General features: G+C 43.8%; 1 long non-coding RNA gene across 1 annotated transcript; it reads right to left on the minus strand.

Annotated features, from left to right (window-relative positions):
• Positions 1-41842: 41842 nt before the first annotated feature.
• Positions 41843-60643, minus strand: LOC132485146 (uncharacterized). Its single transcript, XR_009531394.1, has 4 exons — positions 60514-60643; positions 45423-45530; positions 44666-44820; positions 41843-41981 (listed from the first exon to the last, which is right to left on the minus strand). It is a non-coding gene; the product is annotated as an uncharacterized LOC132485146 (long non-coding RNA).
• Between the last annotated feature and the right edge of the window lie 305 nt (positions 60644-60948).

Below are 60948 nucleotides of genomic sequence, written 5' to 3' on the forward strand. Positions count from 1 at the left end.
CTTCACATCAACCCTCCGAAAACAGGCTTTACAACTTACACCTTCGTCCAGATCAGAAGCAAAACCCAAGCCCTGTGTCCACTACAACCTCCCTGCCCCGCAGGACACTATCCCAGTGCATGGACACCGCGTGTGGGTCAAGACCTTGACCTTCTATGAAAAGGAAAGGGGATTTTTGTACCTGCAACTACCTTGGTTTTCACGGATGCTGCTCCCAGCTGGCCAAGGTTGGGTCTCCCTAATCAGGCTGTCTTGCTGGCAATGCTCCAGGTTCCAGACTTGGCCCTCTTCTCTGCCCCCTTACCAATATTTGCTGAATACTTAAAACATGCCAGGTTCTGTGCTAGGTACTGTGGATAGAAATAAAAACAGATCCAGGTGCAATCGTTTCAAGAGCTCACAGTGGTGGGAGAGACAAACCAGCAAATCAAATCTCTGTTCAGTCCCATGAATGCCACCTGGGCTGGGTCCTGAGAGCCATGGAAGAACAGAGAAGGTGGATGGGTGCACAGGGGGCAGGGCAGGGATGGAAGAATCTAGCAGGAGGTGATACTTGAGCTGAGACTTGAAGGCCCACTGAAGCCGGCTAACAAGGGAGACAGATGACCCAGGTCACACTTAGGAAATATCAGGTAGTTTGGGATGGCCTAGGATTGGTCTAAATGTAGGAGTCTGGAAGAAGATAAGTCATAAGACTGAAGATAGAGCCCCAACTATACACGAAGGAATGTAAACTTAACTGTGAAGGTCATGGAGTCAAATCAGACTGCCCCGATCTGCTCATCCTAGTGGCATGGCCTTAGATGAATTGGCTGAATCACTGCGCATCAACTTCCTCATTGTGAAATGAGAATTATATCTACCTCACAGGGCAGTTGTGTAGATTGAATAACATCATCAATGCAAAATCCATAGCACATGAGGTCTTAAGCAAAGCCATTCATTTGCATTATTGCTATTGTTATTATCATTATTGGTAAAGGAGTGACATGGCAAGCTTTGTGTTTTAAAATATCTACTGATTATTCTCTGCTTGCCCCCACCAGATGCATTTGCTTCCTTTCCCTGCCCTGCTGTGTCCTGAAAGGCTAACCCCCAAACTGCACCTCCAGGCTCCCTTGTTTGCTGGTTTCTAGCCAATTGAGCTAATAGGAGGCACCAGAAGGAGTTTACAGAAGAGAAACGAGAGAGGTTGGGGTATTTCTTCCTGAAGCTCTTCCTGATTCAGGGCAGCTCTTCTGGTTGTGGCTGTGACTCTCCACATCTTGGATGAGCTGGTGTGCAAGCAAAGCCTGAGGCAAGGACTTGGGTTCTGGAAATTCATTTGGAAGGAGATTCCAGGAGTGAAGAGGCAGGGAGGGTCGGACAGGGGAGGGAGAAAAACAAACGGAGAGTGTGATTGAGATCCCCCCTGGGAGTAACTGCAACGTGCCTCTTCGGGGACCTCTGAGAAGGGTATACAGGATGCCTCTGGGATTTCTGCCAGAGGGTGGAGGCTCCCGTGCTCCACCCACTTTGCTGGGTGCCCCGGGGCATCAGCACCCCGTGCTTTTCTGCTGCACTTTCAAGCAAGCCAAGCAGGTACAACTTCAGAGAAGGCCCTTAGAAATAAATCAGGACACTCGCCTCGCTTCTGATGCAGAGCTGTCAGGGTGAGACCACAGCTGCAGCTGAAGTTGCAGGGAGGTTGAGGGGATGTGACAGGGACACAAAAGCCTTTGCTATACGTGCCAAACATGGTTTCTGCAGGGCTACTCTCTCCTCGACAGCTTCAGGGCCTCCCCTTCTTTATTTTTTTTTTTCCTTGTAGGTCCAGAAGAGGTCCCCCTCCCATGCTAATCTCCTTGCCCACAACTCCTGCCCGTGCCCTGGCCCCCATGCCACTTCCGTAAATACTTCCTTCCTTGAAGTCCTTCCGCTGTACCAACAGAATGGGACTCTGCTTCCTGCTGGGACCCTCACGAATACAGACAGGTTATTCTGGCTGCAAAACTAAGGTTGCCAGGGCGTGAGATGACGATCCCAGCTGAAGCTGATGAAGGCGTGAAACTTGACCAAGGCAGAGGAAGAGGGGCTGGACCGGAGTTGACATTTAAATGAGCCCCCCACCCCTACCCCAAGGAGCCGCTGGAGGCTTGGCTAACCTGGGAAACCGAGCTACCACGCTGATCAGGCCTTAACAAGGAACCTCTCCCTAGGATACCGGCACTAGATCAAGGGCCACACAAAAGCTTTGCTGTCAGAGCAAACTTGTAGCAGTGGATTTTCAGAAATGATGAAATCAGGAGCAGGAAAGCCTTGGGTGAGGGAACAACATCAAGTTCATCTTTGGATCCTTTCTCCTCAAATGTCCACTGCCAGCCTCCCGCCCTCTGCACCTATAGGCAGACAACAGATGTTTGCTGAATAAACCTCCATTTCTAGTGTTGCTATCTTTCTCATATTTGTCAATAACTATCTTATAATAGTGTTACTGTTATGGACTGAATGTTCATGTTCCCTCCCAAACTCAAATGTTGAAGCCTTAACCCCCAATGTAATAATATATGGAGGTGGAGCCTTTGGAAAGTAATTAGGTTCAGATGAGGTCATGATGTTGGGGTCCCTATGATGAGATTAGTGCCTTTTAAAAGAAGAGGAAGAGACATTAGAGCTCGAGCTCTCTCTCTTCTCTCTCTCTCTCTCTCTCTCTGCTATGTGCGATGCAGTGAGAAGGTGGCTGCCTGCAAATCAGAAAGTGGGCCTGACCAGGAGCAGAACCTGCTGGCACCTTGATCTGGGACTTGCAGCCTCCAGAACTGTGGGAAAATATAATACACCAGGGAAAAAGAGGGTGCTCTCAACCAAGTGAAAGTTAGAGTTCAGACATTGCACTGGATTTCACTTTTTGTAATCTAAAATTTTCTGGAAAATCAGTGAGTACTGTCTGAAATTTCCTCCAGGGTAGGGAACATACTATTAGTTTCCCAAGGAGGGTAAGAAAGAATTAAGTTGTCTTGTCTTATTCCCTTCCAGCTTGTGCTCATTTCATAAACTGATTTCACTTATTCCCAAGAGTTAGTCCTTTGGCGCCTGCCTTCCACTGCCCTTTTCGCCTGCATGCTGGCAGTTCTGCCAACCACCCAGGAACTAACCCATTGCTCCATCAGGTCACTGACCAGTGGTCTCGACCCTTCCCCGTGCAGGACCATGGCTCTGAGCACAGGTCTGGGGCCATGTGCCAACCCCAGCTCCACCCCTCACCAGCTGCATAACCTCAAGTTCTCTGTGCCTCACTTTACTCATCTGTAAAATGAAACGTAATAGACCCTACTTCACAGAGCTGCGTGGTTCACATGACATAAAGGTGAGTTTATGCAGCCCGGTGAGTGACACTGATCCTTATTTCTGCCCCAGTCCCCAAGGCCCGGCAGACAGGAAACTCTGATCAAGCCCAGCCTCTCCCGCCACAAACAAGCCACAGGCCTCAATGACAGGACCCTCCATTCCCCTCACTTCTAGTAGCTACCCCTCAGAAAAGAGGTGGGGGAATTTTGCGCTTATTTCCCCATCACTCTACTTAGAGACAACAAAATCTGTTTCCTTCCAACTCATAATAACCATCCTGTGTGGGAGAGAGGGGATATGGAAACAGAAAGTCTGCTAACAGAGTTTGAAATCAGTCTCCTAAGGGGTGTTAGGTGCCGGGCAGATGCAAAGAAGCATGAGGTGCCCCTTGTGTAACACAGAGTTTACAGATGATAAGGGATGCAGTCCCAGCCATATGGTTCAGGGACAGCACAGCACCGTGTGCAATTCAGGGTTAAGTTGTGTCGGGCCGAGTGGAGTTGGCTGAGAGACTCCACGAAGCCTGAAGCAGCCTAGAGGCCACATCCTAGCCATGACCATCCCACCTAGTCAAGGACACCAGAGGCGTCCTGATTGTGAGTTTTTCTTTCCCAGAGGATGTATATACATCCTGGACGTGTCCGGTCATCAGGTCTGACGTACATCTTTTGGCTGGGGAATCACCAGATTGTCAAAATAAGTGACTCAAACCTTGACCAGCTTTGATAACACAGGGGTGTTTCCTTCTGACAGTGTCCCCTTCTTACGGTCGCCACCACCTGCCTGGGGCACCTTTGAGGTGCCAGCGTGGACAGCTTGGATGAAGTGTCTCATGGGGACCTGCTTGAGCCCCAGCAAAGCTGTTCGGGGTGGGTGCAGGGGAGAGAATCCGGTCCCACCAGATGCTCCTCGTGTCTCCTCTTCCTTCCCCAGATAGAATCTGTTGCCTTGGAACATTAATTTAGCCACAGGGACCTCATCATACGCCAGAAGAGTTCCCCCCAGAGGAAATGGAAGTGTTTTTCCTGGCAGCCTGCCAAAGCATTCAGCTGCAAGAGGGGAGCGGTTCCCTTTGGCAATGCCATGCTGTGCCGTTCAGCTTCCTTCTTCAGGGCCCACACACTCATTTCCCCAACTGCAGAGATTGTCGGCTACTGATAGCTCACAGCCAACTCCCTCTTCGGGAACTGCCTTCTGCCAAAGGATGTGGTCTCTCCTCTGGGGACAGCCTGCATCCAGAGACTGGTCTATATGGGATACAAAGCCCTGTTCCCCCAGCCTCAGTTGGGACAGCTCTGCAGGGCCGTCCCCACAGAGGCTCTAGAGCTCTCTGCAGGACCAGCTAAGGCCTCTGTCACAGCTCCACTTCTCCCTTTGCCCAGTCTGACTTCCCTCACCCCCCCAACAGGAGCTATTCCCAAAGCACTCTTCAATCAATCTACATGCAGAGTTCAGAGGCTCAGGGTCTATTCCTTGGAGACTCCAACCTGTACCAGTGTGGCTGCCTGGAGGCTCTCTAAACCCCCTCTGCAGCTAGGCTTGACTCAAGTGAGTGTGAGGTATTGTCCCAGGAGTGGCACCAGAAGGACATTTTTCTACTTCTGGGTCCACAAGACCTTGGCAGGGCTGATTCAGGGGCCAGACCTCCACCCCACTCCCCAGTCAGGTTCCTTCGGACTGATCAACACCAGTGGTATCATGTTTTGATATCATCTCTGTTTAAGCACCTTTCTTTACGATGGCTTGAAGCCTTTCAGGGCAGCTTCCTGAATTTCCATCACGAGTCTACAAAGCTCAGGAGCCCAGCTACCTCGAATGTCTGAAACAAAGTGCAAAGTCTTGCAACGTCCAAACTCCAGAGTCCCCGAAGTGCTCGAAGAACCAGCCCTGCATCCTCATAGGTTTGTGACATCATTCCAGCCCTGTACTCCACCTACTCTCTAGCCCCATCTTGGCATCTAACTGGCTATGAGAGCTGGACACCTCACCTCTCCTCAGTAATCCTTAGTTTCCTCATTTGTAAAATAGTGGTAATGAAGAGCACTCCATTTCTAAGCACTTTCTAGAATCATCTAGTCCAACACCTACTGAAGGTGAGAATTCCCCTTGAACATGGCAGCCAGTTTCTGCTTGACCAGCACCGGGACCCCACAATTTCATGACGCCCCCAGTTTTTGCTGTTTGCTCTAGTTCTTAGAAAGCTTTTCTTTATGACAAACTGGAATTTACCTCCCTGACTTTCTACCACTGGACCTAGTTCTGCTTTAGGGGCCATAAGAAATACATTTCAGCTTTGTTCTACATGAAAAACTTTCAAATACCACTCCCTTCCACCACCAACCACCAAAACACCAGGTTTCTCTTTTCAGGCTAACCTTTCCTAATCCCCTTTTCATATAAGTTCCAGGTTCTCCAACATCCTGGTTGTTTTCCTCCAGGAAACTTCTAGCTTCATCTTTCAAGGTAAGGCCTAGAATGGAACTCAATATTCAAGATGCTTTCTGGATAATAATTTCATTTGTGCATTCAAAATAATTTTCAAATGCACTTCCTTGTTGGCACAGCGGTTAAGAATCCACCTGCCAATGCAGGGGACGTGGGTTCGATCCCTGGTCCCGGAAGATCCCACATGTCGCAGAACAACTAAGCCCATGCACCACAACTACTGACCCCGTGCTCTAGAGCCCGAGAACCACAACTACTGAGCCCGTGCACTGCAACTACTGAAACCCACAGGCCTAGAGCCCGTGCTCCACAATGAAGAGTAGCCCCTGCTCGCCGCAGCTAGAGAAAGCCCGTGTGCAGCAACGAAGACCAAATGCAGCCAAAAATAAATTAAAGAAATTTTTTAAATTATTTAAAAAACATTCGACTTGCATCAACTTCTTTACATCTATCTGTTCAGCAAGATGTTTGTATATTAAATATATTATGCCACTGCAAACTTAAAGATTTTCTTAGACTCATGGGGTTTAACTGGGTTAGCATGCACCTGGCTGCAGTGATGAACACCCAACAAACAGTGGCTTAAGAAATAAAGATCTTTGATTATCTCACAAAATGAAATATATACTCAGAGATTGGTGATTTGGGTTTTGTGGAGTTTTTTTTGTATGTAGTTTTTGTTTTGTTTTGTTTTGTTTTGATTCAGGTTTGATGAGGGGCACTTCTGATTGCAACATTCTTATATATGTATTCTTGTGTGTGTGTGTGTGTGTGTGTGTGTGTGTGTATTCTTGTATAATCACATTAAAGACAACAAAAAAAGGCAAGTCTCCTCACCCTCCCTCTCCTTATCAGGGAGCAAAATCCTTCTCAGAAATTACGTCAGTTGACTTCCTCATATGTCTTATTGGCCATAACTAGTCATTGTGCCCGACACGAAACCAATCAGTGGTTATGGGAATTAGGATTATGTACTCAGCTGAGACCAGTCAGGGTGTATCCTGCTCTGACCACCACGGCCCCCCACTGCCCCCTGAGTTGGGGATGAGTCTTTCTTCCCTGAACATACTGCCAAAGAAGAAGGCAGTATGGCATTGTCTAACACTCCACAGTATCTGCCATAGAACCTTAGGATACACAGTCACTTTAATGTAACCTAACCACCTTTCCAATAATCAAAGCTTCAAGGCTCTACTTAAATAAATGGGGGCACAATTCTCCAAGAAACTATTAGAAAGTTTATCCTTTATTCTTTATAATTTAATTCTAAAGTCTGTTCTGTGTTGCTTAGGTCACCCAGAATAAGAGGACTTTCTCTTCCAGAAAGTGGCCTTTCCAATAATTAATGTTTTTTTCTCCCAAGTTAAATATAGCCAACCCTTCTCTAGTCTTCATCATATGGTTTTGAAAACTTGCACAATACTAGCCATTCTTCTACAGATGTCTTCCAATTTTCCTGCCTGGTGCCCACTAAATTCCAGGTTCCAGTATAGCACAGAAACCAACTATTGCTTCATTGTTTTAATTTAAGTTTAAGTTTAAGTTTAATTTAAGTTTAAGTTTAAGTTTAATTTAATTTAAATCTAGATTTAGTAGCAAAGGTAATGTATATTTACTGAACAAATACTTTAACAAGCTGGTGAGCTTTCAAAGATCACTATGAGATATTATCCTCTTTGGAATATTTTCCTCCCCAGTCTATCCTGAATCCACCCATCTCTTCAAGTTTATTTTCAGCTTCGCACCAGCATTATACCTCTTCAATACCAGCTACCTAAAGCCATTATAAGACTGCATGTGTGTTTCCAGAAACAGTGTTTACTCCAGATTTGAGAATATTCTCCAAACCCAATGGATTTGACTACTCGATTAATTGGTTCTCCCTTTGGCAATTTTGGAATTAGCTTCCCTGTTTTGGATTCAATTTTTCTATTAATATAGCCCAAGATCACACTGGCTTTTTAGGCATCACGTTTTTTAAATCCCCCTCATCACAATTTCTTGATTCAGCTTATTACTACTGATAATAAGTATATATGTGTACTGCAGTTCATCCATGTCTCCTTCTCGTAGAATTTGTTCAGCTGGCTCTGTGGACCAAGTACATGGCCTTTAATCTATGCCTATAACATTTCATCTTCTTGGATTTGACCCATTGCTGTAACAAAAAGGTCTTTGGATACTGATTCTGCCATCCAACAAAGTCAGTATCTCTCTCTTAACAAAGTCTAGGAACTGCTGTGAAGAATGTTCTGTAAATGTCAGACAGTAATATGTGACTCATGCCTGCTGCCAGGAATTTCAGACAATTTCACACTACATTTGTAGCTAAGCCTTTCAGATTCATGACCAAAGAGGGCTGCTTTTTCTGCATCTTCCTCTCCATTTTGCATGCCTAGTGAAACTGGCAAAGAATTTAGAGAAAACAGCTCCTCTAGGAATTCAAAAAAGGTAGGATGACCACAATTTCACGTGCCCAGGGGGCTGGCCTGTACCATGTTGCCTACCTGAGCCCTCATATACAGTCCTTTGTGAAGACTTTGTTTCCAGTGGCTTCCGCTCAGCCTAGATACCAAGTCCAAGTGCCTTTTCCATCTCTTTCCCTGGCTTTCACTTTCCTGCTCCCCCTGCCTCAAAAGGCCCTATAATAGGCTTAATAAGGACCCCCAAAGACATCAGGTCCTCATCCCTGGAACCTGTAAATGTTAACATCTGTGGCAAAAAAGGATCTTTGCAGATGTGATTAAGTCAAGGATGTTGAAGTGGAGACATTATTCCGGATTATCTGTGTGGGCCTTAAATGCAATCGCAAGTATCCTTCTAAGAGGGAGGCAGAGGGAAAGTTTACTACCCACAGACAGAAGAGGAGGGGGCAGTGAGACCGTAGGCAGAGACTGGAGTGACGTGACCACAAACCAAGGAATGTTGGCAGCCACCAGAATCCATAAAAGGCAAAGAACAGATTCCCCGTTAGAGCTTCGGGAGGGAGCGTGACCCTGCAGACGCCATGATCTAGGCCCAGGAAAACTGATTTTGTACTTCCTGCCTCTAGAACAGGGAAAGAATATATTTCTGTTATTTAAGCCAACAAGCTAAGTTTGTGGCCATTTTATATAGCAGCCATAGGAAACTAGTATGGACCCTAAGGACCCCTCTAGGAAAGGCTTGAGTCCAGATCCTTTTCTTCCCACTGCAGGTCCATTGGAATTCCTCCTACTTCCCACATTCTGCGGTGCTTATATAAGCTTTTTTTTTTAATGCCCCCATATTTTTTCTCACAAATACTTTTCCTGCTCTTCAAGTTACCAGCCCACCACATCACTGCTCCTTCACTCCTTTACCAGGAAGAGCAGAACTGCAGGACTTGAACACCCTCACATAGCTCCCTCTGCATCTTTTCTTTTTGTGGTATGCGGGCCTCTCACCACTGTGGCCTCTCCTCTCACAGGCTCCGGATGCGCAGGCTCAGTGGCCATGGCTCATGGGCCCAGCCGCTCCGCAGCACGTGGGATCCTCCCGGACCGGGGCACGAACCCGCGTCCCCTGCATCGGCAGGCGGACTCTCAACCACTGCGCCACCAGGGAAGCCCCCCCTGCCCTGCACCTTTTGATGCATACCAGGAGCTGTACCTGGAAGAGAACTGCTCATGGCACAACTCCATGGGGCACTGTTCACATTATATCCTGTGTGAACGACGTTCTCTGTGGCCCGCCTGGAGGATGGACACACACACACACACACACACACACACACACACACCCCTCTATTCTACCTGTCTGTCTTTTAGCTTACATATTTCACTTTGCTTCCTTGATCACTCTGGCAGGAAGTGCTCTTTTTCTTCTTTTTCTCTTTCATTCTTCTTTCTGAAGTTATGAAGCTCCACGTTTCTTCTCCCATTAAGGCATTCCTACTATAGTTAAGACTTCGCCTCTCGGTATTGTCAGCTCTCAGGAGATAGGTTAGGTTCCATAAGCCTTTGTGACCCCAGCGCACTTTTCCATAGTTGCCCTCATTACAGTGAGACCTAGATGTCAGCAGCCAGACCATGGGTTTGCAAGTCCCCTAGCTTGCTGGCCTTTATGATTTATTCAAGATGGACATCAACTCCAAGCTCACAAAGAGTGGGATGAGATGGGGGTAGGTGAGTGGTCAGAAAGGTTTATGGTTCCTGGCTTCTCTGAATTCTGCTCCTTCTTCCATGTTTCCCTTCCTGCGCATCTCTTTTCTGTATAACATCTCCCCATTGTGCCTTTAAGGCTACTTCCTTCTTTTCCCCAAAGAACAATGAATACAGGGCTGCATATTCAGGAAACTTTTTCTGATGGTTTGATGCAACCAGATTGGGCAGTTACATCATAGTCTCACACAGCCCAGCTTAAAACTGAACATCAGCCATGCCTCTTCTTAAAAGACACTGGTCAAGCCCACTGTCCAAGGTCTTCTGCAGGGTGGCCTCTCTGGGTAGAGTCTGGGCCTCTCTAGTCTCATGTGCTCCTCGACAATCTTTAAGCAAAATGTCTTATTCTCAGTCATGCCAAGAAAATTGAGCAACCTCCAGCTTCTTCCTAAACCCACACTCCAGCCCATAACTCTGCTTACAGTCAGTCAAATGATTTGCTGAACAGGCCATTTGAGCCAGGACTCCACCTCTAAGCAACAGAGCAGACGTTTGAAATTATAGTTCTCTCTTTTTTCACAGACCCATTCAAATTCTTAGTCCGGGATGACCTCTCTCCAGCCCCTACTCAGCCCCACGCTCCCCCAAAACAGAGGCAGAAGGAAGGGCACCTTTGCACTTTGCAGCATTATTGGTTGAAGATGGGCTGTCCAAGCAGTCCATCTTGGGGGACTGGTTTTACTTTACCAAGAGATAATGGCCCATGGAGCAATCTCACTCTTTTTTCATCTGAGTGGGCTGGTTTTCTGTGAGGTTTAATCAGTGAAAGAGGAAATGAGCTAATGAAAAACTAAACCCCCCAGAGCCTCAGATCCTTAGGTTTTTTGAGTCATCTGTGCAGTGCTTTCCTTCACTTCACTGGAAAGCAGAGAACAGGGAAGAAGAGGGTATATTGGTTTCCTGGGGCTGCTATAACAAAGTATCACAGGTTGGGTAGCTTCAAACAAGAGAAATTTATTTTTCCAGTTTCGGGGGCCAGAAGTCTGAAATCAAGATGTCAGCCAGGTTGATTCCTTCTGCGGGCTCCGAGGGAGAATCTGTTCCAGGTCTCTCTCCTGGCTCCCTGTGGTTTGCTGGCAATCCTTGGCATTCCTGGGCTTGTTGAAGCATCATTCCAATCTCTGCCGTTGTCTTACATGCCTTCTTCCTGGGGACGTGTCTGTGTCCAAATTTCCCTCTTCCTCTAAGAACACAAATCATACTGGATTTAAGGCCCACCCTAATCCAGTATGATCTCATCTTAACTAATTACATCTGCAAAGATCCTATTTCCATTCTGGGATTCTGGGTGGACATGAATTTAATGGGGGGAGACATTATTCCACCCAGTACAGAAGGCAAAAGGGGTGTGGGCATGGTTGGAAGGCTGCTGGTGCCCATCCTGAAGATGCATTTAAAAAGCAACATGGCCGAGCGGGTTAGAGTCCAGACTCTTGGTCAGTGTCTGCATGTGCATTTCAACCCTGCCTTCACATTATATGAACTTCTTCTCTTTCTTTGCCCCTGTCTCCTTACCTATAAAATGGGGATCATAAAAGGCTTACTTCAAAGGCTTGTCGTGAAGATCACGTGCATTCATCGATGTGCAATACTTGGAACAGTTCCCAGTACATGGTTTGCGCTCAATAAATGTTACCAGCTGCCCATATTTTTCTGAGTGCTTTTTACTTGCAGGAGCCATTGGAGGAGGCATTAGGGACAAAAACTGACTTAAGCAAAGCTCTGCCCCAAAGGTACTTGCCATCTAATAGCAGAGACCTTAACGATAAATGATACAAATTTTCATATGCTCATGCTAAGTGGTGGTTGGCTTTGCTGGTAACTGAGAAGGAGGACAGCCTATGGCTTGGTAGCCTGTGTCCCCTCTGGGGACAGAATTCATAGAAGCACTTTCTACAAGGAGCAATGCCCTTCAGGATTCACGAGGCTACTCAAGCAATATAAAACATTGACAAAGAGACAAGTACTTCTCCAAAGGTCATCTCAAGCGATCCTCCCAATGACCTCAGGCTGTGCTTGTCTCATTTTACAGCTGAAGAAAAATGAGAATCAAACAGGTTAATGATTTATCCAAAGTCACCAGGCAGATCCCGGTCTCAAAGCCAGTACTCTTTGCCCGATGAACAAATCATTCAGCTGGACAGGCCCTGGGCCCATGAACGAGACAGCTGCCTTAAAGGAGGAGACGTCACCGGCTCCAGGAATGCTGCATCTCCTGATAATGACGACAAAGGTGACAAAGGTGATGTTGTGCCTCAGTTGTGTCCACCCTGGGATTTTAAAAGTAGTTTGGGGATCGCTGAGAAAACTTTCAAAATAGGTTTCAAACTGAACTTGGCTGCTCATCTTGTTACTGAATAAAAAGTGGCTGTCGGGCTTCCCTGGTGGCGCAGTGGTTGAGAGTCCGCCTGCCGATGCAGGGGACATGGGTTTGTGCCCCGGTCCGGGAAGAGCCCACATGCTGCGGAGCAGCTGGGCCCATGAGCCACGGCTACTGGGCCTGCGCGTCCGGAGACTGTGCTCCGCAACAGGAGAGGCCACAACATTGAGAGGCCTGCGTACCGCAAAAAAAAAAAAAAAAAAAAAAAAAAGTGGCTGTCATTAAATAAACCATTTAATGCTGAGTGCATCCTGGCAGTGGGGGAAAGGGTTGCCCATCACTTTGCCTGTGTTTATGTCATGGAGCTTTGCTAGAAAAGTCAAATGCAAATGATTTTGAACATCAGATTGTCTTCCTAAGAAACTCGTCCTCCAGATTTGAAGACCAATCCTTCTTAAACTTTTAACTTTGCTCTTCCGGGTAAGATGGCAGAAGAGTAAGACGCGGAGATCACCTTCCTCCCCACGGATACACCAGAAATACAGCTACACGTGGAACAACTCCTACAGAACACCTACTGAACGCTGGCAGAAGACCCCAGACCTCCCAAAAGGCAAGAAACTCCCCACATACCTGGGTGGGGCAGGGCGGAGAGATTCCCGCACGGAGGGTTGGTGCCGAGCGGCACTCACCAGCCCGAGGGGCTTGTCTGCTCGCCCGCCGGGGCGGGCGGCGCTGGAGGCTGGGGCTCGGGCTTCGGTCGGAGCGCGGGGAGAGGACTGGGGCTGGCGGCGGGAGCTCAGCCTGAGGGGGGCTGGTGTGCCGCAGCTGGCCGGCAGGCAGTCCGGGGGGGCTCTGGAGCTGCCGAGGAGGCAGGAGACTTTTTCTTCCCTCTTGGTTTCCTGGTGCGCGAGGAGAGGGGATTGGGAGCGCTGCTTGAAGGGGCTCCACAGACGGGCGCAACTCACGACTGAAAGCGCGGAGCCCAGTGACGGGCGTGGGACGCTGCGGCTGCTGCTGCCGCCGCCGGGAAGCCTGTGTGCGAGCGCAGATCACTGCCCACACCGCCGTTCCGGGAGCCTGTGCGGCCCGCCACTGCCGGGGTCCCGGGATCCAGGGGCAGCTTCCCTGGGAGAACGCACGGCGCGCCTCGGGCTGGTGCGGCGTCACGCCGACCTCTGCCGCTGCAGGCTCGCCCCGCACTCCGTGCCCCTCCCTCCCGGCCTGGGTGGGCCGGAGTCCCCGAAGAGGCTGCTCCTTTAGCCCTGTCCTGTCTGAGCGAAGAACAGACGCCCTCCGGTGACCTACACGCAGAGGCGGGGCCAAATCCAAAGCTGAGACCCAGGAGCTGTGAGAACAAAGAAGAGAAAGGGAAACCTCTCCCAGCAGCCTCAGAAGCAGCGGATTAAAGCTCCACAATCAACTTGATGTACCCTGCATCTGTGGAATACATGAATAGACAACAAATCATCCCAAATTGAGGAGCCAGGAGTCAGTGCTGTGCCTCTGAGGTGGGAGAGCCAACTTCAGGACACTGGTCCACAAGAGACCTCCCAGCTCCACATAATATCAAACGGCGAAAATCTTCCAGAGATCTCCATCTCAACACCAGCACCCAGCTTCACTCAACGACCAGCAAGCTACAGTGCTGGACACCCTATGCCAAACAACTAGCAAGACAGGAACACAACACCACCCATTAGCAGAGAGGTGGCCTAAAATCATAAAAAGTCCGCAGACACCCCAAAACACACCACCAGACGTGGACCTGCCCACCAGAAAAACAAGATCCAGCCTCATCCACCAGAACACAGGCACTAGTCCCCTCCACCAGGAAGCCTACACAACCCACTAAACCAACCTTAGCCACTGGGGACAGACACCAAAAACAACGGGAACTACGAACCTGCAGCCTGCAAAAAGGAGACCCCAAACACAGTAACATAAGCAAAATGAGAAGACAGAAAAACACACAGCAGGAGAAGGAGCAAGATAAAACCCCACCAGACCTAACAAATGAAGAGGTAATAGGCAGTCTACCTGAAAAAGAATTCAGAATAATGATGGTAAAGATGATCCAAGATTCTATTTCCCAGATCAAAAATCTTGGAAATAGAATAGACAAAATGCAAGAAACAGTTAACAAGGACCTAGAAGAACTAAAGATGAATCAAGCATCGATTAAAAACACAATAAATGAAATAAAAAATACTCTAGATGGGATCAATAGCAGAATAACTGAGGCAGAAGAACGGATAAGTGATGTGGAAGATAAAATAGTGGAAATAACTGCTGCAGAGCAAAATAAAGAAAAAAGAATGAAAAGAACAGAGGACAGTCTCAGAGACCTCTGGGACAACATTAAACGCACCAACATTCGAATTATAGGGGTTCCAGAAGAAGAAGAGAAAAAGAAAGGGACTGAGAAAATATTTGAAGAGATTATAGTTGAAAACTTCCCCAATATGGGAAAGGAAATAGTTAATCAAGTCCAGGAGGCACAGAGAGTCCCATACAGAATAAATCCAAGGAGAAATACACCAAGACACATATTAATCAAACTGTCAAAAATTAAACACAAAGAAATCATATTAAAAGCAGCAAGGCAAAAACAACAAATAACACACAAGGGAATCCCCATCAGGATAACAGCTGATCTCTCAGCAGAAACTCTACAAGCCAGAAGGGAGTGGCAGGACATAATTAAAGTGATGAAGGAGAAAAACCTGCAACCAAGATTACTCTACCCAGCAAGGATCTCATTCAGATTTGATGGAGAAATTAAAACGTTTACAGACAAGCAAAAGCTGAGAGAGTTCAGCACCACCAAACCAACTTTACAACAAATGCTAAAGGAACTTCTCTAGGCAAGAAACACAACAGAAGGAAAAGACCTACAATAACGAACCCAAAACAATTAAGAAAATGGGAATAGGAACATACATATTGATAATTACCTTAAATGTAAATGGACTAAATGCTCCCACCAAAAGACACAGATTGGCTGAATGGATACAAAAACAAGACCCATATATATGCTGTCTACAAGAGACCCACTTCAGACCTAGAGACACATACAGACTGAAAGTAAGGGGATGGAAAAAGATATTCCATGCAAATGGAAACCAAAAGACAGCTGGAGTAGCAATTCTCATATCAGACAAAATAGACTTTAAAATAAAGATTACTAGAAGAGACAAAGAAGGACAATACATAATGATCAAGGGATCGATCCAAGAAGAAGATATAACAATTGTAAATATTTATGCACCCAACATAGGAGCACCTCAATACATAAGGCAAATACTAACAGCCATAAAAGGAGAAATCGACAGTAACACAATCATAGTAGTGGACTTTAACACCCCACTTTCACCAATGGACAGATCGGCCAAAATGAAAATAAATAAGGAAACACAAGCTTTAAATGATACATTAAACAAGATGGACTTAATTGATATTTATAGGACATTCCATCCAAAAACAACAGAATACACATTTTTCTCAAGTGCTCATGGAACATTCTCCAGGATAGATCATATCTTGGGTCACAAATCAAGCCTTGGTAAATTTAAGAAAATTGAAATTGTATCAAGTATCTTTTCCAACCACAATGCTATGAGACTAGATATCAATTACAGGAAAAGATCTGTAAAAAAATACAAACACATGGAGGCTAAACAATACACTACTTAATAACAAAGTGATCACTGTAGAAATCAAAGGGGAAATTAAAAAATACCTAGAAACAAATGACAATGGAGACACGATGACCCAAAACCTATGGGATGCAGCCAAAGCAGTTCTAAGAGGGAAGTTTATAGCAATACAATCCCACCTTAAGAAACAGGAAACATCTCGAATAAACAACCTAACCTTGCACCTAAAGCATTTAGAGAAAGAAGAACAAAAACATCCCAAAGTTAGCAGAAGGAAAGAAATCATAAAGATCAGATCAGACATAAATGAAAAAGAAATGAAGGAAACGATAGCAAAGATCAATAAAACTAAAAGCTGGTTCTTTGAGAAGATAAACAAAATTGATAAACCATTAGCCAGACTCATCAAGAAAAAAAGGGAGAAGACTCAAATCAATAGAATTAGAAATGAAAAAGGAGAAGTAACAACTGACACTGCAGAAATACAAAAGATCATGAGAGATTACTACAAGCAACTCTATGCCAATAAAATGGACAACCTGGAAGAAATGGACAAATTCTTAGAAATGCACAACCTGCCAAGACTGAATCAGGAAGAAATAGAAAATATGAACAGACCAATCACAAGCACTGAAATTGAAACTGTGATAAAAAATCTTCCAACAAACAAAAGCCCAGGACCAGATGGCTTCACAGGTGAATTCTATCAAGCATTTAGAGAAGAGCTAACACCTATCCTTCTCAAACTCTTCCAAAATATAGCAGAGGGAGGAACACTCCCAAACTCATTCTATGAGGCCACCATCACCTTGATACCAAAACCAGACAAGGATGTCACAAAGAAAGAAAACTACAGGCCAATATCACTGATGAACATAGATGCAAAAATCCTTAACAAAATACTAGCAAACAGAATCCAACAGCACATTAAAAGGATCATACACCATGATCAAGTGGGGTTTATTCCAGGAATGCAAGGATGCTTCAATATACGCAAATCAATCAACGTGATACACCATATTAACAAATTGAAGGAGAAAAACCATATGATCATCTCAATACATGCAGAGAAAGCTTTCGACAAAATTCAACACCCATTTATGATAAAAACCCTGCAGAAAGTAGGCATAGAGGGAACTTTCCTCAACATAATAAAGGCCATATATGACAAACCCACAGCCAAAATCGTCCTCAATGGTGAAAAACTGAAACCATTTCCACTAAGATCAGGAACAAGACAAGGTTGCCCACTATCACCACTCTTATTCAACATAGTTTTGGAAGTTTTAGCCACAGCAATCAGAGAAGAAAAGGAAATAAAAGGAATCCAAATTGGAAAAGAAGAAGTAAAGCTGTCACTGTTTGCAGATGACATGATACTATACATAGAGAATCCTAAAGATGCTACCAAAAAACTACTAGAGCTAATCAATGAATTTGGTAAAGTATAGCAGGATACAAAATTAATGCACAGAAATCTCTGGCATTCCTATATACTAATGATGAAAAATCTGAAAGTGAAATCAAGGAAACACTCCCATTTACCACTGCAACAAAAAGAATAAAATATCTAGGAATAAACCTACCTAAGGAGACAAAAGACCTGTATGCAGAAAATTATAAGACACTGATGAAAGAAATTAAAGATGATACAAATAGATGGAGAGATGTACCATGTTCTTGGATTGGAAGAATCAACATTGTGACTCTACTACCCAAAGCAATCTACAGATTCAATGCAATACCTATCAAACTACCCCTGGCATTTTTCACAGAACTAGAGCAAAAAATTTCGCAATTTGTATGGAAACACAAAAGACCCCGAATAGCCAAAGCAATCTTGAGAACGAAAAATGGAGCTGGAGGAATCAGGCTCCCTGACTTCAGACTATACTACAAAGCTACAGTATTCAAGACAGTATGGTACTGGCACAAAAACAGAAAGATAGATCAATGGAACAGGATAGAAAGCCCAGAGATAAACCCACGGACATATGGTCACCTTATCTTTGATAAAGGAGGCAGGAATGTACAGTGGAGAAAGGACAGTCTCTTCAATAAGTGGTGCTGGGAAAACTGGATAGGGACATGTAAAAGTATGAGATTAGATCACTCCCTAATGCCATACACAAAAATAAGCTCAAAATGGATTAAAGACCTAAATGTAAGGCCAGACACTATCAAACTCTTAGAGGAAAACATAGGCAGAACACTCTATGACATAAATCACAGCAAGATCCTTTTTGATCCATCTCCTAGAGAAATGGAAATAAAGACAAAAATAAACACATGGGACCTAATGAAACTTAAAAGCTTTTGCACAGCAAAGGAAACCATAAACAAGACCAAAAGACAACCCTCAGAATGGGAGAAAATATTTGTAAATGAAGCAACTGACAAAGGATTAATCTCCAAAATTTATAAGCAGCTCATGCAGCTCAATAACAAAAAAACAAACAACCCAATCCAAAACTGGGCAGAAGACCTAAATAGACATTTCTCCACAGAAGATATACAGACAGCCAACAAACACATGAAAGGATGCTCAACATCTTTACTCATTAGAGAAATGCAAATCAAAACTACAATGAGATATCATCTCACACCAGTCAGAATGGCCATCATCAAAAAATCTACAAACAATAAATGCTGGAGAGGGTGTGGAAAAAAAGGAACACTCTTGCACTGCTGGTGGGAATGTGAATTGGTACAGCCACTATGGAGAATGGTATGGAGGTTCCTTAAAAAACTACAAATAGAACTACCATATGACCCAGCAATCCTACTACTGGGCATATACCCTGAGAAAACCATAATTCAAAAAGAGACATGTACCAAAATGTTCATAGCAACCCTATTTACAATAGCCCAGAGATGGAAACAACCTAAGTGTCCATCATCGGATGAATGGATAAAGAAGATGTGGCACATATATACAATGGAATATTACTCAGCCATAAAAAGAAATGAAACTGAGCTATTTGTAATGAGGTGGATGGACCTAGAGTCTGTCATACAGAGTGAAGTAAGTCAGAAAGAGAAAGACAAATACTCTATGCTGACACATATATATGGAATTTAAGAAAAAAAATGTCATGAAGAACATAGGGGTAAGACAGGAATACAGACACAGACCTACTAGAGAATGGACTTGAGGATATGGGGAGGGGGAAGGGTAAGCTGTGACAAAGTGAAAGAGCGGCATGGCCATATATACACTACCAAACGTAAGGTAGATAGCTAGTGGGAAGCAGCCGCATAGCACAGGGAGATCAGCTCGGGTGCTTTGTGACCGCCTGGAGGGGTGGGATAGGGAGGGTGGGAGGGAGACGCAAAAGGGAGGGGATATGGGAACATATGTATATGTATAACTGATTAAATTTGTAAAAAAAAAAAAAAAAAAAACTTTTAACTTTAAGCTTTATATTCAGCCTTTCTGGTCATTTATGATTTATAAACAAGCTACTAAAAGTATAAGGAACACAGCTCTTTACACAAAGAAAGGAGCATTTTTGCGTAAATGTAAGAATCCTTCCATAATACACTAACCCTGACTACATAGGTTCAAGTTCCAGCTTTGTCACCTTGGTAATTTATGTAAATTTTCTTTTAAAAATAATGTCTACCTCTTTGATATTAAATAAAGGATTAAATAAGGCAATATATAAAGGCTTAGAACACTGCTTTATTTCTGGTCAATCAAATGTTAGATTTTATTATAGGTCACAGTGCACTGAGTATAAAATTTGTATAGAACCATAAAAGACCCCAAAGAGCCAAAGCGATCCTGAAAAAGAACAAAGCTGGAGACATAACACTTCCTGATTTCAACAAAGCTATAGTAATCAAAACAGTTTGGTACTGGCATAAAAACAGGCAAATGGGTCAGTGAAACAGAATTGAGAGCCTAGAAATAAACCGTGGCATGTATGTTCAATGAATACTTGAGAAGGGAGCCAAGAATACTCAATAAAGAAAAGATAGTCTCTTCAATAAATAATGCTGGGAAGATTGGATATCAACATGGAAAAGAATGAAACTGGACTCCTATCTTATTCCACTCACAAAAATTAACTCGAAATGGTTTAAAGACTTATATGTAAGACCTGAAGCCATAAACCTCCTAGAAGAAAACACAGGGGGAAAGCTCCTTGACATGAGTCTTGGAAATGATTTTTTGGATACGACACTTAAAGCACAAGCAACAAAAGCAAAAATCGACAAGTGGGACTACATCAAACTAAAAAGCTTCTGCACGGCAAAGGAAATAACCAACAAAATGGAAAGGCAACCTACAGAACGGGAGAAAATATTTGCAAGCCACGTATCCAGTATGGGGTTAATATCCAAAATATATAAGGAACTCATCCACTCAGTAGATTCTGGAGTTTTCTTAAAGGGAGGCAATGTGTCTCCTCCTTCTCTCCTCTTCACTGCCACCAGTACTGTCAACAGAGGCAAGTTGCCTTGGCAAATTTGGAGCCATGGTTGTTGACTTCAGGACTTCTGTGCGTAGCTGAACGCTGCCTGGCTCCACGCTCTCCCCAGTACCATTTATAGGTACGTGGAACCAGGTGGTTTGCACTAACTTGAGACATTATGTGTTTTAAAGAGTTGGAAGAACCAAAACAGCGAGAGCAAAAACAACGTGAGAAAAAAATTATCCCAATATGAGCCTGTTGCCCTTTGAGGTTGCTTGGCTACCACCCCGTCTATGTCCACAGGGAAGCAACATGCTGATGGAACACTCTTGGGAAGCGGCCAACATTCAAACATCCGTCACCAAGGTGGCTGGAGGTGAGCTCAGTGAGACCCACTTAAGGAGCAGTGGGCTTGCCTCCTGAATGCCATGCAGATGTGTCCACGACAGCCCTCATTCCTCTTCTATGGCAACTTCTTAATTACCCATCCTTTTAGTGAATTCAGCTGTGTGCAATTCATGAGCCATGCGCACATTTTAATGACCTTTAAATAATAGTGTTTACAAAACCAGAGTCAAAATGAAATGAGAAACCTCTGCCTGAGCCTTCCAACTACAGCAATCAGCAAACATCAGCCGAGATGCCCGTATGATGTAAAGAGTTCAGGGACCTGATCCTTTTTCTCCCCGCCGAGTTGGCTCAGGTAATTTTGAACCTCTGCAGAGCGTTTCTTCATCTGGGGACCGACAGACCCACGAGTGTTCCACAGAGAGAATTCAGCACGTTCATGAAGTCGGATGGAAAAAATTTCAACTTTATTTTCACTAACCTCAAAAAGATATTTGGCATTTCCTTTCATTATAAAGGTTTTCAACAGTCACAGTCCTTATAGAAGTCCCTACAACTTTTTTACTGGGAAAATTCAAAGATATTTTCAAATCAATAGGGAGCTCTTGCAAGTTGTTATCTTGAAATAACATTTACCAGCATCACTACCTCTAAAATAATTCCAGACCCACCACTAGATCTTATTCAATGCATTAGCCAAAAAAGCACGTGCATTTTATATTACAAATTTGTCTATGAAGCATTTTGATAACTGTATTTTGACATCATAGCAGTCTGCTTTGGAATCCTAGGAATTTTATTTCATACGTTATTAAAACATTATTCTGAGAAAGTGCCTCTGGGTTTCCTCAGGCTGCCAGGGATTCCAGGGCACAAATAAAGTTAAGGCCCCCACAGCTGGACCTCGTGATGGGTCTCGTTCCTCATCCTGATGCCCACCCATAGCACACCTTTCTTCTTTCATCTTCATGGGCAACTTCTTTGTGTCCTTTTCTTAGCTGCCCTGACTCCTTCCCCACCCCCAGGCACTACCCTGGGCTCCATTTCTGATGAATCTTCCAAAAATATAAACTACAAGTATAAGCATTGCTTCATAAGCATGCAAAATGTGCTCCCTCAGAGGGTTGTGGGAATGTTCATTTGGAGCTCGAAAGTACCAAACATGCCTTCTAAGTGCAAAGAATGTAGCTATGCTGCTGGACCAGTAGGCAGTGGGTACACCTGAGGGCAGTGGCCAGCAACGCCTCCATATTGCTCCTCCGCGAGGCTGGGAGACTTGGGTCTACTTAAGTCAGCCACAGAGGTCCTCAGCGAGTGAGTGGCACTCCTTCATGGCCACACAGATGCACCATCCTGGAATTAGCTCTTGGAGGAGGTCTTGCAATTAACCTTCAACGTGAGTTCACTGGACCATTGATTGCATAAATGACATGTGACCAGATTTCAAAAATTAATCCACAAAATTATATTGCCTTTATGGTCAAAGAGTGGCTGACTCATTAAAAAGGCTCACAGGGCCATAAGTCTTTAAGAGGCTTCTTGGCGTTAAAATTAAGTTCTTACATCTTGCTTCTCTTTTTTGCCTTTCTTTTTTCCTCCTCTCTCTCTCCCTTTTCCTACACCCTTCATTGACTATCTCTCTAAGTTTGTGATTTAAGAAACTTTCTTAAAAGTGTTGCCTTTGGGCTTCCCTGGTGGCGCAGTGGTTAAGAATCCGCCTGCCAGTGCAGGGGACACGGGTTCGAGCCCTGGTCCAGGAAGATCCTACATGCCGCAGAACAACTAAGCCAGTGAGCCACAACTACTGAGCCCTCATGCCACAACTACTGAAGACCGCACACCTAGAGTCCGTGCTCCACAACAAGAGAAGCCACTGCAATGAGAAGCCCACACACCACAACGAAGAGTAGCCCGCATTCGCTGCAATTAGAGAAAAAGCCCACACGCAGCAACGAAGACCCAACGCAGCCAAAAAAAAAAAAAAAGTGTTGCCTTCAGTGGGGTTCGTTCTCTGTTTCATAAAAGAAATGAGTTTTGAAAGGAGGTCTGGGCCCAGACTTTGTGGATTGGTGAAGAGGAACAACTTGACTAAAAGCCCAGGATGTAAAATGTCACAAATGCTCTAGGATTGAGGCCACGTGTCTGTTAGTACTTAGGGCTGGAGACCAACCCTCTAAACACTCACAAGGATGAGGCCTGGCATCTTGGGCATCCTCACATGCCCCAGAGTACTGCTACCTTTGACAGAAGTGAGCTGTTTCCTGAAGACCAGCAGATCTGACATTTTCATCTCACATTTAATCTTTTTATTTACATACTTTTTCTTCCAGTTTTATTGATATATAATTGACACACGATACTGTATAAGTTTCAGGTGTACAGCATAATGATTTGACTTACATACATCATGAAATAATTACCACCATAAGCTTAGTGAACATCCCTCATCTCATATAGGTACAAAATAAAAGAAAAAAAACTTTTCCCTGCAATAAGAACTCTTAGGATTTACCCTCTTAACAACGTTTATGTATAACATACAACAGAGTTGATTATATTTATCATGTTGTACATTACATCCCTAGTACTTATTTATCTTCTGGAAGTTTGTACCTTCTGACTGCTTTCATCCAATTCTCCGTCCTCCCATCTGCCGCCTCTGGTCACCACAAATCTGATCTCTTTCTCTATTAGCTTGTGTGCTTGTTCTTTTTTGAAGTATAATTGACCTACAACACTACGTTAGTTCCTGGTACACAACACAGTGATTGAATATTTCTGTACATTACAAAGTGATCACCGCTCACCTCACATTTTAATGACAGAACAGGACCTTGTAAGGACAGACAGACAATGCTGGTCAGAAACCACAAACTGTTGTGAGCTTGTGTGAAGAAAGGAAAGAACATTGATCAGAGTATAGGGAATCGGGTCCTGCTCCCTGCTCTATCTGTACACACTGGGAGGCCTCAGCAAGCCTCAGGCTCATTTATTAAAAAAAAAAAAAAAAAAAAGAGAGAGAGAGAGAGAGTAGCCACAGTTATTATGAGACTGTGAAGAAATAGTGGAGGTGAAAAAGAAATACTTGGAAAAGTAGAATTTTTCTGCTCAAATGGATTGCATTTTTATTATATTTTGAAAAATACATTCTTCATGTTTGGTGAACTCATTTTGAAAACCAGCGTTTTCCACAATTTTTGAATGATACACCTATAACAGTAAAAGTTTTAAGGCACACAAAGATCATGATACGTGTCTTAGAAATATGACACCCTCCTCAGGGTTGCCATTCTTTTTTTTTTTTTTTTTTTTTTTTTTTTTTGGCTGCGTTGGGTCCTTGTTGCTGAGTGCGGGCTTTCTCTAGTTGTGACGAGCAGGGGCTACATTTTTGTTGCAGTGCACAGGCTTCTCATTGTGGTGGCCTCTCTTGTTGTAGAGCATGGGCTCCAGGTGTGCGGGCTTCAGTAGTTGCAGCACACAGGCTCAGTAGTTGCGGTGCGTGGGCTTCAGCAGTTGTGTCTTGCAGGCTCTAGAGCAGTGGCTCAGCAGTTGTGGTGCACTGGCCTGGTTGCTCTGAGGCATGTGAGATCTTCCCAGACCAGGGATCGAACCCATGTCCCCTGCATTGTCAGGCGGACTCCTAACCACTGTGCCACCAGGGAAGTCCAGGGTTGCCATTCTTATAATGTGGAAAGATATCCTTGTTGAAATTTACGTTGACTTTGACATTCTACCAATAGAGACCAAACATTAAGGTTAAGTCAGAGCCAGATTACTTTAAAAGCTAATCAGGATTATGAATTTGGTCCAACAGGTAAAAGGGAGCCATCGTATGTTCTTGAGCAGGGGAGTGACAGGAAGCACCACTTAGGAGAGTAAAATTGGCAAGAAAGAGCAAGCTGAATGGAAGGGACAAGAAACTGCAGTCAAAGCAGTGAAATGGTAACTCCAACACTCCAGCTACAAGGAGCTTCCTCGTCCTTGCCTGAGAACAGGGCCAGCCAAGATAGACTTTTGAAGTCAATGGATATTTTTATTTCTAACATCACTCATCTCTCAGCCTCTGAGCCTCAGAATATAGAGCACCTCATGCTATCCTACGAGCTTCAGTCAGCGCCCATCCACATGGGACCCACACCATAAAAGATCCCCCTCTTCAACTTTGCTTCCTACCCCCCTTCCCCACCACAGAGCCCGTTCTCCAGGTGCAGCTCACTCCAGCAGGGCCCAATGAGATCAGTCCCCTTGCCTTCAACCTACAACAAACAGAGACGTTTACTCCCTCCCAGAGGACTTTGACTTTCAAAAGAGAATCCATGTTCACACAAATGGATCTGCAGTCCATGAAATCTCATGCTGTGTGACCTCATAAATCGCAGGGGGGTGTGTTCTTGGCAGGCAGCCTTAGGGGGACTACGTCCGCAAGGTGCGGCCCCTGAGCTCATCCTGTGTGTCATAGCTCCTTCCCGTTCTCTCCCAGGATTCCTGGCTTCTCTAACAACCTATACATTCAGAATAGGGACAGCCTGTTACTCGGACAAGGCTGGTGCTCCATCTGCCATAATGGATGCTGGGCTTCCCTGAGAGAAGTGGTCCCAGGCCTGAGCCAGGCAAGCATGGGCTCTAGCTGCTGACATCATAGCCTCACAGAGGGGTAAGGGCAAGAGGAGAGACCAGCAGCGGGAACAACCTCCCCAGGCCAGGAAAATCCTTGCCACCAGCTAGAACCCTTTCTTCATCAGGAAAATGAAGCCCTTTCAGCTACAATATTCCAGGAATCATTGAATTTCTTAAGGTAAGCTACAAGGCACAATCTCTGGGTCATTGCAGGTCACCTGCCATCATAGCTAAAAGTAAAATTGGCCAATGAAGCTGTTACTTCCCAGCAGTTGTCTCATGGAGGCATTGATCAGCCAACTGGTTAACAGATTCTTAAGTCTCTTCTCGACTGACTGATGGATTTTACCAAAAAAAGAACTCAAAGCTCAGCTTCCATCCTAACAGGTAGTCACAGTCTGGGATGCCAGAATCAGGGATGAAAACAACTTACCTAAAGGCAAGTGCTATGTAATAGAGTCCAGAGTCCATAAGGGCTCAGGTAGTGGGACACGCATTGCAGGAACAGCTAGAGAAAAATCAGGTTGATCTGGAAAGTTCTTGTGAAGCACAGGGTCTCAGGCTGGGGCCTGCTTCCCTTTTCTTTCCACCTACCAGTGAGCAGCATAACATTTGGGGAAAAAGGGATAGGAGGCAGGCTTGGGGCCAGCCATTGCAGAAACCACTTAAAATGGTACGTCCTATGATGGCACGGGCACCCTCCAGAGCCCTCTTTTTCCATAAGAGCCTCTGGGGATCACCCATTCCCCTGCTCACTCTGAGAAGCAGCCCAGCCCAGCCTCAGGCCCCTGGGCCACTGCAGAGCTGCAGGAAAGCATTACAGAGTTTCTCTCAAATGGCACTCTCTGTCCCATGGCTGATGCTGTTGGTTGGGGAATTCTATTGGGCCCATAAATTCTTTATAGCTGTTCTTGTTTGTTTTGAAAACATTGGAGTTATCAGTCGGATCCTGAAAGAGTTTTATTTCACTCTGCAGGCAGGCCTTATTTTTGGCCTGACAACTTGGAGAGCAGAACCTCTTCATGAAAGGGAAAAGGAGCCAAAAAGAAATGACTTTTCTAAAAAGTTTCAAGAAAGAAAAATGGTGTTGGAGGTGGAAGTCCACCTGAGGATGGAGCAGAACGCAAAGGCAGGAGGCCCCCTCCAGGGCTTACACTGGCGCCTGCCCTCAGAAGGTCCAACACTTGTTTAATGCATGGTTGTCGCCATCTTGAAATTCTTTAAAAGTTTGGAAGAAGGGCCTCTTCATTTTCATTTTGTACTAGACCTCACAAACGATGCAGCCAGTTCCGGCCAGCTGGTCTTTTTACTAAGAAGTTCCTCCTTGTGTTCTCAGAGGACAAGGAGGGAGCTCAGGGGAGAAAATGGCCATCTCAGATGTAAGGCTACAAACCAAAGCCCACCTGGGACACAACAGCCTTCAGGCTCACCCCCCAGGTTCCATCTGGACCCGGCTGGGCCTCCTCTGGTAGAGCAAATCTGTCCTAGAGCAAAGGTCCTTGTTTAGCCTGGGGTGTCCATGCTGAGTCCACACACTCCCCAGGCCATGTCCTGAATGACTTTGGACCCTCGGGTAAGAGGAGCCTCCTTAGAGGACCCAGGATGCAGGTGGGCTGAGGGGCTGTATTCATTCCCTACAGCTGTTGTAACCACTTCCCACTGGGGATCTTAAAATAACACAACTTTATTCTCTTACAGTTCTGGATACCAGAAGTGTGAACTCAGTCTTACCAGGCTTAAATCAAGGCGTCTGCGGGCTCCAGGAGAGAATTCCATCATTGTCACTTCCAACTTCCGGTGGCTGCCGGCCACCCGTGGCTCATCATGTGACCTCCTCGCTCCTGCCTCGGACTCTGTGGTCACAATGTCTCCATCTTTTCTGTATTAAATTCCCCTCTGCCTCCCTTGTATAAGGATGCTTATGATTACATTTAGGGACCACCTAGGAATCTCCCCCTCACAAAGGAGGGATTAATTACCTCTGCAAAGCCCCCTTTGCCATATAAGGTAACATTCACAGGTTCCAGGCATTTAAGGGTGGCTGTCTTTGGGGGCCACTGTTCAGGCTGCCTCAACAACAGTTGTGAGTTGGTGCTCTGTGGGAGAAACTCGGGGTCTTCCTGCTGCCCCAGGCTGCTCTACGGCTTCCCTCCCTGCAGCTCCCCACCCTGGGCCTGAACTCCAGAGGGCCCTGGCAGCCATCCACACCTCTGTAGAGCTCCCAGCCCCACTTCCGCCAGGATGTACCTGTAAACAAACACGTTCAGAGAAGGGAAAGAGAAGCGGGGCGGGGGTGGCCCCAGGACCTTGCTCCTGGCTTCCTTGGCTACCAAGATAAGTCGATTTGAGCCAAGATGTGAATCACCTTTAACACTGGCATGCATAATCTTAATACCTAGTTAGACCCAAAGAAAGGATGAACAAAGTAATTTCAGGCCCTGGAGAGGCCCATGAGGAGGAGACCTTTGGTTAGGCCCTGGAGGATAAACCATATCAACTTACCAATAGGCAGGGGCAGGTGACCGAGACCAATTAAAGAGAGCAGCTTGAGCTCTTTATAAACACAGTGGCGTGGCCTAAAATGAGCTCTGTGGGGCCGGGTCAACCTCTGATTAGCCGCTGAACTTGACTGAGACAGAACAAGGCAGGTAGGAATAGAGGCCAAGTGGCCGATTATCCCAAAGGCTGCTCTTTGGCCATCTCTGACTGGACAGTTTACACAAATTATTCACCAGCAGTAAAAAGCCTTGACGATATTGTCCCTTGGAAATGGGAGTAGCACTCTCAGTGGAATTGGGCCTAAAGCAGGTGCTGCAGGGCCTGCCCTGAAGCCCCCATGAGGTATATGGAGTTTCCCTCTGTGTCCCTCTTGTCCCCTAAGAGCCCTTCTAATCCCCACCCTGCCTCGCCAAGGTCCCCAAACATGCAACCCACAGTGCCCGATGCTGTCCCCATCTTTAAGGGTCCTGTCAGGAAGGGTTCAGGGAACAGTGGAGGAAAATTAACACATTTTTAACAGAAGGGGTGAATAACATACTAAAAACCAAATGAATGATGTACCTAATTTGTATCAAAATTCAGGAGGAGAGGTGTTTTTGTGAAGAAGGTGGTACTTGGAGCTGGCCTTGGAAGGTGAGTTAGACTTAGGAAAACAGAGGTTGGGGTGGTGGATGGGAGGATTAAGGAAGAAAGGGGAGAACCATAGGAGAGAGTTAGCGAGAAGGCCAGTTGCCCTGAAAGGGAGGGGCTGGAATCAGGGGGTCTACGGAGGACACGGTATTGCCATAGCCTGCCTGGTCTTCAGAGGACAAGGCCTAAACTAAGGTGATGGTAATAGGGATGAAGGGCAACGGGAATAGAGTTAATATGGCCCAATGAGAGCCATCCACCCACCCACCCACTCTCGAATGTGTTCTCCTGGCCCTCCCCTTGCAAATGATGTTCCCACTATCCCCCAACCCAGGGGTCGCCCTTGATTCTTTCCTCTTTTCCTCAGAGCCCTGTAGTTAAACCCCATCAGCTCTATTTTTTTCTTTTTTTTAATATTTAAAAATTTTTATTGGAGTGTAGTTTATTTACAATGTTGTGTAAGTTTCAGGTGTACAGCAAAGTGATCCAGTTATACATATACAAATATCTACTCTTTTTTAGATTCTTTTCCCATACAGGTCATTACAGAGTACTGAGTAGAGTTCCCTGTGCTATACAGTAGGTCCTTATTAGTTATCTATTTTATATATAATAGTGTGTATATGTCAATCCCAATCTCCCAAGTTATCTCTCCCCGCCCTTTCCCCCTGGTAACCATAAGTTTGTTTTCTATGTCTGTGACTCTATTTCTGTTTTGTAAATAAGTTCATTTGTACCGTTTTTTTAGATTCCACATATAAGTGATATCACATGATATTTGTCTGTCTGACTTACTTCACTTACTATGACAATCTCTAGGTCCATCCATGTTACTGCAAATGGCATTATTTCATTCCTTTTTATGGCTGAGTAATATTCCATTGTATATATGTACCACATCTTCTTTATCCACTCCTCTGTCCATGGACACTTAGGTTGCTTCCATGTCTTGGCTATTGTAAACTGTGCTGCAATGAACATTGGGGTGAATGTATTTTTTTCAAATTACGGTTTTCTCCAAATATATGTCCAGGAGTGGGATTGCTGGATCATATATGGTAGTTCTATATTTAGTTTTTTAAGGAAGCTCCATACTCATTCTCCATAATGGTTGTACCAATTTACATTCCCACCTACAGTGTAGGAGGGTTCTATTTTCAAAATGTATCTTGAATCAGATCACTTCTAATCACCTTCATTGCCATCCTTCTAGTTCAAGCCACCATCTCTTGTCTGAGTTACCAAAATAGTCTGCTTTACATGTATCATTTCATGTGAGTCATTTAATTCCTTCCTGTGAGGAAACAACCTTATGAGTTAAATCCTATATCCTTATCTTACTGATGAAGAAACTGAGACACAGAGAGCTTACATAAGTGACGGGTCTGGGGCGAGACTCCTGGCCCCCCATTATGCTATACCCTTCCCCATCTTCTGTGACCAGCTGAAGAGATGGTACAGATCTAAGAACAAACACGGAAAGCTGCTCGGGATGTACTGCAAAGTGAGAAAAATAAGAACTCCATGCCTGTACAGGCAGGAACGCATCTACCTTTAAAAAAATGGTATATGTTCATACATGCATTGAAAGTAGTGTAAAAGGATACCAACAAAATATTAATATTAAAATGGGAGAATGGGTGCTTTCTGTTGAAGTTTTTCTCAAATTTATAAGTGTTTTTGTGTTTGTTTTTTTCTTTAGTTTCCACAATAACCTGGAATAGGTCTTTGCTCACATTTCACCTTCTGGGTAAGGCTTCCCTAAGACCCTTATACCTACTCTCACAACTCACCCTTTCCCTCCCCTGCCTTATCTTTCTCCATGGCTCTTATCACCACCAAGTAATTAATTATTTTAGTGATTCTCTGTCTCTCCTCTAGAACGTAAATTCCCTGAGGGTGAGATTTTTGCCTGTTTTGCTCAGTCCTATATTCCTAGACCAGTAGAACAGATAACTCATAGTAAACACTCAGTTTGTTGAGTGAATGAATGAAATAGTTGAACGAAAGGAAAAAGCTTGTCATTTCTGTAAGCAAACGTCATAGGCAACCTCTTCTCCTAAGGCAGACAGACCCAGAGGACGCTGAAACTGACACTCACGTGGCTCAGGTGTCCCTATCAGCTTGGGGCAAGGTGTTTGCTATCTCAGAGCCATACCTGCAATGGGTATTACTGCCAGAGGGCAGCCAGCTCTTTGCTGGAGTGGTAGCCTGTGGTGTTACCTGCCCATCCTGCTCTTTCCTCTGTGTATACAGAAACCTGTAGCACCTGGAGATTTCACGCACAGCCAGCTTCGTGTAACTTCGCTCACCGCCTTTGGTGGAAGTGGTCCAGATCTCTCCCTGGCCACAGTGGAAGAGCTGATCAGGGCATTGTAAACAAAGCCAGGTGCTAACTGCTTCTGGCCCAATAGCGATATTCAGAGATTTAGCTCAATTCTCAGCCTCAAGAGTCTACTGTGCAATCCGCATCCCACCTTCAAGAACTGTGAGGGAGAAATACAGCCCCCATAGCCATCGCATTCGACATAAACCAAGAGCTGAAATTTTCTGTCTTGCAAAACAGCGTGGGGACTTTCCTGGCCCCATCAACTTAACAGACAGTTTGGTTTTACAACAACTGGGGGAAAACTTAGAGAATTCTTGCTTCTGAATCTCCTGGTAAAATGTTGTTGTTGTTGCGTATGTGAATGTTTTTAATTTGATTTTTAATTGTTAAAATATTATTAGAAAAACACCAAAGAAAATCCATCAAGCATCATCCCACCATCCCAACATTACAGTTCACATTTTCCAAGGTCCCCTTCCTGTCTTTGCTGGTACATCATCATCACACCATTATAGTCATGTTCCACACACAGGTTTGCACTCTGTGTCTAAATTTTTTTTTCTTTATAAAAGATGTTTTTAAAATCTTCATATGTCTAGTTGCTAATGTTGGTATTATATTCTTTAAAAGGTAAGGTGTGGGGCCTCCCTGGTGGCGCAGTGGTTGAGAGTCCGCCTGCCGATGCAGGGGATACGGGTTCGTGCCCCGGTCTGGGAGGATCCCATATGCCGCGGAGCGGCTGGGCCCGTGAGCCATGGCCGCTGAGCCTGCGCGTCCGGAGCCTGTGCTCCGCAACGGGAGGGGCCACAACAGTGAGAGGCCCGCATACCGCAAAAAGAAAAAAAAATAAAATAAAATAAAATAAAAAATAAATAAAAGGTAAGGTGTGAGAGAAGATGGAAGAGAACCCCTAGAACACCAGCCAGCCATACACCGCTGCCACTGCCACCCCATTCTGTGCTCAACCAAATGCCCTAGCGCAGCAGTTCTCAAAGCTTTGTTTTCTGGGGTTTTTTGTTCTCCCTCTCTTTCTTTTAAATGGCAGTATAGTTGATGTACTCAAACCTTTGGTTTAAAAAAAAAACAAAAAAAAATGAACCTTTGGTTTTGTGACCTAATCACACTCTTAACAATTATTGAGGACCTCAAAGAGCTTTTGTTTGTGTAGGTTATAGGTATCAATATTTGCTAGAGTAGAAATTAAAACTGAACTTTTAAAATATTTATATATTCATTAAAAAAATAATGACATTACATGTCATCATAAATAACATACTTTTATGAAAAAGTAACTATACTTTTCAAAACAAAGGAAAATTTAGTGACAAAACTGGCATTGTTTTGCATTTTTGCAAATTTCTTTAAAGTCTGGCTTAATAAAGGACATCTGGATTCCTCATAACTGCTTCTGCATGCAGTCTTTGTAGTATACTCTTTTGGTTGAAGTATATGAAGAAAATCCAGCCTCATCCAGATGTGTAATTGGAAAAGGGAGGAGTATTTTAACAGTCTTTTAAAATAATTGAGGATGTTCTTCTTTGTTCCTATCCAAATCTTGACAAGTGGAGTTTATAAAGATCAGCTGTAATGTGGAATTTGAAATGATAGCAATAAACTTTTTATATCTGTCACATAAAAGATATATTTGTCTATCTTACACTTGGGATCGCTCTTTTACTCATGCATTATTTTGAAACATCATACATTGGTCATTTGGAAGATATTGGTTCACTGAGTCATACAGAGTTTCCTAATGTTGACATAATTTATTATAAAGTATTTTAAAAATCACATTTGTTCATATCAACACCGACTTCATCAGAAAAGTCGTTAAGTACTGGGAAGCTCTCAAGCTCATAGCGAGAACACAAGTTTTCCCAAAATAAGAGGTTTTTTTTTTTGCTTAAAAACTTGAATTTTATCATTAGCAACACATGCTATCAGTTGTTTTCCTTGAACTGAGACTCACTGCATTCATTTTTGGGAAAATGTCTGCCAAATACTCTAATCTCAATAGCCATAGTTTGTCAGTCATTCTGTCATTTTTCTGTGCTCCATGAAAAATGCAATTAGTTCAGCTTGTAACTCATTCAGTTTGCACAAGCGCTTTTCCTTATGACCACCAGTGTACCTAGCTTTGCATCAGAAATGCTTTATACTTGCCATTTCATCACACAGCATATTTTAAAAAGTTCTTGGGCTTCCCTGGTGGCGCAGTGGTTGAGAGTCCGCCTGCCGAATCAGGGGACGCGGGTTCGTGCCCCAGTCCGGGAAAATCCCACATGCTGCAGAGCGGCTGGGCCCGTGAGCCATGGTCGCTGAGCCTGCGCATCCGGAGCCTGTGCTCCGCAACGGGAGAGGCCACAACAGTGAGAGGCTCACGGAGAGAGGGAGACGCAAGACGGAAGAGAGATGGGAACATATGTATATGTACAACTGATTCACTTTGTTATAAAGCAGAAACTAGCACACCACTGTAAAGTAATTATACTCCAATAAAGATGTAAAAAAAAAAAAGTTCTTATGTGAACTTGATTCTTTTTTAAAAAACTATGACTATGGTGGTAAAAAATACAGTTTCAATACCACACTGTATTAAGGCATAAAGTCAATGCTTTCATTGATATTGTGGTGCCAAAGAGTTTAATCCACAATTGCTTTTGCACCATTCAGTAAAAAAATGCAAATAACCTCTAGTATTATTATGAAGATGGCTGAGCTTGGAAACTTTCTGAAAGGGCCCCAGAGACCTCCTGAGAGTCTGTGGATCATAACTTAAGAACTGCTGCTCTAGGAAAGCTTTGGGATGAATCACTCTGGGCAAAGGAATACTTACTATTCTGGTGTTGGCCTCAGACTCCTATCTGAGGTGAGCTGAGTGGGACATACGTGAGTTATAAGGACTCTTGATCTCTCTACTCTGAGACTATTCTAAAAGAGAACCAAGGGTCCTTGGCCACTTTCTCCTCAGCCATACGCTTTTCCTCAACCCCCTAGGTCTTACCAATCTGAAGATATCCCAGAGTGACGTCACCAAGATGGCAACATGAGTTGTCCTGACTTTACTCCCCTTCACAGGTACAACTAACAACTATTCAAGAATAATGACACCACTGAGAGAATCCTAGAACATGGGGGTGAGGCTGAGACACTTCCCTGCACCAGAGAGACCAACAGAGATTGCATTAGAAAGTAAGAGAAACAGCTACACACTGACTGCCTTGCCCCTCTCCCAGGCCAATGAAACCTCCAGTTCCTCCAGTGGGAAAAGAGAACCCAAGGGGTTAACCAGCCATCCACAGCATTGTGGATGGCTTTGCTGAAACCCCTACTCTGATCTTGCCCCATGGGGATTTCAGGAGAATCTGTGGGGCTCAACCCCTGGGAATCTGACTGCAATGGAGAAGGGAAGGGCTTACAACAGCTAACACAGGTCGTTGGCTGACCGAGTTCACACCTGTGGTCCCCAAGTAGTAAACGCAACTAGAAGCTTTGCTCATCTGCAGTATCAAGTCAAGGGAGCCCTCTGACCAGGGAACTCAGTGGGAGTGGAGACCTGCCTGATTCGGGTCCTCAAATGAGAGGTTCTGCTGGCCCTAGAGCCGCGTTTGCCCACTCTCAGGCAAGGAGTGGATTCACAGCCCCACCCACTGTGGAGAGTGTCTTCTGTGCCCATCTGACGAGAAGAGCTGGAGACAACTCAAGCAAGTTGTGCTGCCCAGCAATGCTCAAGCTGAGAGGTGGGCAGGCCAGAGTCAATAGTTTGCAGAGCAAAGCCAGTGACCCTGTTCAGCCAGGGAAATTGGGGTGGAGTTGGCTTGAGTTAAGACAACAAAGATCTTGACCAATTTTAGAGCTGCTTCTCCCACTACACCCAGGTATGGAATCTAATTCATACTCCCCACTTATTGCTGAACACAGCCCTCAGTCTCTCTGACCAGGGAAACTATCCAGAGCACACAGGAAGCTGCACAGCCCATTCAACAGCCCTATGTACAGTGACACTTGAACAGAGAACACGGCCCATGACTCCCCCCATCTGCAAAGCAAAACTGGTAGCCTCAGCTTACCAGGGAATTCAGTGTACACTCTGGCCTGATTCGAGTTCCCAAACAATTGAGTTGTCCAGGCCTTGAGTCTCATCCTGCTGCCCTGCCAGAGCAGGGAAGCTAATTCATAGCCCCGGCTACTGCAAATAGAGTACCCAGTCCTGACCATCTAGTAAGACCAACCAAAGAATCCAAGTAACTGCAGAGCTTCCCTTAGCCTCACTTAGGTCTTACCCACCAGCAGTCCTATCCAACTGTTCTCAGCCAGTGACACACACCCTTATCCCCATCCCTCAGAGCTCAAACAGTTGCCTTGCCCCAAAATAGACCATTACATCAGGACCAACCTACCCAAGTACTTTATCAGTAAGTACACTCAGAAACCCAAACTGAGCTGACTGGTGAAGAACTGTGTCTTCCAAAGTAAACCTGTAAAGTCAGGAAGAGGAGCCCAATTACTCAAATGCATAGATATCCAATGTAAGGAATCAAGGATCATTAAAAATCAGGTAAATATGGCACCACCAAAGAAAATTAATAAAGCTCCAATAACTGACCATAAAGAAATGGAGACCTATGAACTACCAGACAAAGAATTCAGAATAATCCTCTTAAGAAAGTTTAGTGAACTACAAGAAAACATTGGCAGCAACTAAACAAAAGTAGTAAAACAATGCATGAACAAAACGAGAAGTTCAGCAAGGAAACAGTAACCGTAAAATAACAAACAGTAATCCTAGAGTTGAAAAATACAATAACTGAGCTGAAAAATTCAATAGAGTTTCAAAAGTAGACTTGACCATGCAGAAGAAAGAATCAGTGACCTGGAGGATAGGATATTACCTGGCCAAAGGAGCAAAAAGAAAATGAGTGAAGAAATCCTATGGGACTTATGGGACACAATGAAAAGAAACAATATTTGCATTACAGGAATTCCTGGAGAAAAGAAGGAGAAAAGAACAGAAAGTATATTTAAAGTAATAATGGCTGAAAACTTCTCAAACCTGGGGAGAGAAATGGGCATCCAGATCCAGGAGGACCAAAGGACCCCAAATAGGTTGAATCTGAATAGGGCTATGCTGAGGCACCTTGTAAGTAAATTGTCAAAAGTCAAAGACAAAGAAAGAATTTTAAGAGCATCAAGAGAAAAGAAAGAGGGGGAATTCCTTGGCAGTCCAATGGTTAGGACTCCATACTTTCATTGCAGAGGGTGCAGGTTCAATCCCTGGTCAGGGAAACTAAGATCCCACAAGCCGAGTGACACAGCCGCAAAAAGAGAGAAAAGAGGGAGGTTACATACAAAGGAACCCACAAAAGACTACAGGCAGATTTCTCAACAGAAACTTTTCAGGCCAAGAGGGAGTGAGATGACATATTCAAAACATTGAAAGAAGATAACAGTCACCCAAGAATGGTATATGCTGCAAAGGTGTCCTTCAGAAATGAAGGAGGGATAAAGACTTGCCCAAACAAACAAAAGCTAAGAGAGTTTATTGCCACCAGACCTGCCTTACAAGAATGCTAAAGGGAGTTCTCTGAGTGGAAATAAAAGAACATGAATTAACATCATAAAAACAAAAAAAGACAGATGTTAGTGGAACTTACTGAAATCATTTCTCAATATATGCAAGTCAAACCATCATGCTGTATGCCTTAAACTTATACAGTGATGCATGTCAATTATTTCTCAATAAAGCTGGAAAATTTTTCTAAAAAATTATGTATATCCCAAAGAAAAGGCTTTGTCCCTCACACCCTTGGCAGAGTTCCCCAAACCACTTACTCCATCCTCTAGGCTGTCCTCTGGTCTGGCTAATCTTTCCCAGGGCAGGAAATCCCCACAAGAGGGAACAGCTCCCAGCTTGCCTAATCCCCACTTACCTAAGGCCAAAAGTATGGACAAGAGTTTTTAACACTTTGTTCCCTCCTACTGAAAATACATTCCCTAAGAACTTTGTCCAGAAATATGTCCTCAACCTTTATCAGAATGCAGAAATAGGAAGCTTAAAGCTCTCCCCACTCAGTATTTGATGAGTGACACTCATACTAGCAATTCCGTTTTGTTGGACATTTGTGCTGCTTCTAATAGTTCATGATTAAAAATAATGCAAAAGCAAATACCTTGAAATATATATATTTTTATCTTTGAAATTCTTTCTTAAGGTTAATCATTCTACCTGTTGGTTTTAGCCAGCAGACACCTAGCATCTGGCAGGACAACACTTTTATATTGTGACATTTGGTTGGCTACTTGGGAACCCTGTAACTTGTGTGTGCCACACTCTTGATTGCAAAATGAACTGTGCGAACTGTTCCTTTTCCACAGGAAATATTAGTAATACAAATGATGTTAAGTGGTAAACAGATGTTTAGTTACTAACACAGAGAGAACCAAGGTAATGTTGGGGACCAGAATCCAAATAACAGGAAATAATCACATGATGTAGAAGGTTCTGAGGTTCTGTGCAAAGTGGACTCTATAATGAGGTAGGTGGGCAAAGAGTTAAAATACCAGATTTGAAAATTAAAGCAAGAAATTATCCTCTAGGCAAAAAATCTAGTATAGCATTTAACAAACATGGGTTTGGATTCACATGCATCTAGATTCAATTTCCAGCTCTATAAATTGTGTGTGTGACCTTGAAAAAGTCACCTAAACTGTCCAAAGCTTGGTGTCTTGTCTCTAAAATGGAAATTGTAAATGTTGCTACCTTGATAGAGCTCCTGTGCCCTCAGTCTTCCTTTTGGGTTTGGCCAATGGGAGAACCAAGCGATGAGAAGAAGGGAAGAGAAGAGAAAGAAGGTCTCTTCCTTCCTTGTGGGGCTGTGGCCACGGCCCTCCACAAAACATTGCTGTTCTTCTCCAGGTCGCCTGCTCTACAGTACTTGCTTCTCTTCCAGTTTCCAGTAGCCTCTCCTTTCCCACGTCCCCCTGGTCCCAGGGATGGGAGCAGTTCTGGTGCTGCTAGCCCTAGGATCCACAGCACTATCCCTTGTGATTCCCCTATTGCTCCCACATACTTTTGTAATTAAGCCCTTAGTAAATAGACTCTCCTCAAATTATCCTATTTTTCTTGTGCATATCTGATTCCCTTTGGGACCCACACAAATGCAAAGCCCTTTCCCTGCTTTTCTCTGTATCATAGGGAACTACACTCCCCAGGCGCTCAGGCTTCCAAGTGAGTTCAGCCAATAAGGACAGTGGTAAATACTGGATGATGGAAGGCTGGAACGTGCCCACGTGTGTCCTTCTTTGCTTTCAGTGGTGCCCTTGTGGTTCCAGCTTCTACCCTGTGCTGGCCTCTGAGCTTCTATAACTCAACCCTTTTTCTTTTGCTTCCTGTTGCTAACCTCTCAGTTGCCTCATCATTGCTATCTGGGTTCTCACCTCTTCCATCACCTGCAGAACCAGTTCCCTAGATTGAAAATCTTTTCTTTTAAATACTCAGAGGCTTTCTGTTTCCTGTTGGGTTTCTGTTCCTGATTGATACATTCTCTAAGCCTTAGTTTCCTCATCTGTAAAACAAAGGTAATAAAGAATACCCATCTCTGAAGGATATTGTAAGAATATCAAAGTGTGAAAAGTACACATAGTGTATATAGTAACTGCTGAATACATATTAACCATTATTTGTCTTCTCGGAGTTTCTGGTGGTCTTTGGGGTAAAGTTCACCCTCTGTAATATGACTTAGAAAGTCTGGCCCCTGTCTTTCTTCCAGCCCACGGTAGGTCAGGAATCCAAAACAGTAAGTCATGGGTAAAGGTGTACAGAATACCTACTTGTTACTAGGAAGCACAGGATCAGAAATCCGGATGGAAAACAGTGCAAGACTACACAAATGGAGGAACCATACAGTGAGCATGAAACTGAGATAAGTTTCCAGTCCTGCTGGAACAGGAAGCTGCTCCACCTCCTATTATGCAAAGTTAGAAAGGCAAATGGCGGCATGTGGTTGGAAAAGGAGAGAAGGGGTGTATAGGTTAACTAATTCTGACAGAAAGGTTATAGAGTGCTGGGCATGTCCCTTGAGTTAAGTGATTCAGGTGGCATTCAAAAGTCCTAGTAGGTGGGGAAAATCCAGAGCCCTCTCTTTTATTTCTCCTGTCACCATGGAGCTGGGTTTCTTGACTGGGCTGTCTACACCACCAAACCAACCAGAGACCTAATCTTCTCTCATCTTGGTGCCCACACCCCACAGGAGGGAGGCTGGTTAACTCCTCCTTCTCGCTGAAGCTGGTAAGGACTGGGTGGGTACGTCTTGTGTTCCTGTTGTGAAATGGAATGTACAAGCAGGGGATGTGATTCATGTCTGTAGACACATAGTATTCCTGACAGCTAATCAGGAAATGCCTTTTTATGTCTGGTCTTGCAAAGCCTCTTCGAAAGTTTGATGGAGGCTAGATGGGAGCCATCATTTAACAGAGAGCACTTGTTATCTCTCCAAGGACTGACGCCACACGCCAGTCACCACCGAGTTCTGAGAAAACTCTACATCCCCCCTCCTCTTCCTCTGCCCCACGCCTGTCCCTGACCCACACCTCCAATACATACACAGACACACCACACACACATTCTTTGGAAGAAACGTCACATAACATGAGGTATTCTTGAGACTGAAGTATGTTGTTTGTTTTCAAGGAAGAATAACAGTTTCCCTTAATTTATATGAAATAGAGAGAAATATTTAAAAGGCTTGTAAGAACAAATAAATCCAGCTCTCATCTGGTGCTCAGTTAAGTGGGGATGAGGGGAACAGGTAGGGAGAAGAGTCATCTACAAATCAAGTGCATTTAACAACTTGAATTCGTGGCTTCCCCAGAAGGAAATAAAAACTGCTCCTCTGATCAGAGAAGCACAGCTGATTAGTTTATCTTTCATTAATTAATTAATTAGTTTTGCAGGGAGGCACCTAAATTCACAGAAAGGACTAGATGTCAAGCAAAGACAAGATTTTCATGGAAAGATGATGAAAACCACAATTTACTGGTGGCAATAGTTTACTGGAAACCATTCCTTAAACATCTGGACAAACATGAAAGTCAATATTTTAATGAACTTAGGCCAAGGGAAGTGATGTGTTTAAAACCTTTCCAGGGTCAGGACATTCGCTCAATGAGTAAATAGTGTTGGATTGGTTGATTAATAAGGATGTAGTTTGAATTCCTTGAGATTTAACAAGACAACAGATTGGACTTGTTTAGATTTCTCCTTTGGACCAGCAAGAACACTTTGACACACCTCCCCATAGGGAGGAGGGGGAGGGAAACTCCTTGAACCCTTTCCCAGACTCTGAGTCCCCCAACCCTGAAGTCACACACAGCTCGGGATATACAGAGGGGACCTCTGAGTTGAGAGAGATTTATTCAATGACTTCTTGAAACTATCAGATGGGGAGATAGAGGAGCTTTTTGTAACACTAGGTATCCCCTCTGCCCTACAAAAAAAAAAAAAAAAGAAACTAAAATGTGCTTCTCTGATCAGAGGGGCGGTTTTTATTCCCTTTGGGGGAAGCCTCCATTCAGCTGGACATATGGATGACTCTCCTCCCTCTCTGTTCCCCCGTCCCCCGCTTTTTGAGCAGGACGAAAACAAATGAAGTCATCTTTGTCTCCTCTACTTTCTCGCCAGACTTGGCCAGCGCTTTTGAAGGGGGTCTCCAACTTTCTCTTATCTCGGTCCTTGGGACTTCGCACGAGCGTGTTTTTTATTTTATTTTTTAATTAATTTATTTTTTTTGTGGTTCACGGGCCTCTCACTGTTGTGGCCTCTCCCGTTGCAGAGCTCCGGACGCGCAGGCTCAGCGGCCATGGCTCACGGGCCCAGCCGCTCCACGGCATGTGGGATCGTCCCGGACCGGGGCACGAACCCATGTTCCCTGCATCGGCAGGTGGACTCTCAACCACTGCGCCACCAGGGAAGCCCACGAGCGTGTTTTAATAGCCTCTTTTCCCCTCCTTTCCTCCTAAAGGCTGCAGCTCCACAACTACCTTTTGCTTTCACGCTGAGTCTAAACTTCTCTTCAGAGCTCTCAGCTGTCCTCCTGTGCTTCCTCAGCCTCCTCCTCATCTGGGGCCCCTGGTCCTCCCTCCAGTGGCATCGGTTTCCTCCTCCACTGGCTGGGCTTCTCTCTGTCTTCCTTCTCTTTCTCCACGGATTTCACCCTCCGCGGACGTTCCTTCCCTCTCTCTGCAGAGCACACTTCCCCATCCAAGCCCTGCTTCTCGAGGACTTTGTTCTCATATTCTTCCCTTTCTCGAAGCTCCCTCAACATGTAGAGTTTGTGGTGTTCAGTTTAGCACCTGATTCACCACACTTAACGGATCATTTCCAAACTGCTCCATTTGTGTGAATCTTGTCTTCCATCAGAATGATAAGGTTTTCAAGGATAGAAATCTATTTCCTCTGCTTACCTGTATTGACGGTAGAAAAGTTTAGAAGCGAATGCATGATGGATCCATTGACATCATCGTGGGGTGGAAAGGCCTTTGGAGTCAGACTAATCTCGAAGCTGCCACCTCCTCACCAGGTAGCTGAAACCTCTGAGTCTCAGTTTCCTCACCTGTAAAAAGGGGACACTAATACTTGGCAGAGTTGCTTAGAGTATTAATGTCATGAAATAGTACCGAAAAAAATCCGAACGAACTTTTTGGCCAACCCAGTACTAGGGCTTCCTACATACTGTTTGGCCCATAATTAGATGCCCAGGAGATGGTAGCAATTTCTGTTATTATTGAACTCTGGAGGAAGTAGGTGGCAAGATGCAGTTCTGGAACTGGACTCATTGTAGGAGACCCTTGCCCTTTGATCCCTAACTGATAGGGAGAGAGGAAGCAAGAGTAGGTTTGACGCCTGCTCAGCCCAGACATAGTTGACTTGTGTCTAACTCTCTGAAGGAGATTTACTTTATAAGGTGAGAATGCAAGTCTTTCCAGATGGGACCAGCATACCAGAGGCTCATTCCCTATGCCCAACTCATAAGCTCCTTGCCTCAGAGATAATGCAGGGCCCAGTTGTAGAGGTCAACTTTGTCATCCAAGAACAATATCCCAGAGACAAGAAGCAGACACGTGGCCTTGGCAGAGAGATTTTCCAGGCAACAGGCTGGTGCTAGACACGTAAGGAATGGCTCAATCAATCCTGCAGCAACCTGGATGCTGAAAGGCACAGAGAAATATGAGAGTTAGAATAAAGTAACAGACTCTGAAACAGTGCTTACTATGTACATACATTGCTCTAAGAATTTCTATATAGCAATTTATTTAATCCTCACAACCACCCTACGAGATAGAGACTATTACTGAGCTGCATCGTCTCTGTCTACCCACCTGCCAGTCTCTGCCCTTCTTTTATCGATGATGGCATTGAATCCCAGGGAAGCTGAGTAATATCAAGTAATTGGTGGGGCTGGGACTCAAACCAGGCACCCAGACAGCCTGGTCCCAGAGTTGGGCTCTACATTCTCCTCCCAACATAGCTTATGCAGCTAATAACCAAGATGTGACCCGTGCAAAGCCCACTATTGCAGCTTTGTACTTTCTTGGCCTCTTAGGCTACCTCCCCAGATCGGTACTCAGGCCACGAGGCTCACATTGTAGATGTGGCAACTTACTGGTCCTTGCCTCTTTCTCTAAGAAATGTGCAAACCCCTTCCCAGGCCATTGCCTATTCAGAGTGGTCTTGCTTATGTCAGTCTGACTCCAAATTGGACCGAAGGCTTCAGAGAGAAGTGGAGAGGAAGAATGCCACAGCCTCCCCAGGCCCACTGCAAAGGGATAGGGCATGGGATCCTTTTCTGTTTCTTTATACTCCCTTTTCTTCCCTCTGACAATGAGGATAATTCACAAAGATCCTAATGAAACTTTGGATGTAGAGGAAGCCAAGACTTTTACACTCTGTGTGGGATAACATTGAACTCAGTTGGTAAAAACAGCTAAAAAATAAACACAATTTTGCTTTACATGCATGCTATTTTTTTTGAGGGGTAGGGGGCTCCTCTTTCAGTATCATGCAATCACATTTTTCACAAATGTGAAAAAGTAAAGAAAATATTAAATGAATAGATTCACATCTTAATGGACAAGAAAAGAGACATCCAGATGAGTGTTCACCAACTTTCTTACAGACATTGATACCGAGTGAAGTTATCATTCTATAAAAAAATTAACACTTGACCATAAGGCTTGTAAAGTTGGAATCATTTGATTCTGAGACTGACTTTAAGGATATTTGGGGGGAAAAAAGCCTGGGGAATTCTCTAGCGGTCCAGGGGTTAGGACTCGGCACTTTCACTGTCAGGGCAGGGGTTGATCCCCGGTCCAGGAAGCTAAGATCTCGCATGCTGTGTGGTGCAGCCAAATTGGAAAAAAAAAAAAAAAAAGGATATTTGGATCCTTTTTCTCCTCTTTAGCATCCATTATATTTAAGGAATACTTCTTTATTTCACATGTAGTGGTTAAAGTCATGGACTCTGGGGCCAAACTACATGGACTCATATTCTGGATCAGCCACTCTAGGAATTTGGGTTCACCCAGAAGCTGGATCTGAGATAAGGATTTGGGTACAAATGGCTTATTTGAGAGGTAATGCCAGGAAGCACAAGTAAGGGAGTGGAGAGGTGGTTCAGGAAAAGGAAGACAGACAACATGGTGTGCATTAAGGGCCAGGGTACCTAAGGGTGTCTGGGGTTCTAGTCCAAGGGTGTTTCGCTGGAAAACTGTAGAGAATGTGATTCAGAGGCATCCCACCCAAGGGGCAAAGAAGCTGAGTATTTATCTACCATCTCCCATTCTTTCATTGGCTGAGGGCTACCCCCTAGTATGTGAATTCCCTGGGATTTCTGGCCTTCCCCCTTACAAGCCAAGTTTGCTCCTGTGGCCACAGAAGCCCTCTGGCAGGAGTGGGGACCTGCTTGTCTGCATGGGACCAGTGAGAACCAAACGATGGGGGTGGAGGACCAACAGCCTCTGCTGCAGTCCACCTCTGTCATCACACAAATCTATTCATGCATCTGTCTTGTCACTGAGCTTTGAAGGTGGTTGGTCACAATTTCCAAGGGGAAAAAACAATTTATAACAGTCCCATGGGTGAGGTAAGCCACAGCCCCTTCTGCTTCAGTTAGTCCAAAGGATCTAATTCTGCCCTTCCTCATCTGGCTCTTCTACCCCTCACTCTGAACTCCCCTGAGCCTCGGCCGGTCCTTCTGCTGGTCTAGGTTGTGTGCCCAGTGGGATAAGCTACACCCGCATCCCTGAGGGGTCTGAACCCCAGGTTTCCATGTCCTTGTCAGGGTGTAGTTGCTGCAATTGCCCATCCACAGTCTAGATGCATCAAGAGGGGACCCAAGCTGTCCTTTGAGTTCCAGACACACTTCTTCCTGTTCCCACTGTGTAGAAAGAAGCCTGCTTCCTTATGATAATCAAGGTCAATTATTCCTGCCCGTATAAAAACTTTTTTTTTCTTTTTTTTTTTGGCTTACTGGACTGTTGACCCAGGAGTTTTAAATGACCCGGTGACAGACACAGCTTTAAATTTAGTGAAGTCCTGACTAAATTTGTACAGAAGTTCCTCTCACCTCCGTTTACTTCAGGAACTGGGGTCTTTAGTCTAGGAGAAACCAAAGTTGCAGAAACAGGAAGTACAACCTCTCCAAGTAGGTCACTAGGAATGACGGTGAGAGGACCACTTCCTACTTTTATTTCCTGGATCTGTGAATTCTACCTCCCAGGATAATGACTTGATGCATATACCATACCTTAAAGACCAGCGTCCCAAGCCCATGGTGTATCATCCCCAGCTGGCATCGTAGCTAAGCCTTTATGAGGTCATTCCAAAACTCTACCTGGCCAGCAGCCTCCAGATGACGGGGTGTGTGGTAGGATCAGTAGAGCCTGTGGTTGTGTGACTTTTGTCTCGACTTCACTGTAAAGTTGTTCCTTTGGTCTGAGGTAATGTTACGTGGATTCCCATGTTGGTAAACCAGACATTCTGTGAATCCTTAGATAAAGGTAGACAGGGAAGTTAAATCCAGCCCCACTAAGCACGAGTCTGTGTCTCCTTCCAAGTGGGATGGGTCTAATATAATCAACTTTCGACCAGTGGTAAGTTGACTCCTTGAGGGATCGTACAAAACTGAGAGCTCAGCATCAGTCTCCGCTGTTAATGGGTCAGGCAGTAGATGCGGCAGTAGCTAGGTCAGCCTTGATAAGGGGACCCCATGCTGGTGCCCCCATCCCTGTCATTCTTATAATCAAATTATAAACCTGGTTTTCAGCAGTCTGCCCTCCAGCTGCAGAAGATGTGAGTCTCTTTATACACCAGCATAGAGGACTCCTTACCTTCTTCTTCTTCACTGACATGAGCCTGTTAACTTCTTTTTTCAGAGTGACTACTGCAAACAGCAGAAACCAACCCCCAATCTTGGTAGTTACCATTGCCCTCAAATCTTTCAAGTGCTGGAGCTATGGCATAAGCCAGGGCATCCCTTTCCATCAGTACTCCATCCCAACTCCCCATGGGTGAGTCTTAGTAACTATAATGCTCCAGCACACAAGGGGTTTTCACCACCTAACTTACCACCAACAAAGGATGCTTGTTACCTTCTGGCCAGTGAACTGTCAGGTTCCAAATCACAGTTGTCGGTCTGTTTTCTCAGGCCACTTCCAGTTCTTCCAACTGTCATGGTTGAGTTTCCAAAAAAACAGATCCTGAGACAAAGATTTGAGTGGAAGTATTTTACTTGGGAACTGAAACCAGGAAGCATCATTTAGTGATACATGCAATGGAAAAGAGCAAATACAAGGTGTGTTAAGGAGCATTTTAAAGTTGTTGGCATTGTGGACACAATAAGAATGAGGAGTTCTGGAAGACCATAAAGAGTGTGCTGCAGAAGTATCCATTCAAGGTGAAAGGATGCTGGACTGTTTATCCTCCAGCTTCATTGCGTGAGGTCTGTCCCCAGGGCCATTAATTCTCTGAAACTTCCAACCCAAAGGAGAGTTGGTAAATACTCTCCTGTAGGGTCTACATTCAGATGATAAAAACTAATGTGAGACTTCACATGATGAAACCCAAAGTAAGACAACCCTTGGCCGTTTTCAAGTTCAACTAGGTTGAATGCTTCAAGATAAGTACCAAAGCCATGAGGTTGTCTTCCTTTGCAAATGAGGTGACTGGTCTCCCCAAAAAAGAAGAGGGAGATTACATAAGCAAATTGCTATTTCTTAAGATGTATGAATTTCCACTGTAGGAAAGATCCCACAATTTTGGTGTAAATTTTCTAGTCTTGCCACTGACAGTTCCTTTCCATCTTCCCATCACATGGCCCCGTAGTCTGGGTCAAAGCTGTATGAGAGATGGAGGTTGGAAGACCTGAGTTCTCTTCCCTGCTCTGGCATCAGCTCATCATCAGATATTGGGTTCTGTTCTCAACCTCTCTGGACCTCAACTCTCTCATCCATAAAATATGGGTAAAATAACTTCATCCATTACTTTACTGATTAAATAAGATGCTGTGTATGTGTGAAGGGTTTGTAAGGTTAAAAATGCTATTTAAAATGAGTTTATATTAAAAATAATTGTCAACTCTGCAAGAGGTGGAACCTGGGCCTTTGAATGCAGCTTTTGGAGACACACATCTGTAAGAATCATCTCTGGCACTAGCCTCTCGCTTTCACCCTGGTCCATGATACCTGGCCCGGCTAAACTCATGTCTTTCTTCTCCTCTTCAGCTACCTCCCCTGGGCTCGTCCAGGTCTCCATGCCCTCACTCTGGCCACTGACTCTATTCCTACATTTGTACCCTGCGTTTGGTGTAACACCCTGGGAACATCTTGTGTCACATTCTGACACTGCATTTCCCTGATTTGAGCTTGAATGCCCTGGCTCTCTTCCTGCCTGAATTCCTCTCCTTTTGCCCAGCCTCCCACACTAGGACAGTAACTCTGCTGTGATCCATTTTTTGTCAATATCGATCCTAGATGAGGGAGAGAGCATGATTTTTAACTGGCCCACTTGAACCACCAGAGTCTTATTCTCAAGTTACACACACAAAAATAATAATTCAATTGAAAGAAGGGTTAGGGTATAGTTTATAAGTCTCATTCCACCAGCCACAACTGCTAGGACTTCTTTTATCTTCCAGGGCATCTGGACACACTACACAAAGGGAACCCACACCTCAAGGTAGCTGAAACTTAAATCACAGTAAAAACTCACTAATTTGAAATTGATTCTGAATCAGTAAACAGTAGGATTCCTGTGCAAAAAGCATGAGACTGGGTGCCTGGCACATAATGAGGGCCCAATAATATTTGTTGAATGACAGACTGAGAGTCACAATATGTGATTTTTTGGCCCAAGCTTCACTGATAATCATTCACAGTACGGTTCTGGATAAAGCCTTAATCCCCCAGGCCTCAGTTTCTTCATGAATAGAAGGCGAGCATCTCTGTGGTCCCTTCCGGATCTAAAATCCTCTTCTATGTAACTGGGCTAAAGTTCACTTTTGCACCATCAATGAAACAGATGTTTCCTTTAGTTCTCTGCTCAAATGTCTCCTTGTCAGAGTGACTTTCTTGATAATTCTATATTAAATAACATCTTTCTCCTTCCCCTGTCACCCTCTATCTTCTTATTCTGTTTTATTCTTCTTCATAGCACTATCAAATATTTATTCATTATTTGTTTATCATCTGTCTCCTACCACTAGAGATTAAGTGCCTCCAGAGTAGAGATTTTATTTGTTGTGTCTGTAGCTGTGTGCCAGCACCTAGAGCAACAACAGACACGTAGGAGTGTCTCATTACATAGCCCTTGAATTAATGCGTGATCTAAACAAGCTACAAGGAATATAAATTGGGAAGAATATGTACCCTATTAAGAAATCGAACTTTTCAAGTGCTCTTGACACCCTTTCAGAATTACTCATTTCCTTTGAAATTAACACAGCTTACTGCAAGCCACCCCTCTCCTTTCTTAAACCAAGTTCCCCCCAAATCGTCTCCCAGGAAATGCTTTGCAATCCTAGTCCTAACTATTCTTCATCTTGAAGGTAATCCAACTGCACACATTTTTAATAATTAAAATTCAGTTTTATTTGTTCAGGCTGGATTTCCCTGATTACAATATTCCAAACCAACAAGTTTAGTAGCAGAGAGTTTATGGGTACATGCTGGCCTTCTGTACCATTTGAGAATATGTTTTAGAACATAGTGGTGCCTTGAGACTTCATGAGTTTGAATCCTGGCTCTGCTAGTTGTTACCTGAGTGATTTGGAGCAAGTTACTTAGGCTCTCTGTGTCTCCATTTCATTTGTAAAAGGGAGATAATAATTATTCTGTTTTTCTCCAGTTGCCTTTGCCATTCTCTATCCTGATCCATGTTCTAGGACCCTAAGCTCTATGGACTTCAGCCCCCTGGGCTCTCTTGAGTTGGGTCACAGGGAGGCCTTGGGCAGCAGATTTGAGGGCAACAGGAAAGGGGGTTGAAATCTTTTGCCTCCACACCCTCCCTCCTAACCAGGCTTTGGCAGTGACTGTCTTCCTTGACCGCTGTATCTGACAAGTGGCCCGTCTGCCATGACTGAAGATGGAACTTTGTCTGGTGACTCTGTCCTCCCTCCCTCTGCTCCTTGCAGCCTGAAATGCTATCAGTTTCCTGTGTTTTCTAGTTCCAGACGTATCCATATTTCTTGAAGATCCCCTTCATCCTATCCACACCTCTGAAAGCAGTCCCTTCATTAAAATCTCTTCAGCTAATCCTCTGAGTTGGGCTTTCTGCCTTCTGCCAAATCCTAACCAAAGCAGCATGAATGCACCACTAGGTGTCAAACATGTGAAGGCATGTAAAACAAATAGAACATTGCCTGACACCTTCAAGTTATCAGTTTGTGTTAATGATTATTATCTACATAACAAGATAAGGAGAAATTGTACAAGACAGCATATGTGAAACACATCATTCAGAACTGATATACATTCTTTTTGGTGGGAAAAAACTGACACTGTATACAGTCTTTTGTGTATGATCCTGAGTCAGTTAAGAAATCTCCCAGACTCATATGGTTGCTATGGGAATAATAGAAGATGATGTATATGATAAAGATAAGCACCATGACTGATAAATTGTAGGCACTCATACGTACCAATCAAAAGGGGCAGGAGGGGTGGGCCAGCTTCACAAGTGTGTGATCTGTCCTTATTAGGGACATCACACTTGTTTTAATACTCTTCAGTTGCCATTTTGAAATTCTTAGTAATTTTTGAACAAAAGAGTCCTGCATCTTCTCTTTGTAGAGGGCTCCACAAATTATGTAGCCAGTCTGGGAGGGAGGGCTCACTTTATTTTTCAAATCATTGATGTCACTCTATAATTGGCAAATTCTTTTTGTATCAGACATAAACTCATCAACAACTAGCTAAAAGGAAATGAGACTCTTAAAAGATGGCATCTGGGGCTTCCCTGCTGGCGCAGTGGTTGAGAGTCCGTCTGCCGATGCAGGGGACACGGGTTCATGACCTGGTCTGAGAGGATCCCACGTGCCGTGGAGCGGTTGGGCCTGTGGGCCATGGCCGCTGAGCCTGCGCATCCGGAGCCTGCACGTCCGGAGCCTGTGCTCCGCAACGGGATAGGCCACAACAGTGAGAGGCCCGTGTACCGCAAAAAAAAAAAAAAAAAAAGATGGCATCTGGTGTTAAGACACTATTAATCAATTAATAAATACCTGCCAAAGAGCTGGTATGTGTTAGGCATCGAGCCAATACCTCTTTGAGCCTAAAATTTCCTGCCTTGTGATTCCAGGCTGAGTTGATCAACCTGTGATGGGATTGGAACTGACCTTTCTGTGAACCTTTCAGTCATATCTATGGTATCTGAGCCTTGGGGAAAAAAAATTGTTTCTTATTTCATCACAGAACTGTGACTTGGATTTGGACAGTGAATCATATAAACTCAATTAGAAGAACTGGCAGCTAAAATCCTACAGTTAAAGGATCTGTCCAGGAACACCATACCAAATTTGGTATGACTTGAGGAATGATGCATAACTTTTTCAGGATCTTAAGTCTACAAAACTGAAAATGCAAAGAAGCTCCCAGAATGATTACCTCCTCAAGGTAACATTTCATACCCAGTAGGTGTGCTGTGACCTTGACAGAGGGTGAAGGAGTAAAAACAGAATATAGGTTTGTCCATTTAAGGAAAAAATGACTCTGCCAGGCATCAGGGAAGGCTGGACTCCTCCCAGTGCATCCTGATGGCAGCCTAATAATATGTACCACCTTTGGAGATGCTTCCTTTGGATATGCTCATTCCTTGAGTATAAGTATATCCTGAATCAAAGATGTCTCCCAAACAGGCAGCACATGATAATTTCTCAGGTGGAAGAAGGAAGGCTAAGAAATGGGCCTTGGGGCTTCCCAAGCAGTGGAGCAGTGCTTGACGGTCTGCCTGCCAATGCAGGGGACACGGGTTCGAGCCCTGGTCCAGGAAGATCCCTTAGCTGCGATGCAGCTAAGCCCATGCACCACAGCTACTGAGCTTGTGCTCTAGAGCCTGTGTGCCACAACTGCTGAGCCCACGTGACACAACTGCTGGGGCCCGTGCACCTAGAGCCCGTGCTCCTCAACAAGAGAAGCCACCGCAGTGAGAAGCCCGGGCACCACAACAAGGAGTGGTCCCCCCCACCACCACAAATAGAGAAAGCCCGCACGCAGCAATAAGGACCAAACACAGACAAAAATAAATAAATAAATAAATTTATAAAATTTTTTGAAAAAAGAAATGGGACTTATATGTTTGGCTGGAATCTAAAGGGATTGAATGGACCAAAATCTATGAGCTAAGGGACAGGCTTTCTTAAAAATTAACCATTAAATTAGAGCACCTCTCTCTTGTTTACAAATTACAAGACACACACACACACACACACACACACACACAGCCAGTATACCCACCTTTACAATGCTAGTTAATGCCATCTCTAAAATACAATGAAGTAAGAGAATTAGAACAGATATGGGGGGGGGAGCGGGAAGTAGGAAGCTGAGAGAGATGGCAGCTCTCTATTCGTATAAGTAGTTCTAAAAAAAAAGAGACTAGTATTCTTCTATATGATTAATACGTTTTCCAGGTAGTTTTTTTTATTTTTTTACATCTTTATTGGAGTATAATTGCTTTACAATGGTGTGTTAGTTTCTGCTTTATAACAAAGTGAATCAGTTATACATATACATATGTCCCCACCTCCCTTCCCTCTTTCATCTCCCTCCCTCCCACCCTCCCTATCCCACCCCTCTAGGTGATCACAAAGCACCGAGCTGATCTCCCTGTGCTATGAGGCTGCTTCCCACTAGCTATCTATTTTACATTTGGTAGTGTATATACGTCCATGCTACTCTCTCACTTTGTCCCAAGTTACCCTTCCCCCTCCCCATATCCTCAAGTCCATTCTTTAGTAGGTCTGCGTCTTTATTTCCGTCTTGCCTCTAGGTTCTTCAGAACTTTTTTTTTTATTCCATATATGTGTGTTAGCATACGGTATTTGTTTTTCTCTTTCTGACTTACTTCACTATGTATGACAGACTCTAGGTCCATTCACCTCACTACAAATAACTCAATTTCGTTTCTTTCTATGGCTAAGTAATATTCTGTTCTATATATGTGCCATATCTTCTTTAGCTCTTCATCTGTTGATGGACACTTAGGTTGATTCCATGTCCTGGCTATTGTAAATAGAGCTGCAATGGACATTGTGGTACATGACTCTTTGAATTATGCTTTTCTCAGGGTATATGCCCAGTAGTAGGATTGCTGGGTCATATGGTAGTTCTATTTTTAGTTTTTTAAGGAACCTCCATACTGTTCTCCATAGTGGCTGTACCAATTTACATTCCCACCAACAGTGCAGTAGGGTTCCCTTTTCTCCACACCCTCTCCAGCATTTATTGTTTGTAGATTTTTTGATGATGGCCATTCTCACTGGTGTGAGATGATATCTCATTGTAGTTTTGATTTGCATTTCTCTAATGATTAATGATGTTGATTTGTTCATGTGTTTGGTGGCAATCTGTATATCTTTGGACAAATGTCTAGTGTGTGGAAACCTTTCCTCCTTCACAGCTCCCTCCCACTGGTGCAGGTCCCGTCCCTATCCTTTTGTATCTGCTTTTTTTTTTTCTTTTGCCCTACCCAGGTACGTGGGGAGTTTCTTGTCTTTTGCGAGCCAGCGTTCAGTAGGTGTTCTGTAGGAGTTGTTCCACGTGTAGATGTATTTCTGATGTATCTGTGGGGAGGAAGGTGATCTCCACGTGTTACTCTTCCACCATCTTGAAGCCAGGCTTCCAGGTTGTTTTTCCATGAGGCTATGGGCTACTCAAGGTCAACACTTGGTACAGAGTTGGTCTCCACGTGGGTTTAGACGGGAAGAAGGAACAAATAAAATGCAATGATCTTTTCAACCTCCCAGAGCAGAGCTGAAACCAGTATGAAACATCTTTTCCCCGTGAGAGTGCCTTTGATATTCTGATACAACTGAAGAAAGATGTTGGAAGAGGGGAAATAGACACAAAGGGTGATATGTTCTGGGCTTCAAACTCCCTAGAGTGCTGTCTCTAGATGGCAACAGGGAGAAAAGCTGAAGCCTGTTGGTTATCTTAAACTTTTGAAAGCACGGCATACTGAGAGAAAAGAAGGACCCAAGTCAGGGAGCATCAGCCTCCGAAAACCCCAGGGGCAGACAGGGGTGGGAAGCTCTCATGGATCAGAGGTCAGTGGTGAGTCAAAGACTCAGCCTTATCAAAATGCCTATGGCTGCGTGCTATTTACCGCCAGTGTTATCAGACTTTGTTCTTCTACAATATGCAACAGGAGACGGGTGTGACTAATCCATATGTTAATGAACCATCCGATAATAGAAAGTGCAATAAATGTTTGTTGAGTGAATGTTGTAGAGTGGGCAGGGCTATAAGGATTCACATATTCATTAGGAAAAATACTAATTTGTACTTACAAGTTAATTCTTGTCGTAAAGACTGGAATATCCCACCCTGGGTGGAAGGTGAGGGATTCTAAGTCTCCCTTGCCTAGGGGAAGCAGTGGTCCTGGTCCTCCTTGTCATCCTACTGTTCTTTATTTACTTCATCTTCATAACTTCTCCTAACCCTTCTCTTCTTTGAGAGAGGATGTGGTGTCAGAGAGTCGGGGTTAAAGTTGATTTTGCCTGAAAGGAGAAGGAAGGAGGACCCTTCACCATCTCCTCACCTCTTTCTCATCCTCTCTGTACCATCTGCATCTTCTCCAATGCCACAGTGTCCCTCTCCTCCTTTATATCCTCTTGTTTTTCCATCTCTGTCTCCTCTCATCTAATTGCTTTACCATACTCAGTGTAGGTGTTGTTGAGAAAGCTAAATAATAAATGTCAAATGAACATGCATGTTTCATGTTTTCCAACATACTGGATATTATTTTATTAAAGGTAATACTTGAAGATATTTTTGGTACCACCCCTCTGTTCTGACATCCTGGGATATATGCCTTGGTCTCTCACATTATTTCCAAACTCTGGTGCTAGAGTTTCTGTCATCGAGGTGTTTCTCTGAAGCCAACCTATTTTTCTCCATTACTACAAGCTCTTGTTACATCAAAACAGTTGTTAACAGAAAGAAAAAGCACTGTAGACGTTTAAAGGAAGGAGAAATTGTTGTGGGCTGGGAAGCTTGTGGAAGACTTCACTTAGAAGGGCAAACTTGAGTTGACCTTTAAAGGTGTGTAGGGTTCAAGTAGGCCAAGAAGAGAAAGAGAGTATTTTAGGTAGAGGAAATTATGTGAAATAAGGAATGAAACAAAAATATAAGAAATATAAGGTGTGAGAGGAGGAAAGAAGGCAGACTAGTATGAATGAAGCTCCATGTATGATGGCAGGGGGACATGAAGATGAACATAATACATGAGGGCCAAATTGGGGATGATGTTGAATATCAAGCCAAGGGTTTGAATTTTAGCTTTGCCTTGGCCAAGGTGGTTTTAGATACAAATAACAGAAAACCACTTAAATGAGTATAAGCCCCAGGGAGTAAGGTAACCTAAAAACAAAGGGATCTGGAGCAACTCAAGGGCAGAATGAACAGATGGGTCTCCCCAAGGGCTGGAACGAGGAATGAAAATCTACCAGGAGCTAGAGCTACAAGTTTCCTAGTCTCCATCACACAACTCCACCCCCTGTCATATACTTGCTCACCTCAGCTTCTCTCTGCATATCTGCCTCATCCTTTTCTCTCTGTGCAACAGACTTGTCTGCTCCCCATGAAAGTGGTATAAGACAATCCTCCCCATAACTCACGTGCTTACATCTCCTCAGTTCAAATGACCAGCAGAGGCTACCAGCATCTTTGGCTTCCAATTCAAATTTCTGTGAAAGAGAATCTGATTGTCTATTCCTAGTGCAATAACAGAAGTGATGTCCTATTGAATAAACATGGCTTTCTGGGGCTCACCTCCAGGATGAAGCAGTGCTCAGAGAAGGAATATGGGACTGCAGCCTGGACAGATGCCCTAAGGGATGTCTTCAATACTTTTAGAGCCAAATGAATGTTTTGGCGGTGGGTGAAGAAATAATGGAAGTGATCTCAGGAAGCTTCAGCAGGGAGGTGAACAGCTTACAAGTGAACATTCTCAAAGCAGGAAGACCAAAAATGAGCTATTCTAATCTAAGCATTGAAAACTTAAAATAATGTGGTTATGGTCAACTTGACCACTATTCTCTAGAAAAATATACTTGGTTCAACAAATGTAACTTTGTATTTAGTCATGAGAGGAACATTTCTTATTTCATAGCTCAGAGCCAAGCCTGAGCTATTTGATAATATATATAAACACTATTATATGTTGGCAGTTGATCTCTCTTTATCCAGTGGTTGCCCAACTCCCTGCTTTGAAGTTAGAACTTGGGATAACTTAATTAGTAGGGGGAAACCCATAAAATGAAGTCAGTTCCATGCTGTCCTACTCTAACTACTACATAGGACTTTGTAAATTCTCATTCCCTGAAGCTGGTCAAAATTTGTTTTTCATCTGTTGCTAGTTAATTTGATTGGTTAGCTGAGGTCATAGTCATTGGTCTAAGCCCACACATGGGACTGTCAGCTTCACTCTGTCCCTTGGCCACAAACCATATCCTCATGAGGCTCCATCCTCAGGTCCAGCTATGGGAGGGTTGGGAGAGCAGAAACCCTAGTGTTTGGGAAAAAATAAAAATGCTACCACTCCTCTGACATCTTCAGCTTCCACCTGGTTACTAGATGACCTGCTACTCCTTGTGTTATGACAATATTACTTCGGATGACTCTCTGTGTTTTTCTGACCTTCAATGTTAGATGTTATAGCTACATCTCCTATCTTCAGACTTGCTTTCATTGTAATAGAATAATATTGCTGCAATATCTTTTTTGATTTTTTAGCAACTCTGCTAGAATAGAATAGAAAACCCCACTTAAGTGACTTAAAAAACAAACAATTGTATGGCCCTATATATTAAGAAGGCCAAAGGAAGGGCAGTGTATTGGTTTGTAAGAGTTGCTCTAACGAAATAGCACAGACTGGGTGGCTTAAACAACAGGAATTTATTTTCTCTTAGTTCTGGAGACTCAGAGTCTGAGATCAAGGTGTGGGAGCTTCGGTTACTCCCAAGTCCTCTCTCCTTAGCATTCAGACAGCCGCCTTCTCTTTGCATTTGCATCTCTGTGCCTCTCTCTGTATGTCCAACTCTCCTCTTCTTATCAAGACACTAGTCTGATTGGATTAGGGCCCACCCATAAGACTTCATTTGACCTTAATTACCTCTTTAAAAGGCACTATCTCCAAATACAGCCATATTTCAAAGCACTGAGAGTTAAGACTTCAACATATGAATTTTGGAGAGACACAATTCAGTTCATAATAGGCAGCTCTGTGATTGGTTAATTAAGTGTTTCAGGCCCTAGGGGTTGCCATGTCTCTGCTCAGTCATCTTCAATGTGTGGATCCAATCCTTAGCCTAGCTCCTCATGTTGTACAATGACTGCTGCGGTTCTGGGCATCACATCATATGGGATAAGCCTAGTAGAGTAACAAACTGAGTCTTCCTAGGTATCTCTCTTTATAATCCTATTCAAAGGATCCAGCGTAGACTTCTCTTTTCTCACTGGCCAGAATCTCTTCATGTGCACTTGCTTAAACTAATTCCCAGTGAGAGAGAGAGAGACTGCCATGCTTAGTTTAGGCTACACACAATTCATCCCCAGCCTCCCTGGGAGCACAGTGTTGCTTATTAAAAAAAAAAAAAAAAAAAAAAGGAGAGGGAAAGGGCTTCCCTGGTGGCGCAGTGGTTGAGAGTCCACCTGCCGATGCAGGGGACACGGGTTCATGCCCCGGTCCGGGAAGATCCCACGTGCCACAGAGCGGCTGGGCCCGTGAGCCATGGCCGCTGAGCCTGCGCATCTGGAGCCTGTGCTCCGCAATGGGAGAGGCCGCAGCAGTGAGAGGCCCGCGTACCGCAAAAAAAAAAAAAAAGAGAGAGAGGGAAAAAAGGAGATACCTGTGCAAAATCAGGATCCTACGAGAAGCAAGGAAGGGGCAAAATGGAAACCAACATTTTCTGCTGCAACAGTTTGCCCTCTTGCTTTCCCTGGACCATATCTCTGAATTTCACCATTACTGTGGACCCTGTGATTTTCAGTCTAGATGCTGCTTGTAAAGCCAATCTTTGCACCTGCAATAAAGAGCCCTATAAAGAAATATCAGTTTCCCTGGGCTGACTCACCTGAAATGGGCAGTCTCCTCCAGCTTGTGTCTTCTCTTCCCCAAACCCATGACCCCACCCCATGCTTAGCTGCATCTTTTTGACACAGTCTGTATCTTATATTCAGCTAGCTACCCAGATCTCAGTTTCTGTGCAAAAGATGTAAGAGCTCTCTCCTTAGCTAGTCATTGTGCAAATATGTGTCACTGAGAACAAGAGGAGCTGGTTAAGAGAAGAGGGATCACTCAGCGCAAACTCATCACCAATATTAAGAAAATAACTTGAAAGCTGTGTCATACAAATGGCAGGTTACTAGTTAGAACATCATTTACATGTGCTGGTTAACACAAGGCTCTTTATCAATATCATTTATAAACGATTCCTTTATTGCTGACAATTAATTAATTTTAGAAGGACGTTCTACTTTCTTGTTGATTTTGTTCTGGTATTATTTGCATCAAAAAGGAGAATGGGTAGGAGGATAGGAAAGATGTTGTTTAAGGGTACAAACTTACAACAAGTAGTAAAAAAGCCCTAGAGATCTAATGCATAGTATAGGGAATACAGACAACAATATGGTATTATAATCATCAAACTTGCTAAGAGACTAGAACTTAATTATTCCAACCCCTAAAAAAAAAAAATGTAATGGGATAGAGGTGTTCATTATTGTAATCATATTATGATTCATAAGTGTATCAAATTAACATGTACACCTTAAATTTACACAATGTTATATGTCAAATATTTTTTCAATAAAATTTCAAAACTGCAAAAAAAGAAAAAGAAATTAAGGGTTGTATTTTACTAAATATTAAAATAGGTTATGACTACATCTATAAACATTTGTGATATTGCAAATGCATTTACTTATGGTGGCTAATATTAAAATTCATATAAGTTTTTCAAAAAGGAGAATCTTTTGCTTTGTTTTCCCCCAGGCCATCCAAGAAGAACTTAAGAATCTCTCATGTGCTGAAAAGATGCTCAACATCACTAATTATTAGAGAAATGCAAATCAAAACTACAATGAGGTATCACCTCACACCAGTCAGAATGACCACCTTTAAAAAGTCTGCAAATAGCAAATGTTGGAGAGGGTGTGGAGAAAAGGGAACCCTCCTACACTGCTGGTGAGAATATAAGTTGGTGCAGCCACTGTGGAGAACCATATGAAGGTTCCTCAGAAAACTAAAAATAGAGCTACCATGTGACCCAGCAATCCCATTACTGGGTATATATCCAGATAAACCTATAATTCAGAAAGATACATGCACCCCTATGTTTCATAGCAGCACTATTTACAACGGCCAAGACATGGAAGCAACATAAATGTCCATCGACAGATGAATAGATAAAGAAGATGTGGTACATATATACAATGAAATACTACTTAGCCATAAAAAAGAATGAAATAATGCCATTTGTAGAAACATGGATGGACCTAGATATTATCATACCAAGTGAAGTAAGTCAGAAAGAGAAACACTAATGCCATATGATATCACTTATATGTGGAATCTAAAATGTGACACAAATGAACTTATCTAAGAAACAGAAACAGACTCCTGAACACAAAGAACAGACATGTGGTTGCCAAGGGAGAGGGGCTTGGGGGAGGGATGGAGTGGGAAGTTGGGATTAGCAGACGTGAGCTATTATATATAGAATGGATAAACAACAAGGTCCTACTGTACAGCACAGGGAACTATATTCAATATCCTATGATGAAACATAATGGAAAAGAATATTTTAAAAAAAGAATATACATATATGTATAACTGAATCACCTTCCTGTATAGCAGAAATTAACACAACATTGTAAATCAACTATACTTCAATTAAAAAAAAGAATTTCATATATGCAATGTAGGATCTCAGTTTCTGCTCAGAAGAAACTATTTTTAATCTCCCACGAGTCTCTGATTCTCTGACAATTCAGTTTATTATTTGAGCTTGAAATGGCTTTGCTGCCAAGAAATACAGGTTATTTGTTTTGCTTTTCGATGAGCAAACGGCAATGTGTGAATAAATAGTACAGAAAGAAAGCTTGCTTTCTTCTATAATTTCTACTTAATACTATAAAATTCTTTTAAAATATGAGCTTCCTATGTCCGTGATCACTTATTTAGAATCACTTCCCCTACCGAGCTCTCCTTTGGCAGATGACTACTACCCAGGATTCGATTCTTATTTGTGTGTCCATATACACTTTTCTCCCATACCAACTAATCACAACTTCAGCCTTCTGCTTTGGGCATTTGTTTCTGATAAGCGTGGAGCAGAGGGATGAAAGGGACCTTTCTCTGGAATGAACTGAGCCAGGAAATGTCAAAGAGAGCAGATCGCAACAAGCACTGGTCACGCGCTGGTGGCTGGTGTGTCTCATGGCAAGTAAAGGGAAAGGGGCCAGGAGGGCCAGGGATCTGGGAACCAAGTCTTGGGTTTAAGACATCAGGGAAATTAAACTTGAAAAGAGATGGAAACCTTGATAACTACCTTTAGGTATTTTTCACGACGAGAAAAAGAAAATGATCATAGTAATAGCTAAACTTTACTGAGAGCTTACTCAGATGAAGATTTCAAAGAAGCAAATTATGCCCAATCATGAAAGACAAACATAGCCGTCTGAGGCTAGAGCAGACTCCCTGGTAATTGCTGCCGCCGGGGTATTCCAATGCAAGCCAGGTGCTTCACTGTCATAATGCCCTAGAAGGGACTTCTCTTTTGAAGTGGGATGTTGAAAAAGATGATTTCTAATTTTCCTTCGTGCTGAATCTATGACCCTGTAAAAGTCAGGAAAGCTATTTGATGAATGGCATTTTCTTAGAAAACATTTGATCCAAGCACCACCACAATACAGGAAACACCTGCTGTGGTATCTCTGGATGCTCTCCTAAATTCCTAACAACAAAACTGTGCCTCCTTTCTCATGCACTCACTCATTCATTCATTCACTCTACATAAATGTCATGAGCTCCTGCTCTGTGCTAGGTTCTGTGCTAGGCACAGCAGACACAACGTGAATAAAGACACAGATCTGTCCTCAGGTAGCTCATAGTCCATTAGAGGAAACAGACAAAAAAATCAAGTAGATAAATAAATTACACGCCTTTGGGTAAGTACAACAATCAGAGCATGCACTTGGCAGAAAGGGAGTTATGGACTTTGTCTCTGGGGTCAGTGCAAGTTTCCCAAAGAAATGAGAGCTAAACTAAGTTTGATAAAAACAAATTCAAATATTTCAAGTAGGCAAGGGAAGTGGGTATTCCAGAGAGAGGGAGCAGAACGACAAAGGAATCAGGAATGAAACAAACACTGAGGCCGAGTGGAACATTGATGGCCACAGTTTCTCCAAACTAAGAGACTTGGAGATCATCTTGTAGGGGGATGGGAGCCACAATCAGACCTGCATTTCTAGAACTGATGCTCATTTCAATCTACTGCTCTGTCTACTCTGGCCAATCCACCTACCTAGGTTCCCCTTCCTGTCTATTTCTAGTCTTCCCATGCTCAGCATTGACAGCTAGAAGGAAGACGATGGCTCAGTGGGCAATCCTTTCCATTTAGACCTTTCTCCACTGCTCCAGGCACACTGCCTGGACAAATTCCATCCCATGATAAACCTTACTACGCCACACCTAGACACAGACAAGATTGGAATTCATGAATAACTTTCTAATCATCCCATAGGTTTTCCTGGGTTTTATGGGCTGGCCTCCCATCTCTTATTTCTTTGAAAAATAAACACCATTTCATCTCAGGAGAGGTGCTTTGCTTATTAGTGATAAGTTCTATCATTTTGCAGCTAGTTAGAATAGAAATCTGTTAAATAAATGATCAGAGTTGTTGCATGACTGATAGTTATAAAACTAAATTGAAAGAGTAATAGAAAAATAGCCCAGAAAAACTCTTACCTTGGCCCAGAATAGCAGGATCAGGATGACTTCATGGGTTATTTCACTTCTAATTTCTAGATTGCAAGATAATTTCAATAAAGATAATGCTGGGCAGTTACTGAGTCAGCCATACACTTGAGTTACTGCCTTTATGACTTTTACAATGGAGTGAGGATGTGAGTCACATCTTATTCCAGAGCACTTGTGTTTGATAGAGCTTCAATCCATCAGACTGTGAAGAAGTCAAGCAAGACAAAATATATCCCAAGGAAGCCACAATAGAGGGAAAATGATAGAGAGAATATCCTCGTTAACTGCAAGCACTGTTACATCCCCCGAAGTTTATTCTTAACCTATCTATGAATGTTTTAAAAGGCAAAGATGATCTTAAAATGTGAAACATATTGTCAGCGTAATTTAATGGAATATAGCAAGGCATTTTTTTCCTGTTTT

Source organism: Mesoplodon densirostris, chromosome 3 (genome assembly GCF_025265405.1).
Source record: "Mesoplodon densirostris isolate mMesDen1 chromosome 3, mMesDen1 primary haplotype, whole genome shotgun sequence".
Taxonomy (NCBI): Eukaryota; Metazoa; Chordata; class Mammalia; order Artiodactyla; family Ziphiidae; genus Mesoplodon; species Mesoplodon densirostris.